Genomic DNA, 72,089 nt, shown 5'->3' on the forward strand with positions numbered 1-72,089 from the left:
ACAAAAACCTACAGGATTACTTAGTCCAAAGCAAACTAAAACCGATACAAAACAGATCAAATACACCAAAAGCCAAACACTTCAAACAAAAAACTACCATCCAAAACAACAAAACCAAAGAAATCTTCCAGTTGCAAAGGGCGCTCTCAGAAAACACCAGTAACGCTGTCTATGGCATCCAGTGCAAAACGTGTGGGGTGACCTATGTGGGGGAAACAGGTAACTCCATCCGAACCCGACTGGCACAACACAGGTACAACATCCGGAACCAGCGGGAAAGGAGGACTCACCTGGTGGCACACTTCCTACAGCACGGGCTGGAAGCACTGGAGGCCACAGGACTGGAGAGCAACCCCAACTGGACAGAGATGGAAAGAAAGAAAAAGGAAGCAGAGTGGATCAAAAGACTTCATACTACCTTTCCACAAGGCCTGAACATCAGAAAATAAACTGGGAGGGTTTCAGTCGTTGGAAGGAGAGTGCAACACTCCTTGTCCCAGATGGTCCCTTCTTAGGGAAAATCTGGGAGAAAGAGCTTTGTTCCCCTATCCTAACTAGCCAGATCCTACAGGGACTGGAACTCTTCACAGTCACTGCTCCAGCACTCAGGCAACAAACAAAAGAAGACCTAAAACCAATTGAAACTTGCACAGCCCACACACCAGTCGTACCAGGAAGGAAAACAAAAGACCCTAATGGCCTATTGAGAGGTTAACGGCCCATACATAATCCCCAGCAGGAAAGCAGAAACCCATTCACCCACTGAAACTGCACCTACTCACACAGAAACAAAAGAAATACAGACAATAGTATTCAAACCACCCCCCTGGGAGGAACTACACTCACCGCCCCTTTGAAAACAAGATAAGAACAGGCCAACAGGGACAGAGTGCCCCATAACAACGCCTGAAGAAGACCCAGGCAGGTCGAAACGTCGCGACACAGAGAAAAGCAAGATTGCCTTTCCACGGAGCCACAGACTCTACAGAGGTAAAATTGCCTAACAGTGGAAACCTAACGGTGCCAACGAAGCTTTAGGCATTTTACTGGTAAGTATGGATCGTTATGGTATGCGTCAACCCAGAGTTGACAACGCACGCTACCGTACGGTCACCCTCCACACCGCCGCCACTTCCTACACACCAAACCACACCACATCAAACATATCAAATAGACAGGATACCTTCCAACTAGGAACCAGGATCATCTACAAAATGATCCAAACAGTCCACCACCTAAAAAACACAGCAGTTTCCGGAGGGGAGAACCAGGCACCCGCCAGCCTACGACGGAAGACAGAGGAACTCAAGCACCTCATAAGACCGGCCAACCCAACCAAACTCACATGTTTAAAGCTAGTAAGCAATGCCAAAAACTGGCTCCACACCACATTGCAGATCCTCGAAGAGCACTACGAGGAAACTCTCACACATCTGTCCAGACGACTGGAGGACCTGGAGCTTCCCCGCTGGGAACAAGCTTTCGCGGTTGCCTCTAACTGGGCAAAGAAAAATTATGGGAGGAAAATACAGAAGGACACGTTGGACCATACACAAGCTATGGTTACTGCTACACTTAGCAACAAGGAATCCACTATCCCCACGTCTCCAAACAGATTCCAAATACTCGACACACTAACCAGGGAAGAGGTAAATGGCTCAGAAGAGACATACGTAACCCAGGCAGAATCCCATCCAGAAACAGTGAAGAGACACTGGGAAAGCAGACATCCAACCCAGAAATCTGGCCCCATGAGAGCCAGATCATATACTCCGGAAATAGATGACTTTCCTCCGATCCCCATGCCACAAAGGATCCGAAGAAAGCAGAGAAGACCAGAGGGAACCATGAGAAACACCCCAACTGGAATCTGTATCCCAAACAACACCACCAGGGTACACCTCTCCCAGGACTCTAGCTCTGACCCTAACCTCAGCCCTAACACTAACGCTTATACTGACCTTAACACCAACCCCGACCCCAACCCTAACCCTAACCTTATCCCCAACCCTAATCCTAACCCTGATCCTAACCCCGACCCTGATCCTAACCCTAACCCAAATACTAACCCTGACTTTAACCCTGATCCTAACCCCAACCCAAATACTAACCCTGACATTAACCCTGATCCTAACCCTAACCCGGACATTAACCCTGATCCTAACCCTAACCCTGACTCAGACCCCGACCTTTACCCCCCCACACCACCACCAGCCCAACCAAGATACCGACCACACCGACATGACAAGACCACAAGAAAGCTAACGGACTGGAAGCTGGAAACCCACAAACGCTGGCTCTTCATAGGGGACTCTAATTTATCAAGAATACCCCCCTATGAAAATCCAGATCTACAGATAGAAAGCTACCCAGGAGCATCATTTTACAACGCAGCAAACCTCCTACAACACACCCCCCGGAACTCAGGAGTGGAGAAAATCATTCTATCCTTTGGAATCAATAACAAGGCACAAAAAGCAAAGGAAACAGCTATCAAACAACTACAACAGATGATACGGGAAGCTAAGGGATCCTTCCCATCTGCAGAAATATACATCCCACTGATTAATTACTCCAGAGACCTGGAACCAGAATTCAGGAAAAATCTGGACACAATAAACAATCACATACAGCAAAACATGCCATACCTCCCCAAACTGGAAGAAACCCTTTTCAAGACAGAAAGAGATGGAATTCACTGGACCACCGCAACAGCTCAAAAAATGCTAGACCACTGGTCACAACATTTAAACTGGTAAGCCCCAAAGCCACAGAACAAGAGGGGGACAAGAACAACAAAAATATTGTAAATCTAAGCAACAACTTCCACCCCACAACTGAACAAATCAACCTCCTCAATAAGGGCTTATCATTTGTCCCCACAGTAGGGACAAAGAAAGGTCAGAAAACCAGACTGAAAAGCGAAATCCGACAATACCACCGTCGCCTTAAACTGACCGCCTTCTTTGAGGATAAAGACACAGACACAGAAAGGGTTCCCTTCCTGCCTAAATCCAGCTGGGAACCAGGGGAAAACCAACTGCCACCAGAAATCCAGGAAATCATTCAAGAGGACAACAGAATTCTACAAAAACTCCGACCATACAGGGACTCACACAACATAACAAAGGAGGAAACCATAGCCTTAAAACATTTAAAGGAAAACAAACATATAGTCATAAAACCAGCAGACAAAGGGAGTGCAATAGTTATCATGGATAGAGAACAATACATTACAGAAGCACACAGACAATTAAATAATCAGGAACACTATACTACTTTGGAAGAACCGCTGTACAAACAAACAGCACTAGAAATAGGGCAAATCCTACAAACTCTGGTTGAACTAAAACACCTCACAAAAAAACAGGCATTCTACCTAAGAGGAGAGGAATCACCACGACCGAGGATTTTCTACCTCCTCCCAAAAATTCATAAAGCCCCAGAAACATGGCCACTCCCCTACGAAATTCCACCTGGGAGGCCCATAGTGTCCGACTGCAACAGTGAATCCTACAGAATAGCAGAATATCTAGACCATTTCCTCAACCCCATTTCTAAACACCACCCAAGTTACATCAAAGACACCTATGACTTTGTAGCCAAAGTCAAAAATGCTACAATACAACAGGAAGCCTTCCTGTTCACCATTGACATTGACAGTTTATACACCAACATTGAAACTACAGAGGGACTGAAAGCAGTCCGGGAGTGGTTTCTCAAATACCCTGACCGCAACAGACCAGAAACACAAATTCTGAAGCTATTGGAAATTAGTCTCAACAAAAATGATTTTGAATTTGAAGAGCAATACTACTTACAAATAAAAGGAACTGCTATGGGGAAACGCTTTGCTCCGGCCTATGCTGACATCTATATGGCCCATTGGGAAGCCACAGTATTCCCAAAATGTACACACAAACCTACACACTACTTCAGGTACCTTGACGACATCTGGGGAACCTGGACGCACGGCCCACAGGCCTTTCAAGAATTCATTAACACCCTCAACACACACCACAGGTCCATTAAACTCAAATACACCAAGCATGAAAACCACATAGACTTCCTAGACACCACCACATACAAGGGTTCCTCCTTCAACAACACAGGCAAACTGGACATCAAGGTATATTTCAAAGACACGGACACACACGGCTTACTGCACAAAGACAGCTTCCACCCAAAACATACTTTCAAAGGACTGGTAAAATCACAACTCCTACGCTTCCACAAAATCTGCACACAACAACAAGACTTTGAGGAAGCCAAACACATACTCTTCCAAGCTCTACGCCTGAGAGGATACACACGAAGTTTCCTCAAAAATGTGGCACAAACATTTCTAAACAGAAAAACACCTGATGACAGCAAAATAATACCCCTCATCACAACATATTCTCAACTCAGCGTAATAACCAACCAAAAACTAAAGTCTACATTCACCACGATATTAGAAAACACAAACCTCCTGAGGGAACACAAAATCATATCTGCATATAGAAAAAACAAAAACCTACAGGATTACTTAGTCCAAAGCAAACTAAAACCGATACAAAACAGATCAAATACACCAAAAGCCAAACACTTCAAACAAAAAACTACCATCCAAAACAACAAAACCAAAGAAATCTTCCAGTTGCAAAGGGCGCTCTCAGAAAACACCAGTAACGCTGTCTATGGCATCCAGTGCAAAACGTGTGGGGTGACCTATGTGGGGGAAACAGGTAACTCCATCCGAACCCGACTGGCACAACACAGGTACAACATCCGGAACCAGCGGGAAAGGAGGACTCACCTGGTGGCACACTTCCTACAGCACGGGCTGGAAGCACTGGAGGCCACAGGACTGGAGAGCAACCCCAACTGGACAGAGATGGAAAGAAAGAAAAAGGAAGCAGAGTGGATCAAAAGACTTCATACTACCTTTCCACAAGGCCTGAACATCAGAAAATAAACTGGGAGGGTTTCAGTCGTTGGAAGGAGAGTGCAACACTCCTTGTCCCAGATGGTCCCTTCTTAGGGAAAATCTGGGAGAAAGAGCTTTGTTCCCCTATCCTAACTAGCCAGATCCTACAGGGACTGGAACTCTTCACAGTCACTGTTCCAGCACTCAGGCAACAAACAAAAGAAGACCTAAAACCAATTGAAACTTGCACAGCCCACACACCAGTCGTACCAGGAAGGAAAACAAAAGACCCTAATGGCCTATTGAGAGGTTAACGGCCCATACATAATCCCCAGCAGGAAAGCAGAAACCCATTCACCCACTGAAACTGCACCTACTCACACAGAAACAAAAGAAATACAGACAATAGTATTCAAACCACCCCCCTGGGAGGAACTACACTCACCGCCCCTTTGAAAACAAGATAAGAACAGGCCAACAGGGACAGAGTGCCCCATAACAACGCCTGAAGAAGACCCAGGCAGGTCGAAACGTCGCGACACAGAGAAAAGCAAGATTGCCATTCCACGGAGCCACAGACTCTACAGAGGTAAAATTGCCTAACAGTGGAAACCTAACGGTGCCAACGAAGCTTTAGGCATTTTACTGGTAAGTATGGATCGTTATGGTATGCGTCAACCCAGAGTTGACAACGCACGCTACCGTACGGTCACCCTCCACACCGCCGCCACTTCCTACACACCAAACCACACCACATCAAACATATCAAATAGACAGGATACCTTCCAACTAGGAACCAGGATCATCTACAAAATGATCCAAACAGTCCACCACCTAAAAAACACAGCAGTTTCCGGAGGGGAGAACCAGGCACCCGCCAGCCTACGACGGAAGACAGAGGAACTCAAGCACCTCATAAGACCGGCCAACCCAACCAAACTCACATGTTTAAAGCTAGTAAGCAATGCCAAAAACTGGCTCCACACCACATTGCAGATCCTCGAAGAGCACTACGAGGAAACTCTCACACATCTGTCCAGACGACTGGAGGACCTGGAGCTTCCCCGCTGGGAACAAGCTTTCGCGGTTGCCTCTAACTGGGCAAAGAAAAATTATGGGAGGAAAATACAGAAGGACACGTTGGACCATACACAAGCTATGGTTACTGCTACACTTAGCAACAAGGAATCCACTATCCCCACGTCTCCAAACAGATTCCAAATACTCGACACACTAACCAGGGAAGAGGTAAATGGCTCAGAAGAGACATACGTAACCCAGGCAGAATCCCATCCAGAAACAGTGAAGAGACACTGGGAAAGCAGACATCCAACCCAGAAATCTGGCCCCATGAGAGCCAGATCATATACTCCGGAAATAGATGACTTTCCTCCGATCCCCATGCCACAAAGGATCCGAAGAAAGCAGAGAAGACCAGAGGGAACCATGAGAAACACCCCAACTGGAATCTGTATCCCAAACAACACCACCAGGGTACACCTCTCCCAGGACTCTAGCTCTGACCCTAACCTCAGCCCTAACACTAACGCTTATACTGACCTTAACACCAACCCCGACCCCAACCCTAACCCTAACCTTATCCCCAACCCTAATCCTAACCCTGATCCTAACCCCGACCCTGATCCTAACCCTAACCCAAATACTAACCCTGACTTTAACCCTGATCCTAACCCCAACCCAAATACTAACCCTGACATTAACCCTGATCCTAACCCTAACCCGGACATTAACCCTGATCCTAACCCTAACCCTGACTCAGACCCCGACCTTTACCCCCCCACACCACCACCAGCCCAACCAAGATACCGACCACACCGACATGACAAGACCACAAGAAAGCTAACGGACTGGAAGCTGGAAACCCACAAACGCTGGCTCTTCATAGGGGACTCTAATTTATCAAGAATACCCCCCTATGAAAATCCAGATCTACAGATAGAAAGCTACCCAGGAGCATCATTTTACAACGCAGCAAACCTCCTACAACACACCCCCCGGAACTCAGGAGTGGAGAAAATCATTCTATCCTTTGGAATCAATAACAAGGCACAAAAAGCAAAGGAAACAGCTATCAAACAACTACAACAGATGATACGGGAAGCTAAGGGATCCTTCCCATCTGCAGAAATATACATCCCACTGATTAATTACTCCAGAGACCTGGAACCAGAATTCAGGAAAAATCTGGACACAATAAACAATCACATACAGCAAAACATGCCATACCTCCCCAAACTGGAAGAAACCCTTTTCAAGACAGAAAGAGATGGAATTCACTGGACCACCGCAACAGCTCAAAAAATGCTAGACCACTGGTCACAACATTTAAACTGGTAAGCCCCAAAGCCACAGAACAAGAGGGGGACAAGAACAACAAAAATATTGTAAATCTAAGCAACAACTTCCACCCCACAACTGAACAAATCAACCTCCTCAATAAGGGCTTATCATTTGTCCCCACAGTAGGGACAAAGAAAGGTCAGAAAACCAGACTGAAAAGCGAAATCCGACAATACCACCGTCGCCTTAAACTGACCGCCTTCTTTGAGGATAAAGACACAGACACAGAAAGGGTTCCCTTCCTGCCTAAATCCAGCTGGGAACCAGGGGAAAACCAACTGCCACCAGAAATCCAGGAAATCATTCAAGAGGACAACAGAATTCTACAAAAACTCCGACCATACAGGGACTCACACAACATAACAAAGGAGGAAACCATAGCCTTAAAACATTTAAAGGAAAACAAACATATAGTCATAAAACCAGCAGACAAAGGGAGTGCAATAGTTATCATGGATAGAGAACAATACATTACAGAAGCACACAGACAATTAAATAATCAGGAACACTATACTACTTTGGAAGAACCGCTGTACAAACAAACAGCACTAGAAATAGGGCAAATCCTACAAACTCTGGTTGAACTAAAACACCTCACAAAAAAACAGGCATTCTACCTAAGAGGAGAGGAATCACCACGACCGAGGATTTTCTACCTCCTCCCAAAAATTCATAAAGCCCCAGAAACATGGCCACTCCCCTACGAAATTCCACCTGGGAGGCCCATAGTGTCCGACTGCAACAGTGAATCCTACAGAATAGCAGAATATCTAGACCATTTCCTCAACCCCATTTCTAAACACCACCCAAGTTACATCAAAGACACCTATGACTTTGTAGCCAAAGTCAAAAATGCTACAATACAACAGGAAGCCTTCCTGTTCACCATTGACATTGACAGTTTATACACCAACATTGAAACTACAGAGGGACTGAAAGCAGTCCGGGAGTGGTTTCTCAAATACCCTGACCGCAACAGACCAGAAACACAAATTCTGAAGCTATTGGAAATTAGTCTCAACAAAAATGATTTTGAATTTGAAGAGCAATACTACTTACAAATAAAAGGAACTGCTATGGGGAAACGCTTTGCTCCGGCCTATGCTGACATCTATATGGCCCATTGGGAAGCCACAGTATTCCCAAAATGTACACACAAACCTACACACTACTTCAGGTACCTTGACGACATCTGGGGAACCTGGACGCACGGCCCACAGGCCTTTCAAGAATTCATTAACACCCTCAACACACACCACAGGTCCATTAAACTCAAATACACCAAGCATGAAAACCACATAGACTTCCTAGACACCACCACATACAAGGGTTCCTCCTTCAACAACACAGGCAAACTGGACATCAAGGTATATTTCAAAGACACGGACACACACGGCTTACTGCACAAAGACAGCTTCCACCCAAAACATACTTTCAAAGGACTGGTAAAATCACAACTCCTACGCTTCCACAAAATCTGCACACAACAACAAGACTTTGAGGAAGCCAAACACATACTCTTCCAAGCTCTACGCCTGAGAGGATACACACGAAGTTTCCTCAAAAATGTGGCACAAACATTTCTAAACAGAAAAACACCTGATGACAGCAAAATAATACCCCTCATCACAACATATTCTCAACTCAGCGTAATAACCAACCAAAAACTAAAGTCTACATTCACCACGATATTAGAAAACACAAACCTCCTGAGGGAACACAAAATCATATCTGCATATAGAAAAAACAAAAACCTACAGGATTACTTAGTCCAAAGCAAACTAAAACCGATACAAAACAGATCAAATACACCAAAAGCCAAACACTTCAAACAAAAAACTACCATCCAAAACAACAAAACCAAAGAAATCTTCCAGTTGCAAAGGGCGCTCTCAGAAAACACCAGTAACGCTGTCTATGGCATCCAGTGCAAAACGTGTGGGGTGACCTATGTGGGGGAAACAGGTAACTCCATCCGAACCCGACTGGCACAACACAGGTACAACATCCGGAACCAGCGGGAAAGGAGGACTCACCTGGTGGCACACTTCCTACAGCACGGGCTGGAAGCACTGGAGGCCACAGGACTGGAGAGCAACCCCAACTGGACAGAGATGGAAAGAAAGAAAAAGGAAGCAGAGTGGATCAAAAGACTTCATACTACCTTTCCACAAGGCCTGAACATCAGAAAATAAACTGGGAGGGTTTCAGTCGTTGGAAGGAGAGTGCAACACTCCTTGTCCCAGATGGTCCCTTCTTAGGGAAAATCTGGGAGAAAGAGCTTTGTTCCCCTATCCTAACTAGCCAGATCCTACAGGGACTGGAACTCTTCACAGTCACTGTTCCAGCACTCAGGCAACAAACAAAAGAAGACCTAAAACCAATTGAAACTTGCACAGCCCACACACCAGTCGTACCAGGAAGGAAAACAAAAGACCCTAATGGCCTATTGAGAGGTTAACGGCCCATACATAATCCCCAGCAGGAAAGCAGAAACCCATTCACCCACTGAAACTGCACCTACTCACACAGAAACAAAAGAAATACAGACAATAGTATTCAAACCACCCCCCTGGGAGGAACTACACTCACCGCCCCTTTGAAAACAAGATAAGAACAGGCCAACAGGGACAGAGTGCCCCATAACAACGCCTGAAGAAGACCCAGGCAGGTCGAAACGTCGCGACACAGAGAAAAGCAAGATTGCCATTCCACGGAGCCACAGACTCTACAGAGGTAAAATTGCCTAACAGTGGAAACCTAACGGTGCCAACGAAGCTTTAGGCATTTTACTGGTAAGTATGGATCGTTATGGTATGCGTCAACCCAGAGTTGACAACGCACGCTACCGTACGGTCACCCTCCACACCGCCGCCACTTCCTACACACCAAACCACACCACATCAAACATATCAAATAGACAGGATACCTTCCAACTAGGAACCAGGATCATCTACAAAATGATCCAAACAGTCCACCACCTAAAAAACACAGCAGTTTCCGGAGGGGAGAACCAGGCACCCGCCAGCCTACGACGGAAGACAGAGGAACTCAAGCACCTCATAAGACCGGCCAACCCAACCAAACTCACATGTTTAAAGCTAGTAAGCAATGCCAAAAACTGGCTCCACACCACATTGCAGATCCTCGAAGAGCACTACGAGGAAACTCTCACACATCTGTCCAGACGACTGGAGGACCTGGAGCTTCCCCGCTGGGAACAAGCTTTCGCGGTTGCCTCTAACTGGGCAAAGAAAAATTATGGGAGGAAAATACAGAAGGACACGTTGGACCATACACAAGCTATGGTTACTGCTACACTTAGCAACAAGGAATCCACTATCCCCACGTCTCCAAACAGATTCCAAATACTCGACACACTAACCAGGGAAGAGGTAAATGGCTCAGAAGAGACATACGTAACCCAGGCAGAATCCCATCCAGAAACAGTGAAGAGACACTGGGAAAGCAGACATCCAACCCAGAAATCTGGCCCCATGAGAGCCAGATCATATACTCCGGAAATAGATGACTTTCCTCCGATCCCCATGCCACAAAGGATCCGAAGAAAGCAGAGAAGACCAGAGGGAACCATGAGAAACACCCCAACTGGAATCTGTATCCCAAACAACACCACCAGGGTACACCTCTCCCAGGACTCTAGCTCTGACCCTAACCTCAGCCCTAACACTAACGCTTATACTGACCTTAACACCAACCCCGACCCCAACCCTAACCCTAACCTTATCCCCAACCCTAATCCTAACCCTGATCCTAACCCCGACCCTGATCCTAACCCTAACCCAAATACTAACCCTGACTTTAACCCTGATCCTAACCCCAACCCAAATACTAACCCTGACATTAACCCTGATCCTAACCCTAACCCGGACATTAACCCTGATCCTAACCCTAACCCTGACTCAGACCCCGACCTTTACCCCCCCACACCACCACCAGCCCAACCAAGATACCGACCACACCGACATGACAAGACCACAAGAAAGCTAACGGACTGGAAGCTGGAAACCCACAAACGCTGGCTCTTCATAGGGGACTCTAATTTATCAAGAATACCCCCCTATGAAAATCCAGATCTACAGATAGAAAGCTACCCAGGAGCATCATTTTACAACGCAGCAAACCTCCTACAACACACCCCCCGGAACTCAGGAGTGGAGAAAATCATTCTATCCTTTGGAATCAATAACAAGGCACAAAAAGCAAAGGAAACAGCTATCAAACAACTACAACAGATGATACGGGAAGCTAAGGGATCCTTCCCATCTGCAGAAATATACATCCCACTGATTAATTACTCCAGAGACCTGGAACCAGAATTCAGGAAAAATCTGGACACAATAAACAATCACATACAGCAAAACATGCCATACCTCCCCAAACTGGAAGAAACCCTTTTCAAGACAGAAAGAGATGGAATTCACTGGACCACCGCAACAGCTCAAAAAATGCTAGACCACTGGTCACAACATTTAAACTGGTAAGCCCCAAAGCCACAGAACAAGAGGGGGACAAGAACAACAAAAATATTGTAAATCTAAGCAACAACTTCCACCCCACAACTGAACAAATCAACCTCCTCAATAAGGGCTTATCATTTGTCCCCACAGTAGGGACAAAGAAAGGTCAGAAAACCAGACTGAAAAGCGAAATCCGACAATACCACCGTCGCCTTAAACTGACCGCCTTCTTTGAGGATAAAGACACAGACACAGAAAGGGTTCCCTTCCTGCCTAAATCCAGCTGGGAACCAGGGGAAAACCAACTGCCACCAGAAATCCAGGAAATCATTCAAGAGGACAACAGAATTCTACAAAAACTCCGACCATACAGGGACTCACACAACATAACAAAGGAGGAAACCATAGCCTTAAAACATTTAAAGGAAAACAAACATATAGTCATAAAACCAGCAGACAAAGGGAGTGCAATAGTTATCATGGATAGAGAACAATACATTACAGAAGCACACAGACAATTAAATAATCAGGAACACTATACTACTTTGGAAGAACCGCTGTACAAACAAACAGCACTAGAAATAGGGCAAATCCTACAAACTCTGGTTGAACTAAAACACCTCACAAAAAAACAGGCATTCTACCTAAGAGGAGAGGAATCACCACGACCGAGGATTTTCTACCTCCTCCCAAAAATTCATAAAGCCCCAGAAACATGGCCACTCCCCTACGAAATTCCACCTGGGAGGCCCATAGTGTCCGACTGCAACAGTGAATCCTACAGAATAGCAGAATATCTAGACCATTTCCTCAACCCCATTTCTAAACACCACCCAAGTTACATCAAAGACACCTATGACTTTGTAGCCAAAGTCAAAAATGCTACAATACAACAGGAAGCCTTCCTGTTCACCATTGACATTGACAGTTTATACACCAACATTGAAACTACAGAGGGACTGAAAGCAGTCCGGGAGTGGTTTCTCAAATACCCTGACCGCAACAGACCAGAAACACAAATTCTGAAGCTATTGGAAATTAGTCTCAACAAAAATGATTTTGAATTTGAAGAGCAATACTACTTACAAATAAAAGGAACTGCTATGGGGAAACGCTTTGCTCCGGCCTATGCTGACATCTATATGGCCCATTGGGAAGCCACAGTATTCCCAAAATGTACACACAAACCTACACACTACTTCAGGTACCTTGACGACATCTGGGGAACCTGGACGCACGGCCCACAGGCCTTTCAAGAATTCATTAACACCCTCAACACACACCACAGGTCCATTAAACTCAAATACACCAAGCATGAAAACCACATAGACTTCCTAGACACCACCACATACAAGGGTTCCTCCTTCAACAACACAGGCAAACTGGACATCAAGGTATATTTCAAAGACACGGACACACACGGCTTACTGCACAAAGACAGCTTCCACCCAAAACATACTTTCAAAGGACTGGTAAAATCACAACTCCTACGCTTCCACAAAATCTGCACACAACAACAAGACTTTGAGGAAGCCAAACACATACTCTTCCAAGCTCTACGCCTGAGAGGATACACACGAAGTTTCCTCAAAAATGTGGCACAAACATTTCTAAACAGAAAAACACCTGATGACAGCAAAATAATACCCCTCATCACAACATATTCTCAACTCAGCGTAATAACCAACCAAAAACTAAAGTCTACATTCACCACGATATTAGAAAACACAAACCTCCTGAGGGAACACAAAATCATATCTGCATATAGAAAAAACAAAAACCTACAGGATTACTTAGTCCAAAGCAAACTAAAACCGATACAAAACAGATCAAATACACCAAAAGCCAAACACTTCAAACAAAAAACTACCATCCAAAACAACAAAACCAAAGAAATCTTCCAGTTGCAAAGGGCGCTCTCAGAAAACACCAGTAACGCTGTCTATGGCATCCAGTGCAAAACGTGTGGGGTGACCTATGTGGGGGAAACAGGTAACTCCATCCGAACCCGACTGGCACAACACAGGTACAACATCCGGAACCAGCGGGAAAGGAGGACTCACCTGGTGGCACACTTCCTACAGCACGGGCTGGAAGCACTGGAGGCCACAGGACTGGAGAGCAACCCCAACTGGACAGAGATGGAAAGAAAGAAAAAGGAAGCAGAGTGGATCAAAAGACTTCATACTACCTTTCCACAAGGCCTGAACATCAGAAAATAAACTGGGAGGGTTTCAGTCGTTGGAAGGAGAGTGCAACACTCCTTGTCCCAGATGGTCCCTTCTTAGGGAAAATCTGGGAGAAAGAGCTTTGTTCCCCTACCCTAACCCTAACCCTAACCCTAACCCTAACCCTAACCCTAATCCTAACCCTAACCCTAACCCTAACCCTAACCCTAACCCTAACCCTAACCCTAACCCCTAACCCTAACCCTAACCCTAACCCTAACCCTAACCCTAACCCTAACCCCAACCCCTACCCCTACCCCTACCCCTACCCCTACCCCTACCCCTGACCCTGACCCTGACCCTGACCCTGACCCTGACCCTGACCCTGACCCTGACCCAGAAGACCCAGGCAGGTCGAAACGTCGCGACACAGAGAAAAGCAAGATTGCCATTCCACGGAGCCACAGACTCTACAGAGGTAAAATTGCCTAACAGTGGAAACCTAACGGTGCCAACGAAGCTTTAGGCATTTTACTGGTAAGTATGGATCGTTATGGTATGCGTCAACCCAGAGTTGACAACGCACGCTACCGTACGGTCACCCTCCACACCGCCGCCACTTCCTACACACCAAACCACACCACATCAAACATATCAAATAGACAGGATACCTTCCAACTAGGAACCAGGATCATCTACAAAATGATCCAGACAGTCCACCACCTAAAAAACACAGCAGTTTCCGGAAGGGAGAACCAGGCACCCGCCAGCCTACGACGGAAGACAGAGGAACTCAAGCACCTCATAAGACCGGCCAACCCAACCAAACTCACATGTTTAAAGCTAGTAAGCAATGCCAAAAACTGGCTCCACACCACATTGCAGATCCTCGAAGAGCACTACGAGGAAACTCTCACACATCTGTCCAGACGACTGGAGGACCTGGAGCTTCCCCGCTGGGAACAAGCTTTCGCGGTTGCCTCTAACTGGGCAAAGAAAAATTATGGGAGGAAAATACAGAAGGACACGTTGGACCATACACAAGCTATGGTTACTGCTACACTTAGCAACAAGGAATCCACTATCCCCACGTCTCCAAACAGATTCCAAATACTCGACACACTAACCAGGGAAGAGGTAAATGGCTCAGAAGAGACATACGTAACCCAGGCAGAATCCCATCCAGAAACAGTGAAGAGACACTGGGAAAGCAGACATCCAACCCAGAAATCTGGCCCCATGAGAGCCAGATCATATACTCCGGAAATAGATGACTTTCCTCCGATCCCCATGCCACAAAGGATCCGAAGAAAGCAGAGAAGACCAGAGGGAACCATGAGAAACACCCCAACTGGAATCTGTATCCCAAACAACACCACCAGGGTACACCTCTCCCAGGACTCTAGCTCTGACCCTAACCTCAGCCCTAACACTAACGCTTATACTGACCTTAACACCAACCCCGACCCCAACCCTAACCCTAACCTTATCCCCAACCCTAATCCTAACCCTGATCCTAACCCCGACCCTGATCCTAACCCTAACCCAAATACTAACCCTGACTTTAACCCTGATCCTAACCCCAACCCAAATACTAACCCTGACATTAACCCTGATCCTAACCCTAACCCGGACATTAACCCTGATCCTAACCCTAACCCTGACTCAGACTCCGACCTTTACCCCCCCACACCACCACCAGCCCAACCAAGATACCGACCACACCGACATGACAAGACCACAAGAAAGCTAACGGACTGGAAGCTGGAAACCCACAAACGCTGGCTCTTCATAGGGGACTCTAATTTATCAAGAATACCCCCCTATGAAAATCCAGATCTACAGATAGAAAGCTACACAGGAGCATCATTTTACAACGCAGCAAACCTCCTACAACACACCCCCCGGAACTCAGGAGTGGAGAAAATCATTCTATCCTTTGGAATCAATAACAAGGCACAAAAAGCAAAGGAAACAGCTATCAAACAACTACAACAGATGCTACGGGAAGCTAAGGGATCCTTCCCATCTGCAGAAATATACATCCCACTGATTAATTACTCCAGAGACCTGGAACCAGAATTCAGGAAAAATCTGGACACAATAAACAATCACATACAGCAAAACATGCCATACCTCCCCAAACTGGAAGAAACCCTTTTCAAGACAGAAAGAGATGGAATTCACTGGACCACCGCAACAGCTCAAAAAATGCTAGACCACTGGTCACAACATTTAAACTGGTAAGCCCCAAAGCCACAGAACAAGAGGGGGACAAGAACAACAAAAATATTGTAAATCTAAGCAACAACTTCCACCCCACAACTGAACAAATCAACCTCCTCAATAAGGGCTTATCATTTGTCCCCACAGTAGGGACAAAGAAAGGTCAGAAAACCAGACTGAAAAGCGAAATCCGACAATACCACCGTCGCCTTAAACTGACCGCCTTCTTTGAGGATAAAGACACCGACACAGAAAGGGTTCCCTTCCTGCCTAAATCCAGCTGGGAACCAGGGGAAAACCAACTGCCACCAGAAATCCAGGAAATCATTCAAGAGGACAACAGAATTCTACAAAAACTCCGACCATACAGGGACTCACACAACATAACAAAGGAGGAAACCATAGCCTTAAAACATTTAAAGGAAAACAAACATATAGTCATAAAACCAGCAGACAAAGGGAGTGCAATAGTTATCATGGATAGAGAACAATACATTGCAGAAGCACACAGACAATTAAATAATCAGGAACACTATACTACTTTGGAAGAACCGCTGTACAAACAAACAGCACTAGAAATAGGGCAAATCCTACAAACTCTGGTTGAACTAAAACACCTCACAAAAAAACAGGCATTCTACCTAAGAGGAGAGGAATCACCACGACCGAGGATTTTCTACCTCCTCCCAAAAATTCATAAAGCCCCAGAAACATGGCCACTCCCCTACGAAATTCCACCTGGGAGGCCCATAGTGTCCGACTGCAACAGTGAATCCTACAGAATAGCAGAATATCTAGACCATTTCCTCAACCCCATTTCTAAACACCACCCAAGTTACATCAAAGACACCTATGACTTTGTAGCCAAAGTCAAAAATGCTACAATACAACAGGAAGCCTTCCTGTTCACCATTGACATTGACAGTTTATACACCAACATTGAAACTACAGAGGGACTGAAAGCAGTCCGGGAGTGGTTTCTCAAATACCCTGACCGCAACAGACCAGAAACACAAATTCTGAAGCTATTGGAAATTAGTCTCAACAAAAATGATTTTGAATTTGAAGAGCAATACTACTTACAAATAAAAGGAACTGCTATGGGGAAACGCTTTGCTCCGGCCTATGCTGACATCTATATGGCCCATTGGGAAGCCACAGTATTCCCAAAATGTACACACAAACCTACACACTACTTCAGGTACCTTGACGACATCTGGGGAACCTGGACGCACGGCCCACAGGCCTTTCAAGAATTCATTAACACCCTCAACACACACCACAGGTCCATTAAACTCAAATACACCAAGCATGAAAACCACATAGACTTCCTAGACACCACCACATACAAGGGTTCCTCCTTCAACAACACAGGCAAACTGGACATCAAGGTATATTTCAAAGACACGGACACACACGGCTTACTGCACAAAGACAGCTTCCACCCAAAACATACTTTCAAAGGACTGGTAAAATCACAACTCCTACGCTTCCACAAAATCTGCACACAACAACAAGACTTTGAGGAAGCCAAACACATACTCTTCCAAGCTCTACGCCTGAGAGGATACACACGAAGTTTCCTCAAAAATGTGGCACAAACATTTCTAAACAGAAAAACACCTGATGACAGCAAAATAATACCCCTCATCACAACATATTCTCAACTCAGCGTAATAACCAACCAAAAACTAAAGTCTACATTCACCACGATATTAGAAAACACAAACCTCCTGAGGGAACACAAAATCATATCTGCATATAGAAAAAACAAAAACCTACAGGATTACTTAGTCCAAAGCAAACTAAAACCGATACAAAACAGATCAAATACACCAAAAGCCAAACACTTCAAACAAAAAACTACCATCCAAAACAACAAAACCAAAGAAATCTTCCAGTTGCAAAGGGCGCTCTCAGAAAACACCAGTAACGCTGTCTATGGCATCCAGTGCAAAACGTGTGGGGTGACCTATGTGGGGGAAACAGGTAACTCCATCCGAACCCGACTGGCACAACACAGGTACAACATCCGGAACCAGCGGGAAAGGAGGACTCACCTGGTGGCACACTTCCTACAGCACGGGCTGGAAGCACTGGAGGCCACAGGACTGGAGAGCAACCCCAACTGGACAGAGATGGAAAGAAAGAAAAAGGAAGCAGAGTGGATCAAAAGACTTCATACTACCTTTCCACAAGGCCTGAACATCAGAAAATAAACTGGGAGGGTTTCAGTCGTTGGAAGGAGAGTGCAACACTCCTTGTCCCAGATGGTCCCTTCTTAGGGAAAATCTGGGAGAAAGAGCTTTGTTCCCCTATCCTAACCCTAACCCTAACCCTAACCCTAACCCTAACCTAACCCTAACCTAACCCTAACCCTAACCCTAACCCTAACCTTATCCCCAACCCTAATCCTAACCCTGACATTAACCCTGATCCTAACCCCAACCCTGATCCTAACCCTAACCCAAATACTAACCCTGACATTAACCCTGATCCTAACCCTAACCCGGACATTAACCCTGATCCTAACCCCGACCCTGATCCTAACCCTAATCATAACCCTGACATTAACCCTGATCCTAACCCCAACCCTGATCCTAACCCTAACCCTGACTCAGACCCCGACCTTTACCCCCCCACACCACCACCAGCCCAACCAAGATACCGACCACACCGACATGACAAGACCACAAGAAAGCTAACAGACTGGAAGCTGGAAACCCACAAACGCTGGCTCTTCATAGGGGACTCTAATTTATCAAGAATACCCCCCTATGAAAATCCAGATCTACAGATAGAAAGCTACCCAGGAGCATCATTTTACAACGCAGCAAACCTCCTACAACACACCCCCCGGAACACAGGAGTGGAGAAAATCATTCTATCCTTTGGAATCAATAACAAGGCACAAAAAGCAAAGGAAACAGCTATCAAACAACTACAACAGATGCTACGGGAAGCCAAGGGATCCTTCCCATCTGCAGAAATATACATCCCCCTGATTAATTACTCCAGAGACCTGGAACCAGAATTCAGGAAAAATCTGGACACAATAAACAATCACATACAGCAAAACATGCCATACCTCCCCAAACTGGAAGAAACCCTTTTCAAGACAGAAAGAGACGGAATTCACTGGACCACCGCAACAGCTCAAAAAATGCTAGACCACTGGTCACAACATTTAAACTGGTAAGCCCCAAAGCCACAGAACAAGAGGGGGACAAGAACAACAAAAATATTGTAAATCTAAGCAACAACTTCCACCCCACAACTGAACAAATCAACCTCCTCAATAAGGGCTTATCATTTGTCCCCACAGTAGGGACAAAGAAAGGTCAGAAAACCAGACTGAAAAGCGAAATCCGACAATACCACCGTCGCCTTAAACTGACCGCCTTCTTTGAGGATAAAGACACAGACACAGAAAGGGATCCCTTCCTGCCTAAATCCAGCTGGGAACCAGGGGAAAACCAACTGCCACCAGAAATCCAGGAAATCATTCAAGAGGACAACAGAATTCTACAAAAACTCCGACCATACAGGGACTCACACAACATAACAAAGGAGGAAACCATAGCCTTAAAACATTTAAAGGAAAACAAACATATAGTCATAAAACCAGCAGACAAAGGGAGTGCAATAGTTATCATGGATAGAGAACAATACATTGCAGAAGCACACAGACAATTAAATAATCAGGAACACTATACTACTTTGGAAGAACCGCTGTACAAACAAACAGCACTAGAAATAGGGCAAATCCTACAAACTCTGGTTGAACTAAAACACCTAACAAAAAAACAGGCATTCTACCTAAGAGGAGAGGAATCACCACGACCGAGGATTTTCTACCTCCTCCCAAAAATTCATAAAGCCCCAGAAACATGGCCACTCCCCTACGAAATTCCACCTGGGAGGCCCATAGTGTCCGACTGCAACAGTGAATCCTACAGAATAGCAGAATATCTAGACCATTTCCTTAACCCCATTTCTAAACACCACCCAAGTTACATCAAAGACACCTATGACTTTATAGCCAAAGTCAAAAATGCTACAATACAACAGGAAGCCTTCCTGTTCACCATTGACATTGACAGTTTATACACCAACATTGAAACTACAGAGGGACTGAAAGCAGTCCGGGAGTGGTTTCTCAAATACCCTGACCGCAACAGACCAGAAACACAAATTCTGAAGCTATTGGAAATTAGCCTCAACAAAAATGATTTTGAATTTGAAGAGCAATACTACTTACAAATAAAAGGAACTGCTATGGGGAAACGCTTTGCTCCGGCCTATGCCGACATCTATATGGCCCATTGGGAAGCCACAGTATTCCCAAAATGTACACACAAACCTACACACTACTTCAGGTACCTTGACGACATCTGGGGAACCTGGACGCACGGCCCACAGGCCTTTCAAGAATTCATTAACACCCTCAACACACACCACAGGTCCATTAAACTCAAATACACCAAGCATGAAAACCACATAGACTTCCTAGACACCACCACATACAAGGGTTCCTCCTTCAACAACACAGGCAAACTGGACATCAAGGTATATTTCAAAGACACGGACACACACGGCTTACTGCACAAAGACAGCTTCCACCCAAAACATACTTTCAAAGGACTGGTAAAATCACAACTCCTACGCTTCCACAAAATCTGCACACAACAACAAGACTTTGAGGAAGCCAAACACATACTCTTCCAAGCTCTACGCCAGAGAGGATACACACGAAGTTTCCTCAAAAATGTGGCACAAACATTTCTAAACAGAAAAACACCTGATGACAGCAAAATAATACCCCTCATCACAACATATTCCCAACTCAGCGTAATAACCAACCAAAAACTAAAGTCTACATTCACCACGATATTAGAAAACACAAACCTACTGAGGGAACACAAAATCATATCTGCATATAGAAAAAACAAAAACCTACAGGATTACTTAGTCCAAAGCAAACTAAAACCGATACAAAACAGATCAAATACACCAAAAGCCAAACACTTCAAACAAAAAACAACCATCCAAAACAACAAAACCAAAGAAATCTTCCAGTTGCAAAGGGCGCTCTCAGAAAACACCAATAACGCTGTCTATGGCATCCAGTGCAAAACGTGCGGGGTGACCTATGTGGGGGAAACAGGTAACTCCATCCGAACCCGACTGGCACAACACAGGTACAACATCCGGAACCAGCGGGAAAGGAGGACTCACCTGGTGGCACACTTCCTACAGCACGGGCTGGAAGCGCTGGAGGCCACAGGACTGGAGAGCAACCCCAACTGGACAGAGATGGAAAGAAAGAAAAAGGAAGCAGAGTGGATCAAAAGACTTCATACTACCTTTCCACAAGGCCTGAACATCAGAAAATAAACTGGGAGGGTTTCAGTCGTTGGAAGGAGAGTGCAACACTCCTTGTCCCAGATGGTCCCTTCTTAGGGAAAATCTGGGAGAAAGAGCTTTGTTCCCCTATCCTAACTAGCCAGATCCTACAGGGACTGGAACTCTTCACAGTCGCTCTTCCAGCACTCAGGCAACAAACAAAAGAAGACCTAAAACCAATTGAAACTTGCACAGCCCACACACCAGTCATACCAGGAAGGAAAACAAAAGACCCTAATGGCCTATTGAGAGGTTAACGGCCCATACATAATCCCCAGCAGGAAAGCAGAAACCCATTCACCCACTGAAACTGCACCTACTCACACAGAAACAAAAGAAATACAGACAATAGTATTCAAACCACCCCCCTGGGAGGAACTACACTCACCGCCCCTTTGAAAACAAGATAAGAACAGGCCAACAGGGACAGAGTGCCCCATAACAACGCCTGAAGAAGACCCAGGCAGGTCGAAACGTCGCGACACAGAGAAAAGCAAGATTGCCATTCCACGGAGCCACAGACTCTACAGAGGTAAAATTGCCTAACAGTGGAAACCTAACGGTGCCAACGAAGCTTTAGGCATTTTACTGGTAAGTATGGATCGTTATGGTATGCGTCAACCCAGAGTTGACAACGCACGCTACCGTACGGTCACCCTCCACACCGCCGCCACTTCCTACACACCAAACCACACCACATCAAACATATCAAATAGACAGGATACCTTCCAACTAGGAACCAGGATCATCTACAAAATGATCCAGACAGTCCACCACCTAAAAAACACAGCAGTTTCCGGAGGGGAGAACCAGGCACCCGCCAGCCTACGACGGAAGACAGAGGAACTCAAGCACCTCATAAGACCGGCCAACCCAACCGAACTCACATGTTTAAAGCTAGTAAGCAATGCCAAAAACTGGCTCCACACCACATTGCAGATCCTCGAAGAGCACTACGAGGAAACTCTCACACATCTGTCCAGACGACTGGAGGACCTGGAGCTTCCCCGCTGGGAACAAGCTTTCGCGGTTGCCTCTAACTGGGCAAAGAAAAATTATGGGAGGAAAATACAGAAGGACACGTTGGACCATACACAAGCTATGGTTACTGCTACACTTAGCAACAAGGAATCCACTATCCCCACGTCTCCAAACAGATTCCAAATACTCGACACACTAACCAGGGAAGAGGTAAATGGCTCAGAAGAGACATACGTAACCCAGGCAGAATCCCATCCAGAAACAGTGAAGAGACACTGGGAAAGCAGACATCCAACCCAGAAATCTGGCCCCAGGAGAGCCAGATCATATACTCCGGAAATAGATGACTTTCCTCCGATCCCCATGCCACAAAGGATCCGAAGAAAGCAGAGAAGACCAGAGGGAACCATGAGAAACACCCCAACTGGAATCTGTATCCCAAACAACACCACCAGGGTACACCTCTCCCAGGACTCTAGCTCTGACCCTAACCTCAGCCCTAACACTAACGCTTATACTGACCTTAACACCAACCCCGACCCCAACCCTAACCCTAACCTTATCCCCAACCCTAATCCTAACCCTGATCCTAACCCCGACCCTGATCCTAACCCTAACCCAAATACTAACCCTGACATTAACCCTGATCCTAACCCTAACCCGGACATTCACCCTGATCCTAACACCGACCCTGATCCTAACCCTAACCCTAATCATAACCCTGACATTAACCCTGACATTAACCCCAACCCTGATGCTAACCCTGACTCAGACCCCGACCTTTACCCCCCCACACCACCACCAGCCCAACCAAGATACCGACCACACCGACATGACAAGACCACAAGAAAGCTAACGGACTGGAAGCTGGAAACCCACAAACGCTGGCTCTTCATAGGGGACTCTAATTTATCAAGAATACCCCCCTATGAAAATCCAGATCTACAGATAGAAAGCTACCCAGGAGCATCATTTTACAACGCAGCAAACCTCCTACAACACACCCCCCGGAACACAGGAGTGGAGAAAATCATTCTATCCTTTGGAATCAATAACAAGGCACAAAAAGCAAAGGAAACAGCTATCAAACAACTACAACAGATGCTACGGGAAGCCAAGGGATCCTTCCCATCTGCAGAAATATACATCCCCCTGATTAATTACTCCAGAGACCTGGAACCAGAATTCAGGAAAAATCTGGACACAATAAACAATCACATACAGCAAAACATGCCATACCTCCCCAAACTGGAAGAAACCCTTTTCAAGACAGAAAGAGACGGAATTCACTGGACCACCGCAACAGCTCAAAAAATGCTAGACCACTGGTCACAACATTTAAACTGGTAAGCCCCAAAGCCACAGAACAAGAGGGGGACAAGAACAACAAAAATATTGTAAATCTAAGCAACAACTTCCACCCCACAACTGAACAAATCAACCTCCTCAATAAGGGCTTATCATTTGTCCCCACAGTAGGGACAAAGAAAGGTCAGAAAACCAGACTGAAAAGCGAAATCCGACAATACCACCGTCGCCTTAAACTGACCGCCTTCTTTGAGGATAAAGACACAGACACAGAAAGGGATCCCTTCCTGCCTAAATCCAGCTGGGAACCAGGGGAAAACCAACTGCCACCAGAAATCCAGGAAATCATTCAAGAGGACAACAGAATTCTACAAAAACTCCGACCATACAGGGACTCACACAACATAACAAAGGAGGAAACCATAGCCTTAAAACATTTAAAGGAAAACAAACATATAGTCATAAAACCAGCAGACAAAGGGAGTGCAATAGTTATCATGGATAGAGAACAATACATTGCAGAAGCACACAGACAATTAAATAATCAGGAACACTATACTACTTTGGAAGAACCGCTGTACAAACAAACAGCACTAGAAATAGGGCAAATCCTACAAACTCTGGTTGAACTAAAACACCTAACAAAAAAACAGGCATTCTACCTAAGAGGAGAGGAATCACCACGACCGAGGATTTTCTACCTCCTCCCAAAAATTCATAAAGCCCCAGAAACATGGCCACTCCCCTACGAAATTCCACCTGGGAGGCCCATAGTGTCCGACTGCAACAGTGAATCCTACAGAATAGCAGAATATCTAGACCATTTCCTTAACCCCATTTCTAAACACCACCCAAGTTACATCAAAGACACCTATGACTTTGTAGCCAAAGTCAAAAATGCTACAATACAACAGGAAGCCTTCCTGTTCACCATTGACATTGACAGTTTATACACCAACATTGAAACTACAGAGGGACTGAAAGCAGTCCGGGAGTGGTTTCTCAAATACCCTGACCGCAACAGACCAGAAACACAAATTCTGAAGCTATTGGAAATTAGCCTCAACAAAAATGATTTTGAATTTGAAGAGCAATACTACTTACAAATAAAAGGAACTGCTATGGGGAAACGCTTTGCTCCGGCCTATGCCGACATCTATATGGCCCATTGGGAAGCCACAGTATTCCCAAAATGTACACACAAACCTACACACTACTTCAGGTACCTTGACGACATCTGGGGAACCTGGACGCACGGCCCACAGGCCTTTCAAGAATTCATTAACACCCTCAACACACACCACAGGTCCATTAAACTCAAATACACCAAGCATGAAAACCACATAGACTTCCTAGACACCACCACATACAAGGGTTCCTCCTTCAACAACACAGGCAAACTGGACATCAAGGTATATTTCAAAGACACGGACACACACGGCTTACTGCACAAAGACAGCTTCCACCCAAAACATACTTTCAAAGGACTGGTAAAATCACAACTCCTACGCTTCCACAAAATCTGCACACAACAACAAGACTTTGAGGAAGCCAAACACATACTCTTCCAAGCTCTACGCCAGAGAGGATACACACGAAGTTTCCTCAAAAATGTGGCACAAACATTTCTAAACAGAAAAACACCTGATGACAGCAAAATAATACCCCTCATCACAACATATTCCCAACTCAGCGTAATAACCAACCAAAAACTAAAGTCTACATTCACCACGATATTAGAAAACACAAACCTACTGAGGGAACACAAAATCATATCTGCATATAGAAAAAACAAAAACCTACAGGATTACTTAGTCCAAAGCAAACTAAAACCGATACAAAACAGATCAAATACACCAAAAGCCAAACACTTCAAACAAAAAACAACCATCCAAAACAACAAAACCAAAGAAATCTTCCAGTTGCAAAGGGCGCTCTCAGAAAACACCAATAACGCTGTCTATGGCATCCAGTGCAAAACGTGCGGGGTGACCTATGTGGGGGAAACAGGTAACTCCATCCGAACCCGACTGGCACAACACAGGTACAACATCCGGAACCAGCGGGAAAGGAGGACTCACCTGGTGGCACACTTCCTACAGCACGGGCTGGAAGCGCTGGAGGCCACAGGACTGGAGAGCAACCCCAACTGGACAGAGATGGAAAGAAAGAAAAAGGAAGCAGAGTGGATCAAAAGACTTCATACTACCTTTCCACAAGGCCTGAACATCAGAAAATAAACTGGGAGGGTTTCAGTCGTTGGAAGGAGAGTGCAACACTCCTTGTCCCAGATGGTCCCTTCTTAGGGAAAATCTGGGAGAAAGAGCTTTGTTCCCCTATCCTAACTAGCCAGATCCTACAGGGACTGGAACTCTTCACAGTCGCTCTTCCAGCACTCAGGCAACAAACAAAAGAAGACCTAAAACCAATTGAAACTTGCACAGCCCACACACCAGTCATACCAGGAAGGAAAACAAAAGACCCTAATGGCCTATTGAGAGGTTAACGGCCCATACATAATCCCCAGCAGGAAAGCAGAAACCCATTCACCCACTGAAACTGCACCTACTCACACAGAAACAAAAGAAATACAGACAATAGTATTCAAACCACCCCCCTGGGAGGAACTACACTCACCGCCCCTTTGAAAACAAGATAAAAACAGGCCAGCAGGGACACAGTGCCCCATAACAACGCCTGAAGAAGACCCAGGCAGGTCGAAACGTCGCGACACAGAGAAAAGCAAGATTGCCTTTCCACGGAGCCACAGACTCTACAGAGGTAAAATTGCCTAACAGTGGAAACCTAACGGTGCCAACGAAGCTTTAGGCATTTTACTGGTAAGTATGGATCGATATGGTATGCGTCAACCCAGAGTTGACAACGCACGCTACCGTACGGTCACCCTCCACACCGCCGCCACTTCCTACACACCAAACCACACCACATCAAACATATCAAATAGACAGGATACCTTCCAACTAGGAACCAGGATCATCTACAAAATGATCCAGACAGTCCACCACCTAAAAAACACAGCAGTTTCCGGAGGGGAGAACCAGGCACCCGCCAGCCTACGACGGAAGACAGAGGAACTCAAGCACCTCATAAGACCGGCCAACCCAACCGAACTCACATGTTTAAAGCTAGTAAGCAATGCCAAAAACTGGCTCCACACCACATTGCAGATCCTCGAAGAGCACTACGAGGAAACTCTCACACATCTGTCCAGACGACTGGAGGACCTGGAGCTTCCCCGCTGGGAACAAGCTTTCGCGGTTGCCTCTAACTGGGCAAAGAAAAATTATGGGAGGAAAATACAGAAGGACACGTTGGACCATACACAAGCTATGGTTACTGCTACACTTAGCAACAAGGAATCCACTATCCCCACGTCTCCAAACAGATTCCAAATACTCGACACACTAACCAGGGAAGAGGTAAATGGCTCAGAAGAGACATACGTAACCCAGGCAGAATCCCATCCAGAAACAGTGAAGAGACACTGGGAAAGCAGACATCCAACCCAGAAATCTGGCCCCAGGAGAGCCAGATCATATACTCCGGAAATAGATGACTTTCCTCCGATCCCCATGCCACAAAGGATCCGAAGAAAGCAGAGAAGACCAGAGGGAACCATGAGAAACACCCCAACTGGAATCTGTATCCCAAACAACACCACCAGGGTACACCTCTCCCAGGACTCTAGCTCTGACCCTAACCTCAGCCCTAACACTAACGCTTATACTGACCTTAACACCAACCCCGACCCCAACCCTAACCCTAACCTTATCCCCAACCCTAATCCTAACCCTGATCCTAACCCCGACCCTGATCCTAACCCTAACCCAAATACTAACCCTGACATTAACCCTGATCCTAACCCTAACCCGGACATTCACCCTGATCCTAACACCGACCCTGATCCTAACCCTAACCCTAATCATAACCCTGACATTAACCCTGACATTAACCCCAACCCTGATGCTAACCCTGACTCAGACCCCGACCTTTACCCCCCCACACCACCACCAGCCCAACCAAGATACCGACCACACCGACATGACAAGACCACAAGAAAGCTAACGGACTGGAAGCTGGAAACCCACAAACGCTGGCTCTTCATAGGGGACTCTAATTTATCAAGAATACCCCCCTATGAAAATCCAGATCTACAGATAGAAAGCTACCCAGGAGCATCATTTTACAACGCAGCAAACCTCCTACAACACACCCCCCGGAACACAGGAGTGGAGAAAATCATTCTATCCTTTGGAATCAATAACAAGGCACAAAAAGCAAAGGAAACAGCTATCAAACAACTACAACAGATGCTACGGGAAGCCAAGGGATCCTTCCCATCTGCAGAAATATACATCCCCCTGATTAATTACTCCAGAGACCTGGAACCAGAATTCAGGAAAAATCTGGACACAATAAACAATCACATACAGCAAAACATGCCATACCTCCCCAAACTGGAAGAAACCCTTTTCAAGACAGAAAGAGACGGAATTCACTGGACCACCGCAACAGCTCAAAAAATGCTAGACCACTGGTCACAACATTTAAACTGGTAAGCCCCAAAGCCACAGAACAAGAGGGGGACAAGAACAACAAAAATATTGTAAATCTAAGCAACAACTTCCACCCCACAACTGAACAAATCAACCTCCTCAATAAGGGCTTATCATTTGTCCCCACAGTAGGGACAAAGAAAGGTCAGAAAACCAGACTGAAAAGCGAAATCCGACAATACCACCGTCGCCTTAAACTGACCGCCTTCTTTGAGGATAAAGACACAGACACAGAAAGGGATCCCTTCCTGCCTAAATCCAGCTGGGAACCAGGGGAAAACCAACTGCCACCAGAAATCCAGGAAATCATTCAAGAGGACAACAGAATTCTACAAAAACTCCGACCATACAGGGACTCACACAACATAACAAAGGAGGAAACCATAGCCTTAAAACATTTAAAGGAAAACAAACATATAGTCATAAAACCAGCAGACAAAGGGAGTGCAATAGTTATCATGGATAGAGAACAATACATTGCAGAAGCACACAGACAATTAAATAATCAGGAACACTATACTACTTTGGAAGAACCGCTGTACAAACAAACAGCACTAGAAATAGGGCAAATCCTACAAACTCTGGTTGAACTAAAACACCTAACAAAAAAACAGGCATTCTACCTAAGAGGAGAGGAATCACCACGACCGAGGATTTTCTACCTCCTCCCAAAAATTCATAAAGCCCCAGAAACATGGCCACTCCCCTACGAAATTCCACCTGGGAGGCCCATAGTGTCCGACTGCAACAGTGAATCCTACAGAATAGCAGAATATCTAGACCATTTCCTTAACCCCATTTCTAAACACCACCCAAGTTACATCAAAGACACCTATGACTTTGTAGCCAAAGTCAAAAATGCTACAATACAACAGGAAGCCTTCCTGTTCACCATTGACATTGACAGTTTATACACCAACATTGAAACTACAGAGGGACTGAAAGCAGTCCGGGAGTGGTTTCTCAAATACCCTGACCGCAACAGACCAGAAACACAAATTCTGAAGCTATTGGAAATTAGCCTCAACAAAAATGATTTTGAATTTGAAGAGCAATACTACTTACAAATAAAAGGAACTGCTATGGGGAAACGCTTTGCTCCGGCCTATGCCGACATCTATATGGCCCATTGGGAAGCCACAGTATTCCCAAAATGTACACACAAACCTACACACTACTTCAGGTACCTTGACGACATCTGGGGAACCTGGACGCACGGCCCACAGGCCTTTCAAGAATTCATTAACACCCTCAACACACACCACAGGTCCATTAAACTCAAATACACCAAGCATGAAAACCACATAGACTTCCTAGACACCACCACATACAAGGGTTCCTCCTTCAACAACACAGGCAAACTGGACATCAAGGTATATTTCAAAGACACGGACACACACGGCTTACTGCACAAAGACAGCTTCCACCCAAAACATACTTTCAAAGGACTGGTAAAATCACAACTCCTACGCTTCCACAAAATCTGCACACAACAACAAGACTTTGAGGAAGCCAAACACATACTCTTCCAAGCTCTACGCCAGAGAGGATACACACGAAGTTTCCTCAAAAATGTGGCACAAACATTTCTAAACAGAAAAACACCTGATGACAGCAAAATAATACCCCTCATCACAACATATTCCCAACTCAGCGTAATAACCAACCAAAAACTAAAGTCTACATTCACCACGATATTAGAAAACACAAACCTACTGAGGGAACACAAAATCATATCTGCATATAGAAAAAACAAAAACCTACAGGATTACTTAGTCCAAAGCAAACTAAAACCGATACAAAACAGATCAAATACACCAAAAGCCAAACACTTCAAACAAAAAACAACCATCCAAAACAACAAAACCAAAGAAATCTTCCAGTTGCAAAGGGCGCTCTCAGAAAACACCAATAACGCTGTCTATGGCATCCAGTGCAAAACGTGCGGGGTGACCTATGTGGGGGAAACAGGTAACTCCATCCGAACCCGACTGGCACAACACAGGTACAACATCCGGAACCAGCGGGAAAGGAGGACTCACCTGGTGGCACACTTCCTACAGCACGGGCTGGAAGCGCTGGAGGCCACAGGACTGGAGAGCAACCCCAACTGGACAGAGATGGAAAGAAAGAAAAAGGAAGCAGAGTGGATCAAAAGACTTCATACTACCTTTCCACAAGGCCTGAACATCAGAAAATAAACTGGGAGGGTTTCAGTCGTTGGAAGGAGAGTGCAACACTCCTTGTCCCAGATGGTCCCTTCTTAGGGAAAATCTGGGAGAAAGAGCTTTGTTCCCCTATCCTAACTAGCCAGATCCTACAGGGACTGGAACTCTTCACAGTCACTGTTCCAGCACTCAGGCAACAAACAAAAGAAGACCTAAAACCAATTGAAACTTGCACAGCCCACACACCAGTCGTACCAGGAAGGAAAACAAAAGACCCTAATGGCCTATTGAGAGGTTAACGGCCCATACATAATCCCCAGCAGGAAAGCAGAAACCCATTCACCCACTGAAACTGCACCTACTCACACAGAAACAAAAGAAATACAGACAATAGTATTCAAACCACCCCCCTGGGAGGAACTACACTCACCGCCCCTTTGAAAACAAGATAAGAACAGGCCAACAGGGACAGAGTGCCCCATAACAACGCCTGAAGAAGACCCAGGCAGGTCGAAACGTCGCGACACAGAGAAAAGCAAGATTGCCATTCCACGGAGCCACAGACTCTACAGAGGTAAAATTGCCTAACAGTGGAAACCTAACGGTGCCAACGAAGCTTTAGGCATTTTACTGGTAAGTATGGATCGATATGGTATGCGTCAACCCAGAGTTGACAACGCACGCTACCGTACGGTCACCCTCCACACCGCCGCCACTTCCTACACACCAAACCACACCACATCAAACATATCAAACAGACAGGATACCTTCCAACTAGGAACCAGGATCATCTACAAAATGATCCAGACAGTCCACCACCTAAAAAACACAGCAGTTTCCGGAGGGGAGAACCAGGCACCCGCCAGCCTACGACGGAAGACAGAGGAACTCAAGCACCTCATAAGACCGGCCAACCCAACCGAACTCACATGTTTAAAGCTAGTAAGCAATGCCAAAAACTGGCTCCACACCACATTGCAGATCCTCGAAGAGCACTACGAGGAAACTCTCACACATCTGTCCAGACGACTGGAGGACCTGGAGCTTCCCCGCTGGGAACAAGCTTTCGCGGTTGCCTCTAACTGGGCAAAGAAAAATTATGGGAGGAAAATACAGAAGGACACGTTGGACCATACACAAGCTATGGTTACTGCTACACTTAGCAACAAGGAATCCACTATCCCCACGTCTCCAAACAGATTCCAAATACTCGACACACTAACCAGGGAAGAGGTAAATGGCTCAGAAGAGACATACGTAACCCAGGCAGAATCCCATCCAGAAACAGTGAAGAGACACTGGGAAAGCAGACATCCAACCCAGAAATCTGGCCCCAGGAGAGCCAGATCATATACTCCGGAAATAGATGACTTTCCTCCGATCCCCATGCCACAAAGGATCCGAAGAAAGCAGAGAAGACCAGAGGGAACCATGAGAAACACCCCAACTGGAATCTGTATCCCAAACAACACCACCAGGGTACACCTCTCCCAGGACTCTAGCTCTGACCCTAACCTCAGCCCTAACACTAACGCTTATACTGACCTTAACACCAACCCCGACCCCAACCCTAACCCTAACCTTATCCCCAACCCTAATCCTAACCCTGATCCTAACCCCGACCCTGATCCTAACCCTAACCCAAATACTAACCCTGACATTAACCCTGATCCTAACCCTAACCCGGACATTCACCCTGATCCTAACACCGACCCTGATCCTAACCCTAACCCTAATCATAACCCTGACATTAACCCTGACATTAACCCCAACCCTGATGCTAACCCTGACTCAGACCCCGACCTTTACCCCCCCACACCACCACCAGCCCAACCAAGATACCGACCACACCGACATGACAAGACCACAAGAAAGCTAACGGACTGGAAGCTGGAAACCCACAAACGCTGGCTCTTCATAGGGGACTCTAATTTATCAAGAATACCCCCCTATGAAAATCCAGATCTACAGATAGAAAGCTACCCAGGAGCATCATTTTACAACGCAGCAAACCTCCTACAACACACCCCCCGGAACACAGGAGTGGAGAAAATCATTCTATCCTTTGGAATCAATAACAAGGCACAAAAAGCAAAGGAAACAGCTATCAAACAACTACAACAGATGCTACGGGAAGCCAAGGGATCCTTCCCATCTGCAGAAATATACATCCCCCTGATTAATTACTCCAGAGACCTGGAACCAGAATTCAGGAAAAATCTGGACACAATAAACAATCACATACAGCAAAACATGCCATACCTCCCCAAACTGGAAGAAACCCTTTTCAAGACAGAAAGAGACGGAATTCACTGGACCACCGCAACAGCTCAAAAAATGCTAGACCACTGGTCACAACATTTAAACTGGTAAGCCCCAAAGCCACAGAACAAGAGGGGGACAAGAACAACAAAAATATTGTAAATCTAAGCAACAACTTCCACCCCACAACTGAACAAATCAACCTCCTCAATAAGGGCTTATCATTTGTCCCCACAGTAGGGACAAAGAAAGGTCAGAAAACCAGACTGAAAAGCGAAATCCGACAATACCACCGTCGCCTTAAACTGACCGCCTTCTTTGAGGATAAAGACACAGACACAGAAAGGGATCCCTTCCTGCCTAAATCCAGCTGGGAACCAGGGGAAAACCAACTGCCACCAGAAATCCAGGAAATCATTCAAGAGGACAACAGAATTCTACAAAAACTCCGACCATACAGGGACTCACACAACATAACAAAGGAGGAAACCATAGCCTTAAAACATTTAAAGGAAAACAAACATATAGTCATAAAACCAGCAGACAAAGGGAGTGCAATAGTTATCATGGATAGAGAACAATACATTGCAGAAGCACACAGACAATTAAATAATCAGGAACACTATACTACTTTGGAAGAACCGCTGTACAAACAAACAGCACTAGAAATAGGGCAAATCCTACAAACTCTGGTTGAACTAAAACACCTAACAAAAAAACAGGCATTCTACCTAAGAGGAGAGGAATCACCACGACCGAGGATTTTCTACCTCCTCCCAAAAATTCATAAAGCCCCAGAAACATGGCCACTCCCCTACGAAATTCCACCTGGGAGGCCCATAGTGTCCGACTGCAACAGTGAATCCTACAGAATAGCAGAATATCTAGACCATTTCCTTAACCCCATTTCTAAACACCACCCAAGTTACATCAAAGACACCTATGACTTTGTAGCCAAAGTCAAAAATGCTACAATACAACAGGAAGCCTTCCTGTTCACCATTGACATTGACAGTTTATACACCAACATTGAAACTACAGAGGGACTGAAAGCAGTCCGGGAGTGGTTTCTCAAATACCCTGACCGCAACAGACCAGAAACACAAATTCTGAAGCTATTGGAAATTAGCCTCAACAAAAATGATTTTGAATTTGAAGAGCAATACTACTTACAAATAAAAGGAACTGCTATGGGGAAACGCTTTGCTCCGGCCTATGCCGACATCTATATGGCCCATTGGGAAGCCACAGTATTCCCAAAATGTACACACAAACCTACACACTACTTCAGGTACCTTGACGACATCTGGGGAACCTGGACGCACGGCCCACAGGCCTTTCAAGAATTCATTAACACCCTCAACACACACCACAGGTCCATTAAACTCAAATACACCAAGCATGAAAACCACATAGACTTCCTAGACACCACCACATACAAGGGTTCCTCCTTCAACAACACAGGCAAACTGGACATCAAGGTATATTTCAAAGACACGGACACACACGGCTTACTGCACAAAGACAGCTTCCACCCAAAACATACTTTCAAAGGACTGGTAAAATCACAACTCCTACGCTTCCACAAAATCTGCACACAACAACAAGACTTTGAGGAAGCCAAACACATACTCTTCCAAGCTCTACGCCAGAGAGGATACACACGAAGTTTCCTCAAAAATGTGGCACAAACATTTCTAAACAGAAAAACACCTGATGACAGCAAAATAATACCCCTCATCACAACATATTCCCAACTCAGCGTAATAACCAACCAAAAACTAAAGTCTACATTCACCACGATATTAGAAAACACAAACCTACTGAGGGAACACAAAATCATATCTGCATATAGAAAAAACAAAAACCTACAGGATTACTTAGTCCAAAGCAAACTAAAACCGATACAAAACAGATCAAATACACCAAAAGCCAAACACTTCAAACAAAAAACAACCATCCAAAACAACAAAACCAAAGAAATCTTCCAGTTGCAAAGGGCGCTCTCAGAAAACACCAATAACGCTGTCTATGGCATCCAGTGCAAAACGTGCGGGGTGACCTATGTGGGGGAAACAGGTAACTCCATCCGAACCCGACTGGCACAACACAGGTACAACATCCGGAACCAGCGGGAAAGGAGGACTCACCTGGTGGCACACTTCCTACAGCACGGGCTGGAAGCGCTGGAGGCCACAGGACTGGAGAGCAACCCCAACTGGACAGAGATGGAAAGAAAGAAAAAGGAAGCAGAGTGGATCAAAAGACTTCATACTACCTTTCCACAAGGCCTGAACATCAGAAAATAAACTGGGAGGGTTTCAGTCGTTGGAAGGAGAGTGCAACACTCCTTGTCCCAGATGGTCCCTTCTTAGGGAAAATCTGGGAGAAAGAGCTTTGTTCCCCTATCCTAACTAGCCAGATCCTACAGGGACTGGAACTCTTCACAATCACTGTTCCAGCACTCAGGCAACAAACAAAAGAAGACCTAAAACCAATTGAAACTTGCACAGCCCACACACCAGTCGTACCAGGAAGGAAAACAAAAGACCCTAATGGCCTATTGAGAGGTTAACGGCCCATACATAATCCCCAGCAGGAAAGCAGAAACCCATTCACCCACTGAAACTGCACCTACTCACACAGAAACAAAAGAAATACAGACAATAGTATTCAAACCACCCCCCTGGGAGGAACTACACTCACCGCCCCTTTGAAAACAAGATAAGAACAGGCCAACAGGGACAGAGTGCCCCATAACAACGCCTGAAGAAGACCCAGGCAGGTCGAAACGTCGCGACACAGAGAAAAGCAAGATTGCCTTTCCACGGAGCCACAGACTCTACAGAGGTAAAATTGCCTAACAGTGGAAACCTAACGGTGCCAACGAAGCTTTAGGCATTTTACTGGTAAGTATGGATCGTTATGGTATGCGTCAACCCAGAGTTGACAACGCACGCTACCGTACGGTCACTCTCCACACCGCCGCCACTTCCTACACACCAAACCACACCACATCAAACATATCAAATAGACAGGATACCTTCCAACTAGGAACCAGGATCATCTACAAAATGATCCAGACAGTCCACCACCTAAAAAACACAGCAGTTTCCGGAGGGGAGAACCAGGCACCCGCCAGCCTACGACGGAAGACAGAGGAACTCAAGCACCTCATAAGACCGGCCAACCCAACCAAACTCACATGTTTAAAGCTAGTAAGCAATGCCAAAAACTGGCTCCACACCACATTGCAGATCCTCGAAGAGCACTACGAGGAAACTCTCACACATCTGTCCAGACGACTGGAGGACCTGGAGCTTCCCCGCTGGGAACAAGCTTTCGCGGTTGCCTCTAACTGGGCAAAGAAAAATTATGGGAGGAAAATACAGAAGGACACGTTGGACCATACACAAGCTATGGTTACTGCTACACTTAGCAACAAGGAATCCACTATCCCCACGTCTCCAAACAGATTCCAAATACTCGACACACTAACCAGGGAAGAGGTAAATGGCTCAGAAGAGACATACGTAACCCAGGCAGAATCCCATCCAGAAACAGTGAAGAGACACTGGGAAAGCAGACATCCAACCCAGAAATCTGGCCCCAGGAGAGCCAGATCATATACTCCGGAAATAGATGACTTTCCTCCGATCCCCATGCCACAAAGGATCCGAAGAAAGCAGAGAAGACCAGAGGGAACCATGAGAAACACCCCAACTGGAATCTGTATCCCAAACAACACCACCAGGGTACACCTCTCCCAGGACTCTAGCTCTGACCCTAACCTCAGCCCTAACACTAACGCTTATACTGACCTTAACACCAACCCCGACCCCAACCCTAACCCTAACCTTATCCCCAACCCTAATCCTAACCCTGATCCTAACCCCGACCCTGATCCTAACCCTAACCCAAATACTAACCCTGACATTAACCCTGATCCTAACCCTAACCCGGACATTCACCCTGATCCTAACACCGACCCTGATCCTAACCCTAACCCTAATCATAACCCTGACATTAACCCTGACATTAACCCCAACCCTGATGCTAACCCTGACTCAGACCCCGACCTTTACCCCCCCACACCACCACCAGCCCAACCAAGATACCGACCACACCGACATGACAAGACCACAAGAAAGCTAACGGACTGGAAGCTGGAAACCCACAAACGCTGGCTCTTCATAGGGGACTCTAATTTATCAAGAATACCCCCCTATGAAAATCCAGATCTACAGATAGAAAGCTACCCAGGAGCATCATTTTACAACGCAGCAAACCTCCTACAACACACCCCCCGGAACACAGGAGTGGAGAAAATCATTCTATCCTTTGGAATCAATAACAAGGCACAAAAAGCAAAGGAAACAGCTATCAAACAACTACAACAGATGCTACGGGAAGCCAAGGGATCCTTCCCATCTGCAGAAATATACATCCCCCTGATTAATTACTCCAGAGACCTGGAACCAGAATTCAGGAAAAATCTGGACACAATAAACAATCACATACAGCAAAACATGCCATACCTCCCCAAACTGGAAGAAACCCTTTTCAAGACAGAAAGAGACGGAATTCACTGGACCACCGCAACAGCTCAAAAAATGCTAGACCACTGGTCACAACATTTAAACTGGTAAGCCCCAAAGCCACAGAACAAGAGGGGGACAAGAACAACAAAAATATTGTAAATCTAAGCAACAACTTCCACCCAACAACTGAACAAATCAACCTCCTCAATAAGGGCTTATCATTTGTCCCCACAGTAGGGACAAAGAAAGGTCAGAAAACCAGACTGAAAAGCGAAATCCGACAATACCACCGTCGCCTTAAACTGACCGCCTTCTTTGAGGATAAAGACACAGACACAGAAAGGGATCCCTTCCTGCCTAAATCCAGCTGGGAACCAGGGGAAAACCAACTGCCACCAGAAATCCAGGAAATCATTCAAGAGGACAACAGAATTCTACAAAAACTCCGACCATACAGGGACTCACACAACATAACAAAGGAGGAAACCATAGCCTTAAAACATTTAAAGGAAAACAAACATATAGTCATAAAACCAGCAGACAAAGGGAGTGCAATAGTTATCATGGATAGAGAACAATACATTGCAGAAGCACACAGACAATTAAATAATCAGGAACACTATACTACTTTGGAAGAACCGCTGTACAAACAAACAGCACTAGAAATAGGGCAAATCCTACAAACTCTGGTTGAACTAAAACACCTAACAAAAAAACAGGCATTCTACCTAAGAGGAGAGGAATCACCACGACCGAGGATTTTCTACCTCCTCCCAAAAATTCATAAAGCCCCAGAAACATGGCCACTCCCCTACGAAATTCCACCTGGGAGGCCCATAGTGTCCGACTGCAACAGTGAATCCTACAGAATAGCAGAATATCTAGACCATTTCCTTAACCCCATTTCTAAACACCACCCAAGTTACATCAAAGACACCTATGACTTTGTAGCCAAAGTCAAAAATGCTACAATACAACAGGAAGCCTTCCTGTTCACCATTGACATTGACAGTTTATACACCAACATTGAAACTACAGAGGGACTGAAAGCAGTCCGGGAGTGGTTTCTCAAATACCCTGACCGCAACAGACCAGAAACACAAATTCTGAAGCTATTGGAAATTAGCCTCAACAAAAATGATTTTGAATTTGAAGAGCAATACTACTTACAAATAAAAGGAACTGCTATGGGGAAACGCTTTGCTCCGGCCTATGCCGACATCTATATGGCCCATTGGGAAGCCACAGTATTCCCAAAATGTACACACAAACCTACACACTACTTCAGGTACCTTGACGACATCTGGGGAACCTGGACGCACGGCCCACAGGCCTTTCAAGAATTCATTAACACCCTCAACACACACCACAGGTCCATTAAACTCAAATACACCAAGCATGAAAACCACATAGACTTCCTAGACACCACCACATACAAGGGTTCCTCCTTCAACAACACAGGCAAACTGGACATCAAGGTATATTTCAAAGACACGGACACACACGGCTTACTGCACAAAGACAGCTTCCACCCAAAACATACTTTCAAAGGACTGGTAAAATCACAACTCCTACGCTTCCACAAAATCTGCACACAACAACAAGACTTTGAGGAAGCCAAACACATACTCTTCCAAGCTCTACGCCAGAGAGGATACACACGAAGTTTCCTCAAAAATGTGGCACAAACATTTCTAAACAGAAAAACACCTGATGACAGCAAAATAATACCCCTCATCACAACATATTCCCAACTCAGCGTAATAACCAACCAAAAACTAAAGTCTACATTCACCACGATATTAGAAAACACAAACCTACTGAGGGAACACAAAATCATATCTGCATATAGAAAAAACAAAAACCTACAGGATTACTTAGTCCAAAGCAAACTAAAACCGATACAAAACAGATCAAATACACCAAAAGCCAAACACTTCAAACAAAAAACAACCATCCAAAACAACAAAACCAAAGAAATCTTCCAGTTGCAAAGGGCGCTCTCAGAAAACACCAATAACGCTGTCTATGGCATCCAGTGCAAAACGTGCGGGGTGACCTATGTGGGGGAAACAGGTAACTCCATCCGAACCCGACTGGCACAACACAGGTACAACATCCGGAACCAGCGGGAAAGGAGGACTCACCTGGTGGCACACTTCCTACAGCACGGGCTGGAAGCGCTGGAGGCCACAGGACTGGAGAGCAACCCCAACTGGACAGAGATGGAAAGAAAGAAAAAGGAAGCAGAGTGGATCAAAAGACTTCATACTACCTTTCCACAAGGCCTGAACATCAGAAAATAAACTGGGAGGGTTTCAGTCGTTGGAAGGAGAGTGCAACACTCCTTGTCCCAGATGGTCCCTTCTTAGGGAAAATCTGGGAGAAAGAGCTTTGTTCCCCTATCCTAACTAGCCAGATCCTACAGGGACTGGAACTCTTCACAGTCGCTCTTCCAGCACTCAGGCAACAAACAAAAGAAGACCTAAAACCAATTGAAACTTGCACAGCCCACACACCAGTCATACCAGGAAGGAAAACAAAAGACCCTAATGGCCTATTGAGAGGTTAACGGCCCATACATAATCCCCAGCAGGAAAGCAGAAACCCATTCACCCACTGAAACTGCACCTACTCACACAGAAACAAAAGAAATACAGACAATAGTATTCAAACCACCCCCCTGGGAGGAACTACACTCACCGCCCCTTTGAAAACAAGATAAGAACAGGCCAACAGGGACAGAGTGCCCCATAACAACGCCTGAAGAAGACCCAGGCAGGTCGAAACGTCGCGACACAGAGAAAAGCAAGATTGCCATTCCACGGAGCCACAGACTCTACAGAGGTAAAATTGCCTAACAGTGGAAACCTAACGGTGCCAACGAAGCTTTAGGCATTTTACTGGTAAGTATGGATCGTTATGGTATGCGTCAACCCAGAGTTGACAACGCACGCTACCGTACGGTCACCCTCCACACCGCCGCCACTTCCTACACACCAAACCACACCACATCAAACATATCAAATAGACAGGATACCTTCCAACTAGGAACCAGGATCATCTACAAAATGATCCAGACAGTCCACCACCTAAAAAACACAGCAGTTTCCGGAGGGGAGAACCAGGCACCCGCCAGCCTACGACGGAAGACAGAGGAACTCAAGCACCTCATAAGACCGGCCAACCCAACCGAACTCACATGTTTAAAGCTAGTAAGCAATGCCAAAAACTGGCTCCACACCACATTGCAGATCCTCGAAGAGCACTACGAGGAAACTCTCACACATCTGTCCAGACGACTGGAGGACCTGGAGCTTCCCCGCTGGGAACAAGCTTTCGCGGTTGCCTCTAACTGGGCAAAGAAAAATTATGGGAGGAAAATACAGAAGGACACGTTGGACCATACACAAGCTATGGTTACTGCTACACTTAGCAACAAGGAATCCACTATCCCCACGTCTCCAAACAGATTCCAAATACTCGACACACTAACCAGGGAAGAGGTAAATGGCTCAGAAGAGACATACGTAACCCAGGCAGAATCCCATCCAGAAACAGTGAAGAGACACTGGGAAAGCAGACATCCAACCCAGAAATCTGGCCCCAGGAGAGCCAGATCATATACTCCGGAAATAGATGACTTTCCTCCGATCCCCATGCCACAAAGGATCCGAAGAAAGCAGAGAAGACCAGAGGGAACCATGAGAAACACCCCAACTGGAATCTGTATCCCAAACAACACCACCAGGGTACACCTCTCCCAGGACTCTAGCTCTGACCCTAACCTCAGCCCTAACACTAACGCTTATACTGACCTTAACACCAACCCCGACCCCAACCCTAACCCTAACCTTATCCCCAACCCTAATCCTAACCCTGATCCTAACCCCGACCCTGATCCTAACCCTAACCCAAATACTAACCCTGACATTAACCCTGATCCTAACCCTAACCCGGACATTCACCCTGATCCTAACACCGACCCTGATCCTAACCCTAACCCTAATCATAACCCTGACATTAACCCTGACATTAACCCCAACCCTGATGCTAACCCTGACTCAGACCCCGACCTTTACCCCCCCACACCACCACCAGCCCAACCAAGATACCGACCACACCGACATGACAAGACCACAAGAAAGCTAACGGACTGGAAGCTGGAAACCCACAAACGCTGGCTCTTCATAGGGGACTCTAATTTATCAAGAATACCCCCCTATGAAAATCCAGATCTACAGATAGAAAGCTACCCAGGAGCATCATTTTACAACGCAGCAAACCTCCTACAACACACCCCCCGGAACACAGGAGTGGAGAAAATCATTCTATCCTTTGGAATCAATAACAAGGCACAAAAAGCAAAGGAAACAGCTATCAAACAACTACAACAGATGCTACGGGAAGCCAAGGGATCCTTCCCATCTGCAGAAATATACATCCCCCTGATTAATTACTCCAGAGACCTGGAACCAGAATTCAGGAAAAATCTGGACACAATAAACAATCACATACAGCAAAACATGCCATACCTCCCCAAACTGGAAGAAACCCTTTTCAAGACAGAAAGAGACGGAATTCACTGGACCACCGCAACAGCTCAAAAAATGCTAGACCACTGGTCACAACATTTAAACTGGTAAGCCCCAAAGCCACAGAACAAGAGGGGGACAAGAACAACAAAAATATTGTAAATCTAAGCAACAACTTCCACCCCACAACTGAACAAATCAACCTCCTCAATAAGGGCTTATCATTTGTCCCCACAGTAGGGACAAAGAAAGGTCAGAAAACCAGACTGAAAAGCGAAATCCGACAATACCACCGTCGCCTTAAACTGACCGCCTTCTTTGAGGATAAAGACACAGACACAGAAAGGGATCCCTTCCTGCCTAAATCCAGCTGGGAACCAGGGGAAAACCAACTGCCACCAGAAATCCAGGAAATCATTCAAGAGGACAACAGAATTCTACAAAAACTCCGACCATACAGGGACTCACACAACATAACAAAGGAGGAAACCATAGCCTTAAAACATTTAAAGGAAAACAAACATATAGTCATAAAACCAGCAGACAAAGGGAGTGCAATAGTTATCATGGATAGAGAACAATACATTGCAGAAGCACACAGACAATTAAATAATCAGGAACACTATACTACTTTGGAAGAACCGCTGTACAAACAAACAGCACTAGAAATAGGGCAAATCCTACAAACTCTGGTTGAACTAAAACACCTAACAAAAAAACAGGCATTCTACCTAAGAGGAGAGGAATCACCACGACCGAGGATTTTCTACCTCCTCCCAAAAATTCATAAAGCCCCAGAAACATGGCCACTCCCCTACGAAATTCCACCTGGGAGGCCCATAGTGTCCGACTGCAACAGTGAATCCTACAGAATAGCAGAATATCTAGACCATTTCCTTAACCCCATTTCTAAACACCACCCAAGTTACATCAAAGACACCTATGACTTTGTAGCCAAAGTCAAAAATGCTACAATACAACAGGAAGCCTTCCTGTTCACCATTGACATTGACAGTTTATACACCAACATTGAAACTACAGAGGGACTGAAAGCAGTCCGGGAGTGGTTTCTCAAATACCCTGACCGCAACAGACCAGAAACACAAATTCTGAAGCTATTGGAAATTAGCCTCAACAAAAATGATTTTGAATTTGAAGAGCAATACTACTTACAAATAAAAGGAACTGCTATGGGGAAACGCTTTGCTCCGGCCTATGCCGACATCTATATGGCCCATTGGGAAGCCACAGTATTCCCAAAATGTACACACAAACCTACACACTACTTCAGGTACCTTGACGACATCTGGGGAACCTGGACGCACGGCCCACAGGCCTTTCAAGAATTCATTAACACCCTCAACACACACCACAGGTCCATTAAACTCAAATACACCAAGCATGAAAACCACATAGACTTCCTAGACACCACCACATACAAGGGTTCCTCCTTCAACAACACAGGCAAACTGGACATCAAGGTATATTTCAAAGACACGGACACACACGGCTTACTGCACAAAGACAGCTTCCACCCAAAACATACTTTCAAAGGACTGGTAAAATCACAACTCCTACGCTTCCACAAAATCTGCACACAACAACAAGACTTTGAGGAAGCCAAACACATACTCTTCCAAGCTCTACGCCAGAGAGGATACACACGAAGTTTCCTCAAAAATGTGGCACAAACATTTCTAAACAGAAAAACACCTGATGACAGCAAAATAATACCCCTCATCACAACATATTCCCAACTCAGCGTAATAACCAACCAAAAACTAAAGTCTACATTCACCACGATATTAGAAAACACAAACCTACTGAGGGAACACAAAATCATATCTGCATATAGAAAAAACAAAAACCTACAGGATTACTTAGTCCAAAGCAAACTAAAACCGATACAAAACAGATCAAATACACCAAAAGCCAAACACTTCAAACAAAAAACAACCATCCAAAACAACAAAACCAAAGAAATCTTCCAGTTGCAAAGGGCGCTCTCAGAAAACACCAATAACGCTGTCTATGGCATCCAGTGCAAAACGTGCGGGGTGACCTATGTGGGGGAAACAGGTAACTCCATCCGAACCCGACTGGCACAACACAGGTACAACATCCGGAACCAGCGGGAAAGGAGGACTCACCTGGTGGCACACTTCCTACAGCACGGGCTGGAAGCGCTGGAGGCCACAGGACTGGAGAGCAACCCCAACTGGACAGAGATGGAAAGAAAGAAAAAGGAAGCAGAGTGGATCAAAAGACTTCATACTACCTTTCCACAAGGCCTGAACATCAGAAAATAAACTGGGAGGGTTTCAGTCGTTGGAAGGAGAGTGCAACACTCCTTGTCCCAGATGGTCCCTTCTTAGGGAAAATCTGGGAGAAAGAGCTTTGTTCCCCTATCCTAACTAGCCAGATCCTACAGGGACTGGAACTCTTCACAGTCACTGTTCCAGCACTCAGGCAACAAACAAAAGAAGACCTAAAACCAATTGAAACTTGCACAGCCCACACACCAGTCGTACCAGGAAGGAAAACAAAAGACCCTAATGGCCTATTGAGAGGTTAACGGCCCATACATAATCCCCAGCAGGAAAGCAGAAACCCATTCACCCACTGAAACTGCACCTACTCACACAGAAACAAAAGAAATACAGACAATAGTATTCAAACCACCCCCCTGGGAGGAACTACACTCACCGCCCCTTTGAAAACAAGATAAGAACAGGCCAACAGGGACACAGTGCCCCATAACAACGCCTGAAGAAGACCCAGGCAGGTCGAAACGTCGCGACACAGAGAAAAGCAAGATTGCCTTCCCACGGAGCCACAGACTCTACAGAGGTAAAATTGCCTAACAGTGGAAACCTAACGGTGCCAACGAAGCTTTAGGCATTTTACTGGTAAGTATGGATCGATATGGTATGCGTCAACCCAGAGTTGACAACGCACGCTACCGTACGGTCACCCTCCACACCGCCGCCACTTCCTACACACCAAACCACACCACATCAAACATATCAAACAGACAGGATACCTTCCAACTAGGAACCAGGATCATCTACAAAATGATCCAGACAGTCCACCACCTAAAAAACACAGCAGTTTCCGGAGGGGAGAACCAGGCACCCGCCAGCCTACGACGGAAGACAGAGGAACTCAAGCACCTCATAAGACCGGCCAACCCAACCGAACTCACATGTTTAAAGCTAGTAAGCAATGCCAAAAACTGGCTCCACACCACATTGCAGATCCTCGAAGAGCACTACGAGGAAACTCTCACACATCTGTCCAGACGACTGGAGGACCTGGAGCTTCCCCGCTGGGAACAAGCTTTCGCGGTTGCCTCTAACTGGGCAAAGAAAAATTATGGGAGGAAAATACAGAAGGACACGTTGGACCATACACAAGCTATGGTTACTGCTACACTTAGCAACAAGGAATCCACTATCCCCACGTCTCCAAACAGATTCCAAATACTCGACACACTAACCAGGGAAGAGGTAAATGGCTCAGAAGAGACATACGTAACCCAGGCAGAATCCCATCCAGAAACAGTGAAGAGACACTGGGAAAGCAGACATCCAACCCAGAAATCTGGCCCCAGGAGAGCCAGATCATATACTCCGGAAATAGATGACTTTCCTCCGATCCCCATGCCACAAAGGATCCGAAGAAAGCAGAGAAGACCAGAGGGAACCATGAGAAACACCCCAACTGGAATCTGTATCCCAAACAACACCACCAGGGTACACCTCTCCCAGGACTCTAGCTCTGACCCTAACCTCAGCCCTAACACTAACGCTTATACTGACCTTAACACCAACCCCGACCCCAACCCTAACCCTAACCTTATCCCCAACCCTAATCCTAACCCTGATCCTAACCCCGACCCTGATCCTAACCCTAACCCAAATACTAACCCTGACATTAACCCTGATCCTAACCCTAACCCGGACATTCACCCTGATCCTAACACCGACCCTGATCCTAACCCTAACCCTAATCATAACCCTGACATTAACCCTGACATTAACCCCAACCCTGATGCTAACCCTGACTCAGACCCCGACCTTTACCCCCCCACACCACCACCAGCCCAACCAAGATACCGACCACACCGACATGACAAGACCACAAGAAAGCTAACGGACTGGAAGCTGGAAACCCACAAACGCTGGCTCTTCATAGGGGACTCTAATTTATCAAGAATACCCCCCTATGAAAATCCAGATCTACAGATAGAAAGCTACCCAGGAGCATCATTTTACAACGCAGCAAACCTCCTACAACACACCCCCCGGAACACAGGAGTGGAGAAAATCATTCTATCCTTTGGAATCAATAACAAGGCACAAAAAGCAAAGGAAACAGCTATCAAACAACTACAACAGATGCTACGGGAAGCCAAGGGATCCTTCCCATCTGCAGAAATATACATCCCCCTGATTAATTACTCCAGAGACCTGGAACCAGAATTCAGGAAAAATCTGGACACAATAAACAATCACATACAGCAAAACATGCCATACCTCCCCAAACTGGAAGAAACCCTTTTCAAGACAGAAAGAGACGGAATTCACTGGACCACCGCAACAGCTCAAAAAATGCTAGACCACTGGTCACAACATTTAAACTGGTAAGCCCCAAAGCCACAGAACAAGAGGGGGACAAGAACAACAAAAATATTGTAAATCTAAGCAACAACTTCCACCCCACAACTGAACAAATCAACCTCCTCAATAAGGGCTTATCATTTGTGTCCCCACAGTAGGGACAAAGAAAGGTCAGAAAACCAGACTGAAAAGCGAAATCCGACAATACCACCGTCGCCTTAAACTGACCGCCTTCTTTGAGGATAAAGACACAGACACAGAAAGGGATCCCTTCCTGCCTAAATCCAGCTGGGAACCAGGGGAAAACCAACTGCCACCAGAAATCCAGGAAATCATTCAAGAGGACAACAGAATTCTACAAAAACTCCGACCATACAGGGACTCACACAACATAACAAAGGAGGAAACCATAGCCTTAAAACATTTAAAGGAAAACAAACATATAGTCATAAAACCAGCAGACAAAGGGAGTGCAATAGTTATCATGGATAGAGAACAATACATTGCAGAAGCACACAGACAATTAAATAATCAGGAACACTATACTACTTTGGAAGAACCGCTGTACAAACAAACAGCACTAGAAATAGGGCAAATCCTACAAACTCTGGTTGAACTAAAACACCTAACAAAAAAACAGGCATTCTACCTAAGAGGAGAGGAATCACCACGACCGAGGATTTTCTACCTCCTCCCAACAATTCATAAAGCCCCAGAAACATGGCCACTCCCCTACGAAATTCCACCTGGGAGGCCCATAGTGTCCGACTGCAACAGTGAATCCTACAGAATAGCAGAATATCTAGACCATTTCCTTAACCCCATTTCTAAACACCACCCAAGTTACATCAAAGACACCTATGACTTTGTAGCCAAAGTCAAAAATGCTACAATACAACAGGAAGCCTTCCTGTTCACCATTGACATTGACAGTTTATACACCAACATTGAAACTACAGAGGGACTGAAAGCAGTCCGGGAGTGGTTTCTCAAATACCCTGACCGCAACAGACCAGAAACACAAATTCTGAAGCTATTGGAAATTAGCCTCAACAAAAATGATTTTGAATTTGAAGAGCAATACTACTTACAAATAAAAGGAACTGCTATGGGGAAACGCTTTGCTCCGGCCTATGCTGACATCTATATGGCCCATTGGGAAGCCACAGTATTCCCAAAATGTACACACAAACCTACACACTACTTCAGGTACCTTGACGACATCTGGGGAACCTGGACGCACGGCCCACAGGCCTTTCAAGAATTCATTAACACCCTCAACACACACCACAGGTCCATTAAACTCAAATACACCAAGCATGAAAACCACATAGACTTCCTAGACACCACCACATACAAGGGTTCCTCCTTCAACAACACAGGCAAACTGGACATCAAGGTATATTTCAAAGACACGGACACACACGGCTTACTGCACAAAGACAGCTTCCACCCAAAACATACTTTCAAAGGACTGGTAAAATCACAACTCCTACGCTTCCACAAAATCTGCACACAACAACAAGACTTTGAGGAAGCCAAACACATACTCTTCCAAGCTCTACGCCAGAGAGGATACACACGAAGTTTCCTCAAAAATGTGGCACAAACATTTCTAAACAGAAAAACACCTGATGACAGCAAAATAATACCCCTCATCACAACATATTCCCAACTCAGCGTAATAACCAACCAAAAACTAAAGTCTACATTCACCACGATATTAGAAAACACAAACCTACTGAGGGAACACAAAATCATATCTGCATATAGAAAAAACAAAAACCTACAGGATTACTTAGTCCAAAGCAAACTAAAACCGATACAAAACAGATCAAATACACCAAAAGCCAAACACTTCAAACAAAAAACAACCATCCAAAACAACAAAACCAAAGAAATCTTCCAGTTGCAAAGGGCGCTCTCAGAAAACACCAATAACGCTGTCTATGGCATCCAGTGCAAAACGTGCGGGGTGACCTATGTGGGGGAAACAGGTAACTCCATCCGAACCCGACTGGCACAACACAGGTACAACATCCGGAACCAGCGGGAAAGGAGGACTCACCTGGTGGCACACTTCCTACAGCACGGGCTGGAAGCGCTGGAGGCCACAGGACTGGAGAGCAACCCCAACTGGACAGAGATGGAAAGAAAGAAAAAGGAAGCAGAGTGGATCAAAAGACTTCATACTACCTTTCCACAAGGCCTGAACATCAGAAAATAAACTGGGAGGGTTTCAGTCGTTGGAAGGAGAGTGCAACACTCCTTGTCCCAGATGGTCCCTTCTTAGGGAAAATCTGGGAGAAAGAGCTTTGTTCCCCTATCCTAACTAGCCAGATCCTACAGGGACTGGAACTCTTCACAGTCACTGTTCCAGCACTCAGGCAACAAACAAAAGAAGACCTAAAACCAATTGAAACTTGCACAGCCCACACACCAGTCGTACCAGGAAGGAAAACAAAAGACCCTAATGGCCTATTGAGAGGTTAACGGCCCATACATAATCCCCAGCAGGAAAGCAGAAACCCATTCACCCACTGAAACTGCACCTACTCACACAGAAACAAAAGAAATACAGACAATAGTATTCAAACCACCCCCCTGGGAGGAACTACACTCACCGCCCCTTTGAAAACAAGATAAGAACAGGCCAACAGGGACAGAGTGCCCCATAACAACGCCTGAAGAAGACCCAGGCAGGTCGAAACGTCGCGACACAGAGAAAAGCAAGATTGCCTTTCCACGGAGCCACAGACTCTACAGAGGTAAAATTGCCTAACAGTGGAAACCTAACGGTGCCAACGAAGCTTTAGGCATTTTACTGGTAAGTATGGATCGATATGGTATGCGTCAACCCAGAGTTGACAACTCACGCTACCGTACGGTCACCCTCCACACCGCCGCCCACACCGCCTACACACCAAACCACACCACATCAAACATATCAAATAGACAGGATACCTTCCAACTAGGAACCAGGATCATCTACAAAATGATCCAGACAGTCCACCACCTAAAAAACACAGCAGTTTCCGGAGGGGAGAACCAGGCACCCGCCAGCCTACGACGGAAGACAGAGGAACTCAAGCACCTCATAAGACCGGCCAACCCAACCGAACTCACATGTTTAAAGCTAGTAAGCAATGCCAAAAACTGGCTCCACACCACATTGCAGATCCTCGAAGAGCACTACGAGGAAACTCTCACACATCTGTCCAGACGACTGGAGGACCTGGAGCTTCCCCGCTGGGAACAAGCTTTCGCGGTTGCCTCTAACTGGGCAAAGAAAAATTATGGGAGGAAAATACAGAAGGACACGTTGGACCATACACAAGCTATGGTTACTGCTACACTTAGCAACAAGGAATCCACTATCCCCACGTCTCCAAACAGATTCCAAATACTCGACACACTAACCAGGGAAGAGGTAAATGGCTCAGAAGAGACATACGTAACCCAGGCAGAATCCCATCCAGAAACAGTGAAGAGACACTGGGAAAGCAGACATCCAACCCAGAAATCTGGCCCCAGGAGAGCCAGATCATATACTCCGGAAATAGATGACTTTCCTCCGATCCCCATGCCACAAAGGATCCGAAGAAAGCAGAGAAGACCAGAGGGAACCATGAGAAACACCCCAACTGGAATCTGTATCCCAAACAACACCACCAGGGTACACCTCTCCCAGGACTCTAGCTCTGACCCTAACCTCAGCCCTAACACTAACGCTTATACTGACCTTAACACCAACCCCGACCCCAACCCTAACCCTAACCTTATCCCCAACCCTAATCCTAACCCTGATCCTAACCCCGACCCTGATCCTAACCCTAACCCAAATACTAACCCTGACATTAACCCTGATCCTAACCCTAACCCGGACATTCACCCTGATCCTAACACCGACCCTGATCCTAACCCTAACCCTAATCATAACCCTGACATTAACCCTGACATTAACCCCAACCCTGATGCTAACCCTGACTCAGACCCCGACCTTTACCCCCCCACACCACCACCAGCCCAACCAAGATACCGACCACACCGACATGACAAGACCACAAGAAAGCTAACGGACTGGAAGCTGGAAACCCACAAACGCTGGCTCTTCATAGGGGACTCTAATTTATCAAGAATACCCCCCTATGAAAATCCAGATCTACAGATAGAAAGCTACCCAGGAGCATCATTTTACAACGCAGCAAACCTCCTACAACACACCCCCCGGAACACAGGAGTGGAGAAAATCATTCTATCCTTTGGAATCAATAACAAGGCACAAAAAGCAAAGGAAACAGCTATCAAACAACTACAACAGATGCTACGGGAAGCCAAGGGATCCTTCCCATCTGCAGAAATATACATCCCCCTGATTAATTACTCCAGAGACCTGGAACCAGAATTCAGGAAAAATCTGGACACAATAAACAATCACATACAGCAAAACATGCCATACCTCCCCAAACTGGAAGAAACCCTTTTCAAGACAGAAAGAGACGGAATTCACTGGACCACCGCAACAGCTCAAAAAATGCTAGACCACTGGTCACAACATTTAAACTGGTAAGCCCCAAAGCCACAGAACAAGAGGGGGACAAGAACAACAAAAATATTGTAAATCTAAGCAACAACTTCCACCCCACAACTGAACAAATCAACCTCCTCAATAAGGGCTTATCATTTGTCCCCACAGTAGGGACAAAGAAAGGTCAGAAAACCAGACTGAAAAGCGAAATCCGACAATACCACCGTCGCCTTAAACTGACCGCCTTCTTTGAGGATAAAGACACAGACACAGAAAGGGATCCCTTCCTGCCTAAATCCAGCTGGGAACCAGGGGAAAACCAACTGCCACCAGAAATCCAGGAAATCATTCAAGAGGACAACAGAATTCTACAAAAACTCCGACCATACAGGGACTCACACAACATAACAAAGGAGGAAACCATAGCCTTAAAACATTTAAAGGAAAACAAACATATAGTCATAAAACCAGCAGACAAAGGGAGTGCAATAGTTATCATGGATAGAGAACAATACATTGCAGAAGCACACAGACAATTAAATAATCAGGAACACTATACTACTTTGGAAGAACCGCTGTACAAACAAACAGCACTAGAAATAGGGCAAATCCTACAAACTCTGGTTGAACTAAAACACCTAACAAAAAAACAGGCATTCTACCTAAGAGGAGAGGAATCACCACGACCGAGGATTTTCTACCTCCTCCCAACAATTCATAAAGCCCCAGAAACATGGCCACTCCCCTACGAAATTCCACCTGGGAGGCCCATAGTGTCCGACTGCAACAGTGAATCCTACAGAATAGCAGAATATCTAGACCATTTCCTTAACCCCATTTCTAAACACCACCCAAGTTACATCAAAGACACCTATGACTTTGTAGCCAAAGTCAAAAATGCTACAATACAACAGGAAGCCTTCCTGTTCACCATTGACATTGACAGTTTATACACCAACATTGAAACTACAGAGGGACTGAAAGCAGTCCGGGAGTGGTTTCTCAAATACCCTGACCGCAACAGACCAGAAACACAAATTCTGAAGCTATTGGAAATTAGCCTCAACAAAAATGATTTTGAATTTGAAGAGCAATACTACTTACAAATAAAAGGAACTGCTATGGGGAAACGCTTTGCTCCGGCCTATGCTGACATCTATATGGCCCATTGGGAAGCCACAGTATTCCCAAAATGTACACACAAACCTACACACTACTTCAGGTACCTTGACGACATCTGGGGAACCTGGACGCACGGCCCACAGGCCTTTCAAGAATTCATTAACACCCTCAACACACACCACAGGTCCATTAAACTCAAATACACCAAGCATGAAAACCACATAGACTTCCTAGACACCACCACATACAAGGGTTCCTCCTTCAACAACACAGGCAAACTGGACATCAAGGTATATTTCAAAGACACGGACACACACGGCTTACTGCACAAAGACAGCTTCCACCCAAAACATACTTTCAAAGGACTGGTAAAATCACAACTCCTACGCTTCCACAAAATCTGCACACAACAACAAGACTTTGAGGAAGCCAAACACATACTCTTCCAAGCTCTACGCCAGAGAGGATACACACGAAGTTTCCTCAAAAATGTGGCACAAACATTTCTAAACAGAAAAACACCTGATGACAGCAAAATAATACCCCTCATCACAACATATTCCCAACTCAGCGTAATAACCAACCAAAAACTAAAGTCTACATTCACCACGATATTAGAAAACACAAACCTACTGAGGGAACACAAAATCATATCTGCATATAGAAAAAACAAAAACCTACAGGATTACTTAGTCCAAAGCAAACTAAAACCGATACAAAACAGATCAAATACACCAAAAGCCAAACACTTCAAACAAAAAACAACCATCCAAAACAACAAAACCAAAGAAATCTTCCAGTTGCAAAGGGCGCTCTCAGAAAACACCAATAACGCTGTCTATGGCATCCAGTGCAAAACGTGCGGGGTGACCTATGTGGGGGAAACAGGTAACTCCATCCGAACCCGACTGGCACAACACAGGTACAACATCCGGAACCAGCGGGAAAGGAGGACTCACCTGGTGGCACACTTCCTACAGCACGGGCTGGAAGCGCTGGAGGCCACAGGACTGGAGAGCAACCCCAACTGGACAGAGATGGAAAGAAAGAAAAAGGAAGCAGAGTGGATCAAAAGACTTCATACTACCTTTCCACAAGGCCTGAACATCAGAAAATAAACTGGGAGGGTTTCAGTCGTTGGAAGGAGAGTGCAACACTCCTTGTCCCAGATGGTCCCTTCTTAGGGAAAATCTGGGAGAAAGAGCTTTGTTCCCCTACCCTAACCCTAACCCTAACCCTAACCCTAACCCTAACCCTTAACCCTAACCCTAACCCTAACCCAACCCTGACCCCAACCCTAACCCTAACCTTATCCCCAACCCTAATCCTAACCCTGACATTAACCCTGATCCTAACCCCAACCCTGATCCTAACCCTAACCCAAATACTAACCCTGACATTAACCCTGATCCTAACCCTAACCCGGACATTAACCCTGATCCTAACCCCGACCCTGATCCTAACCCTAATCATAACCCTGACATTAACCCTGATCCTTACCCCAACCCTGATCCTAACCCTAACCCGGACATTAACCCTGATCCTAACCCCGACCCTGATCCTAACCCTAATCATAACCCTGACATTAACCCTGATCCTTACCCCAACCCTGATCCTAACCCTAACCCTGACTCAGACCCCGACCTTTACCCCCCCACACCACCACCAGCCCAACCAAGATACCGACCACACCGACATGACAAGACCACAAGAAAGCTAACAGACTGGAAGCTGGAAACCCACAAACGCTGGCTCTTCATAGGGGACTCCAATTTATCAAGAATACCCCCCTTTGAAAATCCAGATCTTCAGATAGAAAGCTACCCAGGAGCATCATTTTACAACGCAGCAAACCTCCTACAACACACCCCCCGGAACACAGGAGTGGAGAAAATCATTCTATCCTTTGGAATCAATAACAAGGCACAAAAAGCAAAGGAAACAGCTATCAAACAACTACAACAGATGCTACGGGAAGCTAAGGGATCCTTCCCATCTGCAGAAATATACATCCCACTGATTAATTACTCCAGAGACCTGGAACCAGGATTCAGGAAAAACCTGGACAAAATAAACAATCACATAGAGCAAAACATGCCATACCTCCCCAAACTGGAAGAAGCCCTTTTCAAGACAGAAAGAGATGGAATTCACTGGACCATTGCAACAGCTCAAAAAATGCTAGACCACTGGTCACAACATTTAAACTGGTAAGCCCCAAAGCCACAGAACAAGAGGGAGACAAGAACAACAAAAATATTATAAATCTAAGCAACAACTTCCACCCCACAACTGAACAAATCAACCTCCTCAATAAGGGCTTATCATTTGTCCCCACAGTAGGGACAAAGAAAGGTCAGAAAACCAGACTGAAAAGCGAAATCCGACAATACCACCGTCGCCTTAAACTGACCGCCTTCTTTGAGGATAAAGACACCGACACAGAAAGGGTTCCCTTCCTACCTAAATCCAGCTGGGAACCAGGGGAAAACCAACTGCCACCAGAAATCCAGGAAATCATTCAAGAGGACAACAGAATTCTACAAAAACTCCGACCATACAGGGACTCACACAACATAACAAAGGAGGAAACCATAGCCTTAAAACATTTAAAGGAAAACAAACATATAGTCATAAAACCAGCAGACAAAGGGAGTGCAATAGTTATCATGGATAGAGAACAATACATTGCAGAAGCACACAGACAATTAAATAATCAGGAACACTATACTACTTTGGAAGAACCGCTGTACAAACAAACAGCACTAGAAATAGGGCAAATCCTACAAACTCTGGTTGAACTAAAACACCTAACAAAAAAACAGGCATTCTACCTAAGAGGAGAGGAATCACCACGACCGAGGATTTTCTACCTCCTCCCAAAAATTCATAAAGCCCCAGAAACATGGCCACTCCCCTACGAAATTCCACCTGGGAGGCCCATAGTGTCCGACTGCAACAGTGAATCCTACAGAATAGCAGAATATCTAGACCATTTCCTCAACCCCATTTCTGAACACCACCCAAGTTACATCAAAGACACCTATGACTTTGTAGCCAAAGTCAAAAATGCTACAATACAACAGGAAGCCTTCCTGTTCACCATCGACATTGACAGTTTATACACCAACATTGAAACTACGGAGGGACTGAAAGCAGTCCGGGAGTGCTTTCTCAAATACCCTGACCGCAACAGACCAGAAACACAAATTCTGAAGCTATTGGAAATTAGCCTCAACAAAAATGATTTTGAATTTGAAGAGCAATACTACTTACAAATAAAAGGAACTGCTATGGGGAAACGCTTTGCTCCGGCCTATGCTGACATCTATATGGCCCATTGGGAAGCCACAGTATTCCCAAAATGTACACACAAACCTACACACTACTTCAGGTACCTTGATGACATCTGGGGAACCTGGACGCACGGCCCACAGGCCTTCCAAGAATTCATTAACACCCTCAACACACACCACAGGTCCATTAAACTCAAATACACCAAGCATGAAAACCACATAGACTTCCTAGACACCACCACATACAAGGGTTCCTCCTTCAACAACACAGGCAAACTGGACATCAAGGTATATTTCAAAGACACGGACACACACGGCTTACTGCACAAAGACAGCTTCCACCCAAAACATACTTTCAAAGGACTGGTAAAATCACAACTCCTACGCTTCCACAAAATCTGCACACAACAGCAAGACTTTGAGGAAGCCAAACACATACTCTTCCAAGCTCTACGCCAGAGAGGATACACACGAAGTTTCCTCAAAAATGTGGCACAAACATTTCTAAACAGAAAAACACCTGATGACAGCAAAATAATACCCCTCATCACAACATACTCCCAACTCAGCGTAATTACCAACCAAAAACTAAAGTCTACATTCACCACGATATTAGAAAACACAAACCTACTGAGGGAACACAAAATCATATCTGCATATAGAAAAAACAAAAACCTACAGGATTACTTAGTCCAAAGCAAACTAAAACCGGTACAAAACAGATCAAATACACCAAAAGCCAAACACTTCAAACAAAAAACAACCATCCAAAACAACAAAACCAAAGAAATCTTCCAGTTGCAAAGGGCGCTCTCAGAAAACACCAATAACGCTGTCTATGGCATCCAGTGCAAAACGTGCGGGGTGACCTATGTGGGGGAAACAGGTAACTCCATCCGAACCCGACTGGCACAACACAGGTACAACATCCGGAACCAGCGGGAAAGGAGGACTCACCTGGTGGCACACTTCCTACAGCACGGGCTGGAAGCGCTGGAGGCCACAGGACTGGAGAGCAACCCCAACTGGACAGAGATGGAAAGAAAGAAAAAGGAAACGGAGTGGATCAAAAGACTTCATCCAACCTTTCCACAAGGCCTGAACATCAGAAAATAAACTGGGAGGGTTTCAGTCGTTGGAAGGAGAGTGCAACACTCCTTGTCCCAGATTGTCCCTTCTTAGAGAAAATCTGGGAGAAAGAGCTTTGTTCCCCTATCCTAACCCTAACCCTAACCCACCCTAACCCTAACCCTAACCCTAACCCTAACCCTAACTCCGACCATACAGGGACTCACACAACATAACAAAGGAGGAAACCATAGCCTTAAAACATTTAAAGGAAAACAAACATATAGTCATAAAACCAGCAGACAAAGGGAGTGCAATAGTTATCATGGATAGAGAACAATACATTGCAGAAGCACACAGACAATTAAATAATCAGGAACACTATACTACTTTGGAAGAACCGCTGTACAAACAAACAGCACTAGAAATAGGGCAAATCCTACAAACTCTGGTTGAACTAAAACACCTAACAAAAAAACAGGCATTCTACCTAAGAGGAGAGGAATCACCACGACCGAGGATTTTCTACCTCCTCCCAAAAATTCATAAAGCCCCAGAAACATGGCCACTCCCCTACGAAATTCCACCTGGGAGGCCCATAGTGTCCGACTGCAACAGTGAATCCTACAGAATAGCAGAATATCTAGACCATTTCCTCAACCCCATTTCTGAACACCACCCAAGTTACATCAAAGACACCTATGACTTTGTAGCCAAAGTCAAAAATGCTACAATACAACAGGAAGCCTTCCTGTTCACCATCGACATTGACAGTTTATACACCAACATTGAAACTACGGAGGGACTGAAAGCAGTCCGGGAGTGCTTTCTCAAATACCCTGACCGCAACAGACCAGAAACACAAATTCTGAAGCTATTGGAAATTAGCCTCAACAAAAATGATTTTGAATTTGAAGAGCAATACTACTTACAAATAAAAGGAACTGCTATGGGGAAACGCTTTGCTCCGGCCTATGCTGACATCTATATGGCCCATTGGGAAGCCACAGTATTCCCAAAATGTACACACAAACCTACACACTACTTCAGGTACCTTGAAGACATCTGGGGAACCTGGACGCACGGCCCACAGGCCTTCCAAGAATTCATTAACACCCTCAACACACACCACAGGTCCATTAAACTCAAATACACCAAGCATGAAAACCACATAGACTTCCTAGACACCACCACATACAAGGGTTCCTCCTTCAACAACACAGGCAAACTGGACATCAAGGTATATTTCAAAGACACGGACACACACGGCTTACTGCACAAAGACAGCTTCCACCCAAAACATACTTTCAAAGGACTGGTAAAATCACAACTCCTACGCTTCCACAAAATCTGCACACAACAGCAAGACTTTGAGGAAGCCAAACACATACTCTTCCAAGCTCTACGCCAGAGAGGATACACACGAAGTTTCCTCAAAAATGTGGCACAAACATTTCTAAACAGAAAAACACCTGATGACAGCAAAATAATACCCCTCATCACAACATACTCCCAACTCAGCGTAATTACCAACCAAAAACTAAAGTCTACATTCACCACGATATTAGAAAACACAAACCTACTGAGGGAACACAAAATCATATCTGCATATAGAAAAAACAAAAACCTACAGGATTACTTAGTCCAAAGCAAACTAAAACCGGTACAAAACAGATCAAATACACCAAAAGCCAAACACTTCAAACAAAAAACAACCATCCAAAACAACAAAACCAAAGAAATCTTCCAGTTGCAAAGGGCGCTCTCAGAAAACACCAATAACGCTGTCTATGGCATCCAGTGCAAAACGTGCGGGGTGACCTATGTGGGGGAAACAGGTAACTCCATCCGAACCCGACTGGCACAACACAGGTACAACATCCGGAACCAGCGGGAAAGGAGGACTCACCTGGTGGCACACTTCCTACAGCACGGGCTGGAAGCGCTGGAGGCCACAGGACTGGAGAGCAACCCCAACTGGACAGAGATGGAAAGAAAGAAAAAGGAAACGGAGTGGATCAAAAGACTTCATACAACCTTTCCACAAGGCCTGAACATCAGAAAATAAACTGGGAGGGTTTCAGTCGTTGGAAGGAGAGTGCAACACTCCTTGTCCCAGATGGTCCCTTCTCAGAGAAAATCTGGGAGAAAGAGCTTTGTTCCCCTACCCTAACCCTAACCCTAACCCTAACCCTAACCCCAACCCTAACCCCAACCCTACAACTCCTACGCTTCCACAAAATCTGCACACAACAACAAGACTTTGAGGAAGCCAAACACATACTCTTCCAAGCTCTACGCCAGAGAGGATACACACGAAGTTTCCTCAAAAATGTGGCACAAACATTTCTAAACAGAAAAACACCTGATGACAGCAAAATAATACCCCTCATCACAACATATTCCCAACTCAGCGTAATAACCAACCAAAAACTAAAGTCTACATTCACCACGATATTAGAAAACACAAACCTACTGAGGGAACACAAAATCATATCTGCATATAGAAAAAACAAAAACCTACAGGATTACTTAGTCCAAAGCAAACTAAAACCGATACAAAACAGATCAAATACACCAAAAGCCAAACACTTCAAACAAAAAACAACCATCCAAAACAACAAAACCAAAGAAATCTTCCAGTTGCAAAGGGCGCTCTCAGAAAAAACCAATAACGCTGTCTATGGCATCCAGTGCAAAACGTGCGGGGTGACCTATGTGGGGGAAACAGGTAACTCCATCCGAACCCGACTGGCACAACACAGGTACAACATCCGGAACCAGCGGGAAAGGAGGACTCACCTGGTGGCACACTCCCTACAGCACGGGCTGGAGGCGCTGGAGGCCACAGGACTGGAGAGCAACCTCAACTGGACAGAGATGGAAAGAAAGAAAAAGGAAACGGAGTGGATCAAAAGACTTCATACTACCTTTCCACAAGGCCTGAACATCAGAAAATAAACTGGGAGGGTTTCAGTCGTTGGAAGGAGAGTGCAATACTCCTTGTCCCAGATGGTCCCTTCTTAGGGAAAATCTGGGAGAAAGAGCTTTGTTCCCCTACCCTAACCCTAACCCTAACCCTAACCCTAACCCTAACCTGGAGTTTCCCCGCTGGGAACAAGCTTTCGCGGTTGCCTCTAACTGGGCAAAGAAAAATTATGGGAGGAAAATTCAGAAGGACACGTTGGACCATACACAAGCTATGGTTACTGCTACACTTAGCAACAAGGAATCCACTATCCCCACGTCTCCAAACAGATTCCAAATACTCGACACACTAACCAGGGAAGAGGTAAATGGCTCAGAAGAGACATACGTAACCCAGGCAGAATCCCATCCAGAACCCTTGAAGAGACACTGGGAAAGCAGACATCCAACCCAGAAATCTGGCCCCATGAGAGCCAGATCATATAATCCGGAAATAGATGACTTTCCTCCGATCCCCATGCCACAAAGGATCCGAAGAAAGCAGAGAAGACCAGAGGGAACCATGAGAAACACCCTAACTGGAATCTGTATCCCAAACAGCACCACCAGGGTACACCTCTCCCAGGACTCTAACTCTGACCCTAACCTCAGCCCTAACACTAACGCTTAAACTGACCTGAACACCAACCCTGACCCCAACCCTAACCCTAACCTTATCCCCAACCCTAATCCTAACCCTGACATTAACCCTGATCCTAACCCCAACCCTGATCCTAACCCTAACCCAAATACTAACCCTGACATTAACCCTGATCCTAAACCTAACCCGGACATTAACCCTGATCCTAACCCCAACCCTGATCCTAACACTAACCCAAATACTAACCCTGACATTAACCCTGATCCTAACCCCAACCCTGATCCTAACCCTAACCCTGACTCAGACCCCGACCTTTACCCCCCCACACCACCACAAGCCCAACCAAGATACCGACCACACCGACATGACAAGACCACAAGAAAGCTAACGGACTGGAAGCTGGAAACCCACAAACGCTGGCTCTTCATAGGGGACTCCAATTTATCAAGAATACCCCCCTTTGAAAATCCAGATCTTCAGATAGAAAGCTACCCAGGAGCATCATTTTACAACGCAGCAAACCTCCTACAACACACCCCCCGGAACACAGGAGTGGAGAAAATCATTCTATCCTTTGGAATCAATAACAAGGCACAAAAAGCAAAGGAAACAGCTATCAAACAACTACAACAGATGCTACGGGAAGCTAAGGGATCCTTCCCATCTGCAGAAATATACATCCCACTGATTAATTACTCCAGAGACCTGGAACCAGGATTCAGGAAAAACCTGGACAAAATAAACAATCACATAGAGCAAAACATGCCATACCTCCCCAAACTGGAAGAAGCCCTTTTCAAGACAGAAAGAGATGGAATTCACTGGACCATTGCAACAGCTCAAAAAATGCTAGACCACTGGTCACAACATTTAAACTGGTAAGCCCCAAAGCCACAGAACAAGAGGGGGAAAGAACAACAAAAATATTATAAATCTAAGCAACAACTTCCACCCCACAACTGAACAAATCAACCTCCTCAATAAGGGCTTATCATTTGTCCCCACAGTAGGGACAAAGAAAGGTCAGAAAACCAGACTGAAAAGCGAAATCCGACAATACCACCGTCACCTTAAACTGACCGCCTTCTTTGAGGATAAAGACACCGACACAGAAAGGGTTCCCTTCCTACCTAAATCCAGCTGGGAACCAGGGGAAAACCAACTGCCACCAGAAATCCAGGAAATCATTCAAGAGGACAACAGAATTCTACAAAAACTCCGACCATACAGGGACTCACACAACATAACAAAGGAGGAAACCATAGCCTTAAAACATTTAAAGGAAAACAAACATATAGTCATAAAACCAGCAGACAAAGGGAGTGCAATAGTTATCATGGATAGAGAACAATACATTGCAGAAGCACACAGACAATTAAATAATCAGGAACACTATACGACTTTGGAAGAACCACTGTACAAACAAACAGCACTAGAAATAGGGCAAATCCTACAAACTCTGGTTGAACTAAAACACCTAACAAAAAAACAGGCATTCTACCTAAGAGGAGAGGAATCACCACGACCGAGGATTTTCTACCTCCTCCCAAAAATTCATAAAGCCCCAGAAACATGGCCACTCCCCTACGAAATTCCACCTGGGAGGCCCATAGTGTCCGACTGCAACAGTGAATCCTACAGAATAGCAGAATATCTAGACCATTTCCTCAACCCCATTTCTAAACACCACCCAAGTTACATCAAAGACACCTATGACTTTGTAGCCAAAGTCAAAAATGCTACAATACAACAGGAAGCCTTCCTGTTCACCATTGACATTGACAGTTTATACACCAACATTGAAACTACGGAGGGACTGAAAGCAGTCCGGGAGTGCTTTCTCAAATACCCTGACCGCAACAGACCAGAAACACAAATTCTGAAGCTATTGGAAATTAGCCTCAACAAAAATGATTTTGAATTTGAAGAGCAATACTACTTACAAATAAAAGGAACTGCTATGGGGAAACGCTTTGCTCCGGCCTATGCTGACATCTATATGGCCCATTGGGAAGCCACAGTATTCCCAAAATGTACACACAAACCTACACACTACTTCAGGTACCTTGATGACATCTGGGGAACCTGGACGCACAGCCCACAGGCCTTCCAAGAATTCATTAACACCCTCAACGCACACCACAGGTCCATTAAACTCAAATACACCAAGCATGAAAACCACATAGACTTCCTAGACACCACCACATACAAGGGTTCCTCCTTCAACAACACAGGCAAACTGGACATCAAGGTATATTTCAAAGACACGGACCCACACGGCTTACTGCACAAAGACAGCTTCCACCCAAAACATACTTTCAAAGGACTGGTAAAATCACAACTCCTACGCTTCCACAAAATCTGCACACAACAGCAAGACTTTGAGGAAGCCAAACACATACTCTTCCAAGCTCTACGCCAGAGAGGATACACACGAAGTTTCCTCAAAAATGTGGCACAAACATTTCTAAACAGAAAAACACCTGATGACAGCAAAATAATACCCCTCATCACAACATACTCCCAACTCAGCGTAATTACCAACCAAAAACTAAAGTCTACATTCACCACGATATTAGAAAACACAAACCTACTGAGGGAACACAAAATCATATCTGCATATAGAAAAAACAAAAACCTACAGGATTACTTAGTCCAAAGCAAACTAAAACCGGTACAAAACAGATCAAATACACCAAAAGCCAAACACTTCAAACAAAAAACAACCATCCAAAACAACAAAACCAAAGAAATCTTCCAGTTGCAAAGGGCGCTCTCAGAAAACACCAATAACGCTGTCTATGGCATCCAGTGCAAAACGTGCGGGGTGACCTATGTGGGGGAAACAGGTAACTCCATCCGAACCCGACTGGCACAACACAGGTACAACATCCGGAACCAGCGGGAAAGGAGGACTCACCTGGTGGCACACTTCCTACAGCACGGGCTGGAAGCGCTGGAGGCCACAGGACTGGAGAGCAACCCCAACTGGACAGAGATGGAAAGAAAGAAAAAGGAAACGGAGTGGATCAAAAGACTTCATACAACCTTTCCTCAAGGCCTGAACATCAGAAAATAAACTGGGAGGGTTTCAGTCGTTGGAAGGAGAGTGCAACACTCCTTGTCCCAGATGGTCCCTTCTTAGAGAAAATCTGGGAGAAAGAGCTTTGTTCCCCTATCCTAACCCTAACCCTAACCCTAACCCACCCTAACCCTAACCCTAACCCTAACCCTAACTCCGACCATACAGGGACTCACACAACATAACAAAGGAGGAAACCATAGCCTTAAAACATTTAAAGGAAAACAAACATATAGTCATAAAACCAGCAGACAAAGGGAGTGCAATAGTTATCATGGATAGAGAACAATACATTGCAGAAGCACACAGACAATTAAATAATCAGGAACACTATACTACTTTGGAAGAACCGCTGTACAAACAAACAGCACTAGAAATAGGGCAAATCCTACAAACTCTGGTTGAACTAAAACACCTAACAAAAAAACAGGCATTCTACCTAAGAGGAGAGGAATCACCACGACCGAGGATTTTCTACCTCCTCCCAAAAATTCATAAAGCCCCAGAAACATGGCCACTCCCCTACGAAATTCCACCTGGGAGGCCCATAGTGTCCGACTGCAACAGTGAATCCTACAGAATAGCAGAATATCTAGACCATTTCCTCAACCCCATTTCTGAACACCACCCAAGTTACATCAAAGACACCTATGACTTTGTAGCCAAAGTCAAAAATGCTACAATACAACAGGAAGCCTTCCTGTTCACCATCGACATTGACAGTTTATACACCAACATTGAAACTACGGAGGGACTGAAAGCAGTCCGGGAGTGCTTTCTCAAATACCCTGACCGCAACAGACCAGAAACACAAATTCTGAAGCTATTGGAAATTAGCCTCAACAAAAATGATTTTGAATTTGAAGAGCAATACTACTTACAAATAAAAGGAACTGCTATGGGGAAACGCTTTGCTCCGGCCTATGCTGACATCTATATGGCCCATTGGGAAGCCACAGTATTCCCAAAATGTACACACAAACCTACACACTACTTCAGGTACCTTGATGACATCTGGGGAACCTGGACGCACGGCCCACAGGCCTTCCAAGAATTCATTAACACCCTCAACACACACCACAGGTCCATTAAACTCAAATACACCAAGCATGAAAACCACATAGACTTCCTAGACACCACCACATACAAGGGTTCCTCCTTCAACAACACAGGCAAACTGGACATCAAGGTATATTTCAAAGACACGGACACACACGGCTTACTGCACAAAGACAGCTTCCACCCAAAACATACTTTCAAAGGACTGGTAAAATCACAACTCCTACGCTTCCACAAAATCTGCACACAACAACAAGACTTTGAGGAAGCCAAACACATACTCTTCCAAGCTCTACGCCAGAGAGGATACACACGAAGTTTCCTCAAAAATGTGGCACAAACATTTCTAAACAGAAAAACACCTGATGACAGCAAAATTATACCCCTCATCACAACATACTCCCAACTCAGCGTAATTACCAACCAAAAACTAAAGTCTACATTCACCACGATATTAGAAAACACAAACCTACTGAGGGAACACAAAATCATATCTGCATATAGAAAAAACAAAAACCTACAGGATTACTTAGTCCAAAGCAAACTAAAACCGGTACAAAACAGATCAAATACACCAAAAGCCAAACACTTCAAACAAAAAACAACCATCCAAAACAACAAAACCAAAGAAATCTTCCAGTTGCAAAGGGCTCTCTCAGAAAACACCAGTAACGCTGTCTATGGCATCCAGTGCAAAACGTGCGGGGTGACCTATGTGGGGAAACAGGTAACTCCATCCGAACCCGACTGGCACAACACAGGTACAACATCCGGAACCAGCGGGAAAGGAGGACTCACCTGGTGGCACACTTCCTACAGCACGGGCAGGAAGCGCTGGAGGCCACAGGACTGGAGAGCAACCCCAACTGGACAGAGATGGAAAGAAAGAAAAAGGAAATGTAGTGGATCAAAAGACTTCATACAACCTTTCCACAAGGCCTGAACATCAGAAAATAAACTGGGAGGGTTTCAGTCGTAGGAAGGAGAGTGCAACACTCCGTGTCCCAGATGGTCCCTTCTTAGAGAAAATCTGGGAGAAAGAGATTTGTTCCCCTATCCTAACCCTCACCCTCACCCTAACCCTAACCCTAACCCCTTACCCTAACCCTAACCATGCCCAGAGAACTTCAGGTAGAGCTCGCGGAAATGCTCACTGGACAACCCAGGCAGGGTAAGGATCAGTATTTCCACACTACCCAGAGAATTTTTATTTTCAGTGATGGATTTTTAGCCCAATTCAAGTTGAAGAAAAGTGGTGTCGTGAAAATCGCAGAAAATTTTTTTTCAGAAACTCCGGGGTGCCTGGAGGTCGCGGTGCACCACGCGACAGTTGTATTCGAAAACTGAGTCACTCAGATCACACGAGTACCCAAGCATGCTTGAAACTCATTCAAATGCAAGTGCTTCTATCTGTTGTCTTGATTGTTTCCCACTCATTCCTTTTGGTTTGGGGAACATGTCAAAATCCCATGCCCAGAGAACTTCAGGTAGAGCTCGCGGAAATGCTCAGTGGACAACCCAGGCAGGGTAAGGATCAGTATTTCCACACTACTCAGAGAATTTTTATTTGCAGGGATGGATTTTTAGGCCAATTCAAGTTGAAGAAAAGTGGTTTCGTGAAAATCGCAGAAAATTTTTTTTCAGAAACTCCGGGGTGCCTGGAGGTCGTGGTGCACCATGCGACGGTTGTATTCGAAAACTGAGTCACTCAGATCACACGAGTACCCAAGCATGCTTGAAACTCATTCAAATGCAAGTGCTTCTATCTGTTGTCTTGATTGTTTCCCACTCATTCCTTTTGGTTTGGGAAACATGTCATAATCCCATACCCAGAGAACTTCAGGTAGAGCTCGCAGAAATGCTCAGTGGACAAACCAGGCAGGGTAAGGATCAGTATTTCCACACTACTCAGAGAATTTTTATTTTCAGTGATGGATTTTTAGACCAATTCAAGTTGAAGAAAAGTGGTTTCGTGAAAATTGCAGACATTTTTTTTTCAGAAACTCCGGGGTGCCTGGAGGTCGCGGTGCACCACGCGACAGTTGTATTCGAAAACTGAGTCACTCAGATCACACGAGTACCCAAGCATGCTTGAAACTCATTCAAATGCAAGTGCTTCTATCTGTTGTCTTGATTGTTTCCCACTCATTCCTTTTGGTTTGGGGAATATGTCAAAATACCATGCCCAGAGAACTTCAAGTAGAGCTCGCGGAAATGCTCAGTGGACAACCCAGGCAGGGTAAGGATCAGTATTTCCAAACTACTCAGAGAATTTTTATTTTCAGTGATGGATTTTAAGCCCAATTCAAGTTGAAGAAAAGTGGTTTCGTGAAAATCGCAGAAAATTTTTTTTCAGAAACTCCGGGGTGCCTGGAGGTCGCGGTGCACCACGCGACAGTTGTATTCCAAAACTGAGTCACTCAGATCACACGAGTACCTAAGCATGCTTGAAACTCATTCAAAAGCAAGTGCTTCTATCTGTTGTCTTGGTTGTTTCCCACTCATTCCTTTTGGTTTGGGAAACATGTCAAAATCCCATGCCCAGAGAACTTCAGGTAGAGCTCGCGGAAATGCTCAGTGGACAAACCAGGCAGGGTACGAATCAGTATTTCCACACTACTCAGAGAATTTTTATTTTCAGTGATGGATTTTTAGACCATTTGAAGTTGAAGAAAAGTGGTTTCGTGAAATTCGCAGAAAATTTTTTTTCAGAAACTCCGGGGTGCCTGGAGGTCGCGGTGCACCACGCGACAGTTGTATTCCAAAACTGAGTCACTCAGATCACACGAGTACCCAAGCATGCTTGAAACTCATTCAAATGCAAGTGCTTCTATCTGTTGTCTTGATTGTTTCCCACTCATTCCTTTTGGTTTGGGGAACATGTCATAATCCCATGCCCAGAGAACTTCAGGTAGAGCTCGCGGAAATGCTCAGTGGACAACCCAGGCAGGGTAAGGATCGGTATTTCCAAACTACTCAGAGAATTTTTATTTTCAGTGATGGATTTTTAGCCCAATTCAAGTTGAAGAAAAGTGGTTTCGTGAAAATCGCAGAAAATTTTTTTTCAGAAACTCCGGGGTACCTGGAGGTCGCGGTGCACCACGCGACAGTTGTATTTGAAAACTGAGTCACTCAGATCACACGAGTACCCAAGCATGCTTGAAACTCATTCAAATGCAAGTGCTTCTATCTGTTGTCTTGATTGTTTCCCACTCATTCCTTTTGGTTTGGGGAACATGTCAAAATCCCATGCCCAGAGAACTTCAGGTAGAGCTCGCGGAAATGCTCAGTGGACAACACAGGCAGGGTAAGGATCAGTATTTCCACACTACTCAGAGAATTTTTATTTTCAGGGATGGATTTTTAGGCCAATTCAAGTTGAAGAAAATTGGTTTCGTGAAAATAGCAGAAAATTTTTTTTCAGAAACTCCGGGGTGCCTGGAGGTCGCGGTGCACCACGCGACAGTTGTATTCCAAAACTGAGTCACTCAGATCACACGAGTACCCAAGCATGCTTGAAACTCATTCAAATGCAAGTGCTTCTATCTGTTGTCTTGATTGTTTCCCACTCATTCCTTTTGGTTTGGGGAACATGTCATAATCCCATGCCCAGAGAACTTCAGGTAGAGCTCGCGGAAATGCTCAGTGGACAACCCAGGCAGGGTAAGGATCGGTATTTCCAAACTACTCAGAGAATTTTTATTTTCAGTGATGGATTTTTAGCCCAATTCAAGTTGAAGAAAAGTGGTTTCGTGAAAATCGCAGAAAATTTTTTTTCAGAAACTCCGGGGTGCCTGGAGGTCGCGGTGCACCACGCGACAGTTGTATTCGAAAACTGAGTCACTCAGATCACACGAGTACCCAAGCATGCTTGAAACTCATTCAAATGCAAGTGCTTCTATCTGTTGTCTTGATTGTTTCCCACTCATTCCTTTTGGTTTGGGAAACATGTCATAATCCCATGCCCAGAGAACTTCAGGTAGAGCTCGCAGAAATGCTCAGTGGACAAACCAGGCAGGGTAAGGATCAGTATTTCCACACTACTCAGAGAATTTTTATTTTCAGTGATGGATTTTTAGACTAATTCAAGTTGAAGAAAAGTGGTTTCGTGAAAATTGCAGAAATTTTTTTTTCAGAAACTCCGGGGTGCCTGGAGGTCGCGGTGCACCACGCGACAGTTGTATTCGAAAACTGAGTCACTCAGATCACACGAGTACCCAAGCATGCTTGAAACTCATTCAAATGCAAGTGCTTCTATCTGTTGTCTTGATTGTTTCCCACTCATTCCTTTTGGTTTGGGGAATATGTCAAAATCCCATGCCCAGAGAACTTCAAGTAGAGCTCGCGGAAATGCTCAGTGGACAACCCAGGCAGGGTAAGGATCAGTATTTCCAAACTACTCAGAGAATTTTTATTTACAGTGATGGATTTTATGCCCAATTCAAGTTGAAGAAAAGTGGTTTCGTGAAAATCGCAGAAAATTTTTTTTCAGAAACTCCGGGGTGCCTGGAGGTCGCGGTGCACCACGCAACAGTTGTATTCGAAAACTGAGTGTCTCAGATCACACGAGTACCCAAGCATGCTTGAAACTCATTCAAATGCAAGTGCTTCTATCTGTTGTCTTGATTGTTTCCCACTCATTCCTTTTCGTTTGGGGAACATGTCAAAATCCCATGCCCAGAGAACTTCAGGTAGAGTTCGGGGAAATGCTCAGTGGACAAACCAGGCAGGGTAAGGATCAGTATTTCCACACTACTCTGAGAATTTTTATTTTCAGTGATGGATTTTTAGACCATTTGAAGTTGAAGATAAGTGGTTTCGTGAAATTCGCAGAAATTTTTTTTTCAGAAACTCCGGGGTGCCTGGAGGTCGCGGTGCACCACGCGACAGTTGTATTCGAAAACTGAGTCACTCAGATCACACGAGTACCCAAGCATGCTTGAAACTCATTCAAATGCAAGTGCTTCTTTCTGTTGTCTTGATAGTTTCCCACTCATTCCTTTTGGTTTGGGGAACATATCAAAATCCCATTCCCAGAGAACTTCAGGTAGAGCTCGCGGAAATGCTCAGTGGACAACCCAGGCAGGGTAAGGATCAGTATTTCCAAACTACTCAGAGAATTTTTATTTTCAGTGATGGATTTTAAGCCCAATTCAAGTTGAAGAAAAGTGGTTTCGTGAAATTCGCAGAAAATTTTTTTTCAGAAACTCCGGGGTGCCTGGAGGTCGCGGTGCACCACGCGACAGTTGTATTCGAAAACTGAGTCACTCAGATCACACGAGAACCCAAGCATGCTTGAAACTCATTCAAATGCAAGTGCTTCTATCTGTTGTCTTGATTGTTTCAAACTCATTCCTTTTGGTTTGGGTAACATGTCAAAATCCCATGCCCAGAGAACTTCAAGTAGAGTTCACGGAAATGCTCAGTGGACACCCCAGGTAGGGTAAGGATCAGCATTTCCACACTACTCAGAGAATATTTATTTTCAGGGATGGATTTTTAGCCCAATTCAAGTTGATGAAAAGTGGTTTCGTGAAAATTGCAGAAAATTTTTTTTAGAAACTCCGGGGTGCCTTGAGGTCGCGGTGCACCACGCGACAGTTGTATTCTAAAACTGAGTCACTCAGATCACTCGAGTACCCAAGCATGCTTGAAACTCATTCAAATGCAAGTGCTTCTATCTGTTGTCTTGATTGTTTCCCACTCATTCCTTTTGGTTTGGGGAACATGTCATAATCCCATGCCCAGAGAACTTCAGGTAGAGCTCGAGGAAATGCTCAGTGGACAACCCAGGCAGGGTAAGGATCGGTATTTCCAAACTACTCAGAGAATTTTTATTTTCAGTGATGGATTTTTAGCCCAATTCAAGTTGAAGAAAAGTGGTTTCGTGAAAATCGCAGAAAATTTTTTTTCAGAAACTCCGGGGTGCCTGGAGGTCGCGGTGCACCACGCGACAGTTGTATTCGAAAACTGAGTCACTCAGATCACACGAGTACCCAAGCATGCTTGAAACTCATTCAAATGCAAGTGCTTCTATCTGTTGTCTTGATTGTTTCCCACTCTTTCCTTTTGGTTTGGGGAACATGTCAAATTCCCATGCCCAGAGAACTTCAGGTAGAGCTCGCGGAAATGCTCAGTGGACAACCCAGGCAGGGTAAGGATCAGTATTTCCACACTACCCAGAGAATTTTTATTTTCAGTGATGGATTTTTAGCCCCATTCAAGTTGAAGAAAAGTGGTTTCGTGAAAATCGCAGAAAATTTTTTTTCAGAAACTCCGGGGTGCCTGGAGGTCGTGGTGCACCATGCGACAGTTGTATTCGAAAACTGAGTCACTCAGATTACACGAGTACCCAAGCATGCTTGAAACTCATTCAAATGCAAGTGCTTCTATCTGTTGTCTTGATTGTTTCCCACTCATTCCTTTTGGTTTGGGAAACATGTCATAATCCCATGCCCAGAGAACTTCAGGTAGAGCTCGCAGAAATGCTCAGTGGACAAACCAGGCAGGGTAAGGATCAGTATTTCCACACTACTCAGAGAATTTTTATTTTCAGTGATGGATTTTTAGACCAATTCAAGTTGAAGAAAAGTGGTTTCGTGAAAATTGCAGAAATTTTTTTTTCAGAAACTCCGGGGTGCCTGGAGGTCGCGGTGCACCACGCGACAGTTGTATTCGAAAACTGAGTCACTCAGATCACACGAGTACCCAAGCATGCTTGAAACTCATTCAAATGCAAGTGCTTCTATCTATTGTCTTGATTGTTTCCCACTCATTCCTTTTGGTTTGGGGAATATGTCAAAATCCCATGCCCAGAGAACTTCAAGTAGAGCTCGCGGAAATGCTCAGTGGACAACCCAGGCAGGGTAAGGATCAGTATTTCCACACTACTCAGAGAATTTTTATTTTCAGGGATGGATTTTTAGGCCAATTCAAGTTGAAGAAAAGTGGTTTCGTGAAAATCGCAGAAAATTTTTTTTCAGAAACTCCGGGGTTCCTGGAGGTCGTGGTGCACCATGCGACAGTTGTATTCGGAAACTGAGTCACTCAGATCACACGAGTACCCAAGCATGCTTGAAACTCATTCAAATGCAAGTGCTTCTATCTGTTGTCTTGATTGTTTCCCACTCATTCCTTTTGGTTTGGGAAACATGTCATAATCCCATGCCCAGAGAACTTCAGGTAGAGTTCGCGGAAATGCTCAGTGGACAACCCAGGCAGGGTAAGGATCAGTATTTCCACACTACTCAGAGAATTTTTATTTTCAGTGATGGATTTTTAGACCAATTCAAGTTGAAGAAAAGTGGTTTCGTGAAAATTGCAGAAATTTTTTTTTCAGAAACTCCGGGGTGCCTGGAGGTCGCGGTGCACCATGCGACAGTTGTATTCGAAAACTGAGTCACTCAGATCACACGAGTACCCAAGCATGCTTGAAACTCATTCAAATGCAAGTGCTTCTATCTGTTGTCTTGATTGTTTCAAACTCATTCCTTTTGGTTTGGGTAACATGTCAAAATCCCATGCCCAGAGAACTTCAAGTAGAGTTCACGGAAATGCTCAGTGGACACCCCAGGTAGGGTAAGTTCAGCATTTCCACACTACTCAGAGAATATTTATTTTCAGGGATGGATTTTTAGCCCAATTCAAGTTGATGAAAAGTGGTTTCATGAAAATTGCAGAAAATTTTTTTTCAGAAACTCCGGGGTGCCTTGAGGTCGCGGTGCACCACGCGACAGTTGTATTCTAAAACTGAGTCACTCAGATCACTCGAGTACCCAAGCATGCTTGAAACTCATTCAAATGCAAGTGCTTCTATCTGTT

The sequence above is a fragment of the Atractosteus spatula genome (genome assembly GCF_055471065.1).
Source record: "Atractosteus spatula isolate fAtrSpa1 chromosome 5 unlocalized genomic scaffold, fAtrSpa1.hap1 SUPER_5_unloc_1, whole genome shotgun sequence".
In the NCBI taxonomy this organism is placed as follows: Eukaryota; Metazoa; Chordata; class Actinopteri; order Semionotiformes; family Lepisosteidae; genus Atractosteus; species Atractosteus spatula.